The 67,774-nt window shown below is 51.6% G+C and overlaps 4 protein-coding genes and 1 pseudogene across 17 annotated transcripts in view; 3 read left to right on the top strand and 2 right to left on the bottom strand.

Annotated features, from left to right (window-relative positions):
- The window catches only part of SLC4A1 (solute carrier family 4 member 1 (Diego blood group)), a 12,313-nt gene extending 5,784 nt beyond the window's left edge, over positions 1-6,529 (top strand). Inside the window, exons 12-18 of one of the 2 annotated variants that reach the window (XM_018065222.1) lie at positions 518-691; positions 1,138-1,227; positions 1,725-1,891; positions 2,382-2,635; positions 3,695-3,864; positions 3,956-4,132; positions 4,819-6,529. In XM_018065222.1, coding sequence (XP_017920711.1) covers positions 518-691; positions 1,138-1,227; positions 1,725-1,891; positions 2,382-2,635; positions 3,695-3,864; positions 3,956-4,132; positions 4,819-4,899 — 1,113 coding nt within the window. In that variant the 3' untranslated portion in view covers positions 4,900-6,529. The remainder of the gene's footprint in view (positions 1-517; positions 692-1,137; positions 1,228-1,724; positions 1,892-2,381; positions 2,636-3,694; positions 3,865-3,955; positions 4,133-4,818) is intronic. The other variant, XM_018065223.1, reaches the window with a different exon arrangement.
- On the bottom strand, positions 30,280-32,306 carry LOC102182907 (annotated as a pseudogene). Its single transcript, XR_001296875.2, has one exon. The product of XR_001296875.2 is annotated as a small nuclear ribonucleoprotein F-like (transcript).
- UBTF (upstream binding transcription factor, RNA polymerase I) lies at positions 32,426-48,794 on the top strand. 6 transcript variants are annotated; one of them, XM_018065219.1, is made up of 21 exons: positions 32,426-32,842; positions 35,767-35,891; positions 37,409-37,584; positions 38,135-38,218; positions 38,312-38,467; positions 40,847-40,911; positions 41,190-41,310; positions 41,668-41,778; positions 42,127-42,260; positions 42,431-42,572; positions 42,866-42,907; positions 43,046-43,159; positions 43,262-43,417; positions 43,792-43,926; positions 44,088-44,198; positions 44,612-44,700; positions 44,804-44,993; positions 45,742-45,789; positions 46,111-46,182; positions 46,280-46,423; positions 46,526-47,284. In XM_018065219.1, exons 2-21 carry the CDS (start codon positions 35,834-35,836, stop codon positions 46,649-46,651), a joined length of 2,274 nt encoding a protein of 757 aa, XP_017920708.1. In that variant the 5' UTR covers positions 32,426-32,842; positions 35,767-35,833; the 3' UTR covers positions 46,652-47,284. The 6 variants fall into 6 exon arrangements, with proteins under 6 accessions (XP_017920708.1, XP_005693983.1, XP_005693984.1 ...); XM_005693926.3 differs by lacking the exon at positions 32,426-32,842 and adding an exon at positions 33,186-33,298 and having other exon boundaries at positions 46,526-48,794; XM_018065218.1 differs by lacking the exon at positions 32,426-32,842 and adding an exon at positions 34,475-34,604.
- On the top strand, positions 53,899-61,818 carry ATXN7L3 (ataxin 7 like 3). Of its 5 annotated transcripts, XM_018065215.1 has the most exons (13): positions 53,899-54,080; positions 55,435-55,545; positions 55,845-55,977; positions 56,181-56,352; positions 56,549-56,646; positions 56,834-56,856; positions 57,178-57,223; positions 57,423-57,451; positions 57,753-57,821; positions 58,094-58,137; positions 58,402-58,473; positions 58,566-58,723; positions 58,832-61,818. In XM_018065215.1, the coding sequence occupies exons 2-13, from the start codon at positions 55,495-55,497 to the stop codon at positions 58,978-58,980; spliced, it is 1,044 nt and encodes a 347-aa protein (XP_017920704.1). In that variant the 5' UTR covers positions 53,899-54,080; positions 55,435-55,494; the 3' UTR covers positions 58,981-61,818. The 5 variants fall into 5 exon arrangements, with proteins under 5 accessions (XP_017920704.1, XP_017920703.1, XP_017920701.1 ...); XM_018065214.1 differs by lacking the exon at positions 53,899-54,080 and having other exon boundaries at positions 55,245-55,545; positions 58,832-61,464; XM_018065212.1 differs by lacking the exon at positions 53,899-54,080 and having other exon boundaries at positions 55,245-55,545; positions 57,366-57,451; positions 58,832-61,464.
- On the bottom strand, positions 61,545-65,510 carry TMUB2 (transmembrane and ubiquitin like domain containing 2). Of its 3 annotated transcripts, none has more exons than XM_005693920.3 (3): positions 65,421-65,510; positions 62,966-63,532; positions 61,545-62,805 (listed from the first exon to the last, which is right to left on the bottom strand). In XM_005693920.3, the coding sequence occupies exons 2-3, from the start codon at positions 63,505-63,507 to the stop codon at positions 62,439-62,441; spliced, it is 909 nt and encodes a 302-aa protein (XP_005693977.1). In that variant the 5' UTR covers positions 63,508-63,532; positions 65,421-65,510; the 3' UTR covers positions 61,545-62,438. The 3 variants fall into 3 exon arrangements, with proteins under 3 accessions (XP_005693977.1, XP_017920705.1, XP_005693976.1); XM_018065216.1 differs by having other exon boundaries at positions 65,367-65,502; XM_005693919.3 differs by lacking the exon at positions 65,421-65,510 and adding an exon at positions 64,749-65,345.

Below are 67,774 nucleotides of genomic sequence, written 5' to 3'. Positions count from 1 at the left end.
CCACAGGGCCTGCAGAGCATGTGCCCCGCCTCCTCAGCTATGTCGCCTTGAACTATGCCTACTTCTGGGCCTGCATTTTATATGGAGGAAGGGTGAATACTGTACGTCTACCCCTGATTCTGCTGGTTGATGGGTATTTCTGTTTTCAAGTCTTTGGAGCCCAAGTCTTTTTAGAAACTTCCTTGGCACTTGTTTCCTGCCCTCTAGCCTTTTAATGGCTCCCAGGCCCTGCATGAACGTATACACACGCGCAGAGACTCATTTCCTCCATGGTCTGCCCCACTCAAGCTTAGATTGGTCCTCAGTGCTGAAAACCAAGCTGTGGAATCCCATTGCCTCTCTGTTTCCATGACAATTGAGGAATAAGATAGGTAGATGGATGATGGATTGGTGAATGGATGCTGAATAGAGAGATAAATGGTGAATACAGAGATGCATGGATGGATGATGTATAGATAAGTGATGGTTGGAGGTGGATGGATGGGAAGGAACAGGATGCCTTGGTTTTCTGCTGCAGATCTTCGAGGAACATCCACTGCAGAAGAACTATGACCACGATGTGCTGACAACACCCAAACCTCAGGCCGCCCTGCCCAACACAGCCCTCCTCTCTCTTGTGCTCATGGCTGGTACCTTCTTCCTCGCCATAATGCTGCGCAAGTTCAAGAACAGCTCCTTCTTCCCTGGCAAGGTCAGCACACCCTCCCCACCTGTCCTTGCCTTTACTGCCCCATCCAACTCCAAGGCACTCGCCTCAGCTTTCCCAGTGCCATCATTTCCCCTTCTTACCCTAGATTCCCATTTCCAATTCCAAGCTCTGCTGGCCCCCTCATCACTTAGGATTTTACCCTTGAGACAATCCCTTTCTCAGCACATCCAGGCTGAGGACCCAAGTCGGGAGACAAGGATAGTTCTTTGAAGGGGGTAGAGAAGCTGTGGGGCTGGGGTGCAGCTGGGCCAGGGGGACAAGAAAGGAGGCAGGTATGTAGAGGCGCAGGACAGGTCGTTAGATGTTGATGGACCCCCTGAGAAGAGTGGGCACCTCCTGGTGAAGATGGGGCATGAGTGGGGCCACGTGGAAGGTGGGAGGTGGGACGCCACTGGGCACTGACCACTGGCCCCTCCACCTGCCCTCAGCTGCGACGGATCATTGGGGATTTTGGGGTTCCTATCTCTATCCTGATCATGGTCATGGTGGATGCCCTCGTCCAGGACACCTACACCCAGGTGACCCTCTCTCCCCACCCTGCCACTTTATTTCATTCCCCCAGCAAGCCCCCTCCCCCAAACTGCCTTCCCATGCCTGAAACCAGCTAAAACTACCCCTCCCCCATCCCTGCCTCCCCTGGGAGCCCCGTGTTCTTACCACAGCCCCTCAGGACCCCTCTGGCTGCAGCAAGGGCCTGGGTCAGGTGGCCTCCTTTTACTCCTTAATCCAGGGCGATAGGAAAGACTCGGCTTTGGAGCCCAGGCTGTCCTGAGTATGAATCTCAGATTTGCCACCAAATAGCTGTGCGATGCAGAGCCAGCTGCATAATTTCTCTGATTCTGTTTCCTCATCCATAAAGTAAGGAATGAGAAAATGTATGTAAAGGGCCTAGTGCAGTTATGGAGTACCAAGTAGATGCTCAGTATAAGTAAGTTCCCAAGTGCCCAGGACCCTGGCTCCACCTTTGCCCATCCTCCTACCCCCAAGTGTTCTCACCAACATTCTCCTCCCACAGAAACTCAATGTACCTGAAGGCCTCGCTGTATCTAACCCCACAGAGCGAGACTGGCTTATCCACCCACTAGGCATACATGTCGAATTTCCCATCTGGATGATGTTTGCCTCTGCCCTGCCTGCCCTGCTGGTCTTTATTCTCATCTTCCTTGAGTCCCAGATCACCACGTAAGAGCCAGGGTGGGATGGGGCCTGGAGGGTCTGAGGCAGAGAAAGGGACAAGCTCCAAGCAGGCAAGGGACCAAGCGCTCAGAGGAATGATGGGCGGGCAGGGGCAGGTCCAGATTTTGTGGGACCTGATATGACATTATTTGAGGGGTGCTTTTTAAGAAAAAGAATATAAAATGAAAACTGTAAAATTAGGTGCTAGATCTTGGAAAGGGCCTGTACCGGTGAGGTTCTCTGAAGTGTATGCTTCTTCAGTTTCCGGGCAGGCCTGCTGGCGGGTGTTCCAGTTGGTGATGAAGACATTTCTGCTCTTCGAGTCTCTACTGTCAAGATGGGGTGGGGGTTGAGGGGCGGAGCATGGAACTCCAAGGGAGAGGGCAAAGAAGGACAAACTAAAGTAGAGGGACCCAAGTCTGGGGAAGAAAAGAGGGGTGAAGGCAGGTTGGGGTGAAGGAGAGCCCTGGTTACTCCTGACTTTCCACACCCCCAGGCTGATCATCAGCAAACCCGAGCGCAAGATGGTCAAGGGCTCTGGCTTCCACCTGGACCTGCTGCTGATCATGGGCATGGGTGGGGTGGCCGCCATCTTTGGGATGCCCTGGCTCAGCGCCACCACTGTGCGCACTGTGACCCACGCCAATGCCCTCACCATCATGAGCAAGGACAGCACTCCAGGGGCTGCATCCCAGATTCAGGGAGTCAAGGAACAGCGGATCAGTGGACTTCTGGTTGCTGTGCTCGTGGGTGAGTGAAGACTGGCCACACTCTCCAACTTTCCACCACCCGCTGGCTCTGCCCCTTAGCATCCAGTGTCCCTCTAGCCCTGGCCCTGCAGCCAGGTCCCCCCAAACACCCACTGCCCACATCTTCCTAGAGCCAATTATTCACATGCGGGAATTCTGGAGGATAACTCCAGGCACTAAGATGGGCATCTGGGCAGGGCACGTGGGTGGACCACTTGCTGGAACCTTCTCTAGACAAGACCCTGTAGTCAGAGCTTCTCCAACAGTTCAGTGAACTGGGATTCCACCCTGATTGGCTGCTAACCAGGCATCTCATCTCATCTCTGGGCCTCAAATTTCTCTGTCTGCACCAAGAGAGGGTTCATTAGATGCCCGAGGTCTCCCCAGCTCAGCCCCTCTGTGACTGATACAAAGAGCAGGGCTCCTGGAGCAGGGGATGGGTGAGGTGAAGACAGAGGGTCAGGGATCTGAGTTCTGGAGCAGCCCAGAGTCCAATGGGCTCTGTGTGTGGGCAGTGCCACGGTCACTGTTGGAGAGGCCAGGGAAGCTTCCTGAAGGAGGTGAAGTTGATGTTAGCTGAAGGAGAGCTGGGATTCGGGTAGGTGGAGGGTGATGGAGGCATTCTGGACTGGGCTAAGGGGAAAGGTGGGCTTCTCTGACCTCCGTAACTCCCTCGATTAAAGGAGTAGGCTATGACATCAGGCAGGCAGGAGTTTGACTCCCTGCTTTGCGCTTACTAGCTGTGTAGCCTTAGGTAAGTTGCCTCCCCTCTCTGCATGTTTCCACACCTGTAAAATGGGGATAACATCTATCAAGAGGATCCAGGGAGTTCCCTGGCCATCCAGTGATTAGGACTCGGCACTCTCACGGCTGTGGGCTCAGGCTCAAGTCCCTGGTAGAGGAACTGAGATGTCACAAGCCATGTAGCATGGCCAAAAAAAAAAAAAAAAAGAGGATCCACAGAAGGAGTTTCATATAATTCCTGTGATTTCGCTCCTCAGCCCCTGCTGGTGCCGATCCTTGATCCTTGGGGGCTAAGAGTGCGTGGTTCTCCCCTCAGGCGTGTCCATCCTCATGGGACCCATCCTCCGCCACATCCCCCTGGCGGTGCTATTCGGCATCTTCCTCTACATGGGGGTTACATCCCTCAGTGGCATCCAGTTGTTCGACCGCATCTTGCTTTTGTTGAAGCCGCGCAAGTACTACCCAGACGTGCCCTACGCCACGAGGGTATGCGGCCGTCTCAGATGCCCAGGTCGGGGTGGGGTGGGGGTCTGGGTGCCCGGGCCGGGCAGGCGATGACCCCAGCCTCTGCCCGCAGGTGAAACCCTGGCGCATGCACATATTCACGATCATCCAGGTTGCCTGCCTGGTGCTGCTGTGGGTGGTGAGGAGCATCAAACAAATCTCGCTGGCCCTCCCCTTCGTCCTCATCCTCACAGTGCCCCTACGTCGCTACCTGCTGCCACTCATCTTCCGAGACATGGAGCTCAAGTTTGTGAGTCTCTGCTCCCACCTCTGTCCCCTTCACCCATTTCCTCTGACCAGAGGGCACAACTCCAGGGCAGGAGGCAGAGAGGGGTCATCAGTGGCTCTGGGAGAACGTGGGAGGGGGAGGGGTCTGGGAACTAAGGAAGGCAGAAGAGCGCCGTGACCAAGGCCTGGGTATCCTACCTGCCTCCTCATCCCAGCTCTGCCATGTCCTGGTGGGTGACCTGGAGCAAGTGGGCTCGTTGCTCTGTACCTCAGGCGTCCTCCCCTGGAAAGAGAGGAACAGTGACAGGGCTGGTGAGAGGGCTAAGAGGCTCGTGGGATGCGTTGCTTGTGGGTTGTCCTGACCACTGAGCAGCTAGCCCTTGGTCTTCCAAACCATCTAGAAACTCACTCCTCCAACAGAATGCTTCCACGACACGACACAGGTCACTGCAGCACTGCCCATATGAAGGGGTCTCCTGCCTGCCTTCTGGAGGCCCTCTCCCACCAGGGACCAGATTCCTGGGCATTCCTAACCCTGAGGAAGCCCCCCGTCTAGACCATCCCTAGGGGATGAAAGGACAGGACGGGAGACTTGACCCAGGTTCACAGAGAGACAGGCTCAGCTGACTCCAGAAGTGCCTCCGTGCAGTGGGGAGGGCTCACGTGGCCCCTCGGCCGCTCACCCTCTGTCTTTCCTTCTTCCCACAGCTGGATGCTGAGGATGTCAAAATGAACTTAGATGAGCAGAATGGTCAGGATGAATATGATGAGGTGGTCATGCCTGTGTGAGGGGAGAGCCCGGGCCCCAGAGCCCCCTCCACCCTTCCACTTTCCCGTTCTTCCCTGAAAAGCAGAAGTTCCTGGGCACCCCATGGACTCCCAGGTGCCCACTGGGCAGCAGTCGAGGTCCCGGGGACATGGGTGGGGGAAGGAAGGGGTGTCTAGGTAGCTTTGCATGAAGGGTAGACTGGCTTCTGGATGTAAATGACCAGTGGGGCCCAAAGTAGAGGATTTGCTGTGCAGCCCCTCCTGGGCCACACTGCTACCTGAGGGTCCTGGCCTGGAAGACTGAAATCTAAGTCCTACCTCCTCAAGGCACAGACAGGGGCAGTAACAAGGTGGGAGTTGGTGGGGGGTGGGTGGGGGGTGGGGGGTGGAGATTCAAAATCCTGCTTGCTATATGACCTTGGGGGAAGTCCCTGGATCTCTCCAGCCTCCGCTTCCTTATCTGTAAAGTGGGTATATTGATAATCCTACCCACATTACAGGATGGTCTCTGAGCACCAAAGATAAATGTGAAGAAAGGGCTCTGTAAAATCTGAACAGACTATTAGACAATAGTCATCACTCTTCAAGCCTGCCCAAGGTTACCCAGCTCCTGAGCCATGCAGCTGGAATTTGACCTCTGAGGCCAGAGTCTACTTCAGTCACCCACCTTTCCAGGCTTAGAGATGTGCCTGCTGGTCCCTCTCTTCCCCTTCTCTGCTCATACTGGGACCCTCTTCCTCTGGGCAGAGGAGGTATCCTGGAAACGGCAAGGATCAGGTGAGGACAAAGTCAGGGCTGGGACTCAGGCCTCCTAAGTGCTTGCTCTCTCTCCCGTGCTCTCATTCATTCACTCATTCATTCATTCCACAAACATGTACCAAAGGCCCTGGACCCAGTGGCCACACAGGTTACTGAGACAAGACCTTGCCCTGGGGTTGGGGGTGGGGGCAGTGTACAGTCTTCTTGATTTGGAGGGGGTTGGAAAGAGGATGAGAAGATAGGGAGGAGATGGGAAGGGGAAGGGAGGGAGGTTTGTAATTTATACCTTGTATATTCTCAGAGCTTTCATTGTACTTCACCTACGCACATGCACACGCATACACGCATACCCTGATTAAAGACCCACTGTCCTCAACTCCACTTGAACCAAATCTTGGGGAGAATCCCAATTCGACCAACTGGGGTAGGAGACAGTGGTAGCTGCAGAATATGGGCAAAATGTTTGTTTTTTTTTTTTTACAAAAGAAAATTATAAAAAAGAGTTGAAAGAACTAGAAGCAGTGAGAGATGGTTGAAACTGGGGAGCGGGGTATGACAGAAAAGAAAGGAGGCTGAGAGGACCCTCGGGTGCCTCTTGAAGGCTGAAAGCTGCTTCCCACCACTTCACTGTTCTATGCCTCAGTTTTCTCATCTGTAAAGTGGTACCTACTTTGTAGGATCATTATAAGGATTAAAGGAGACAATGCCTGTAAAGTGATTGCTTAGCGCAGACCCCTAAGCAAGAGTTTGGCAGTGTTAGCCACTGGTCTATGGAGTGTCCCTGTCCCCACCCTCTGCTCCTTGATCACTGCCAAGTGGAAAAAGTCACTCTGCTAGCATCCTTCCCCTTGATCGTGGGAAATAGGTTTTACTAATAAATGCATGTATGGTAGAGTGAGGACTGTGCTAGAATTCCCCTCCCAGAGTTGGGGGGCTCCCAGGGGTCTGGGCTGGATGAGGCGGACAAGGAATGTATGGTGTGGAGCTGGGGCAGGGCTGTGGCCCTAGGAGGAGGGTGGAGAGGGGCAAGGTGGGCTGGCCTGGGGGAGGGGAGTGGCACTAGAGTTGGGGGAGAGGCAGGGCTGGTGGGGAGGGCCAGCACCCAGTGAGGGAGTGAGAGAGAAAAGGAAGACAAGCTTATGCCCTGATAGCCTGCCTCTGCAAAACAAGCAAGACCCATGGAGGTGGGGAGAGGAACTTCCCAGGGGCCTTTCCCTCTGTCCCTTGTACAGTGAACCCCAAGTCCCTTTGGGCCAATTAGCCTCCTAGCTGGGACTCATCAGGCTGGACAGCACCTCTAAGGGAAATTGCTGGAGAGGGACTTCCCTGGTGGCCCAGTGGCTAAGACTCCTCGCTCCTAATACAGGGGTTCTAGGTTTGATTCCTGCTCAAAGAACTAGATTCCGCATGTCACAACTGAGACCCAGAGCATCCAATAAATAAAAAGAAAAAGAATAGAAAAAAAACTGCCAGGGAGAAAATGCAGTTTGCCATGGGTCACAGAAGAACAGCATCTCTTGACCACCTTCTCATCAGCCCCCGCCACTGTGATTCCCGTGGAGGCTCCCCTCCCCTCCCCCAGCCACTTCTAGCAATTCCAGGGGGCTGGTGGGTCGGGGGTTACCCATCCTGAGGAAGATGCCAGGACATAATCCCTCCCCACCCCCACCCCCACAGCCCTCCAACCTTCCCAAGAGAGGTCAGGGCAGGGTCAGCCTGGCTTCCTTCCCCGGATCTATATTTACATGCTGCCTATCCCCAGCTGACCCCTCCCAGGCTGGCCAGGGCGGCCGCCAAAAGGCCAGAGTGCTGCCGTGACCCCAGGGATAGTGGTCACAGGCACTCCTCTCCAACACACAGCAGCTTCAGGTCCCACAGGCCTGCCCAGTCCCTGGGGCTTGCCAGAGACCCACCCCGACCCCCACAACATGAAGACCATAGAAATCAATCAGGATCCAACTTCCTGCCTGGCCTGAGACCTCACCCCCTCCACCCCCTACATTTCCTGCCTTCTCTCCTCACAGATGCCCTGCCCCCATGCCTGCACTTCCTCTCAGGAAAACTACCTCAACGTGAAATAACTGCCATAATGAGGTCTACTGTGTGAACACAAACTAACCTAACCCTCATCCACTCCTGGTAATGGTATAATGCCACAGAATCCAGAAGCTTTATACCCAAAAATATGCCTTGCAGGACTGTCAATGAAACTAAAAATCTAGAAAGAGCCCAAATACTCAGCAATAGGAGGGCTGTTAGTAAATTACAGGGAGTTACATCAATATAATGGACTATTAGGCAGGCCCTAAAAATAATGGGCTTCCCTGGTGGCTCAGATGGTAAAGCCTCTGTCTGCAATGCGGGAGACCCGGGTTCCGTCCCTGGATTGAGAAGATCCCCTGGAGAAGGAAATGGCAGCCCGCTCCAGTACTCTTGCCTGGAAAATCCCATGGATGGAGGAGCCTGGTAGGCTACAATCCATGGGGTTGCAAAGAGTCCGACACGACTAAGTGACTTCACATTCGTTCATTCAAAAATAATGATGATGAAGAAGAATTGATTGGATCAGCTTGGTACAGTCACGGGATCCTGAGACCAAGCTGTTTGAAATTTCAGCTAAGAACCACATTCCTGTTCTCAGTTTTCTGCATCTGTAAAATGGAGACCAGGACACAGGACTGACCTCACTCACAATGTTACTGAGAGGATGAATTGAAATCACACACCAGTGAGTCCTAGCTCAGTGCTGGCGCTCAGTAAGCAGAAGAGCATGCCTGTTTCTAAGGGAGGCATATGGTGATGTGGCCGTCATGCTGACAGCCAGGTGGAAAAGTAAGGTGGGCACAGGAAGGAAGGGGAGAGGCTTAGACAGAAATAGTTAAAATGCCATAGTGGTAGAGGTATATGAGGTATCAATTTCTTTCTGTTTTTTTGTTTGTTTGTTTGTTTTTGCTGTGTTGGGTCTTTGCTGTGTGCAGGCTTTCTCTAGTTGCGGCGAGTGGACGGGCTATTCTCTAGTTGTGGTGCGAGGGCTTCTCATTGCAGTCCCTTCTCTTGTTTCAGAGCAGGGGCTCTGGGACTCTGGCTGAGTTGCCCCGAGGCATGTGGGACCATCCCAGAAGGGGATCTAGCAGGCAGATTGTTAACCACAGGACTACCAGAAAAGTGCTCCCCCTTCTATTGGACTTTAGGTGCAAAAGGTTAATTATCCTCCTGAGGACAAATGGGATTTTCATTGATCACTCTTGTTTTCTTTCTTCTGTCCTTCCTTCCCCTTTGTCTTCATTTTCTACTTAAAAAAAAAAAAAAAAAGGAAACCATGGCAGTTTTTTTCTAAATTAATAAATTTGTTTATTTTTATGGCTGTGTTGGGTTCTAGTTGCAGCACAAAGAATTTTCATTGCAGCATATGAACTCTCTACTTGTGTGTGCTCAGGCTTGGTTGCCTTGCTCCATGTGGGATCTTAGTTCCCTGACCAGGGATTAAAACTGCGCCTCCTGCACTGAAAGCATAGCTTTGTAACCACTGAACCGTCAAGGACTATGTGAACATAGTCTTGAAAATATGTATCAAAATTGATGCTATTTTGTTTTACTATGAAATTTTTAATACATACACAAAAATAGAGACAATAGTACAACAACCCCCAATATATTCATCTCTCAGACACAAAACGTATCAAGAGTTTACCTTAAAATCTTGCTTAAATCCCTGCCTACAACACATTTGTTTCATCTTTTTCCCCTCTGCTGAACCACTAGAAAGTAAATTCCATACACTGTGCCATTTTACCCCTATATTTTTCAGCTATGCATCCCCCCAACATCATACATTTTCTTGCTCAACTGCACCACCATAATCTCTGTCCAATCCAGAACCAAATTTCTCAGAATGTCTGTTTTCAGTTGGTTTGGGGTGTGTGTGTGTGAGTGTGTTTGTGTATGTGTTAGGCTGCACCCTCAGTTCAGTTCAGTCGCTCAGCCATGTCCGACTCTTTGTGACCCCATGAATTGCAGCACGCCAGGCCTCCCTGTCCATCACCAACTCCCAGAGTTCACTCAAACTCATGTCCATCGGGTCGGTGATGCCATCCAGCCATCTCATCATCTGTCATCCCCTTCTCCTCCTGCCCCCAATCCCTCCCAGCATCGGGGTCTTTTCCAATGAGTCAACCCTTCGCATGAAATGGCCAAAGTATTGGAGTTTCAGCTTTAGCATCATTCCTTCCAAAGAATGCCCAGGACTGATCTCCATTAGAATGGACTGGTTGGATCTCCCTGCAGTCCAAGGGACTCTCAAGAGTCTTCTCCAACACCACAGTTCAAAAGCATCAATTCTTCAGCTTTAGTGTTCAACTTTCTTCACAGTCCAACTCTCACATCCATACATGACTACTGGAAAAACCATAGCCTTGACTAGACAGACCTTTGTTGGCAAAGTAATGTCTCTGCTTTTGAATATTCTATCTAGGATGGACATAACTTTCCTTCCAAGGAGTAAGCGTTTTTTAATTTCATGGCTGAAATCACCATCTGCAGTGATTCGGAAGCCCCCCAAAATAAAGTCTGCCACTGTTTCCACTGTTTCCCCATTTATTTCCCATGAAGTGATGGGGCCAGATGCCATGATCTTCGTTTTCTGAATGTTGAGCTTTAAGCCAACTTTTTCACTCTCCTCTTTCACTTTCATCAAGAGGCTTTTTAGTTCCCCTTCATTTCCTGCCATAAGGGTGGTGTCATCTGCATATCTGAGGTTACTGATATTTCTCCTGGCAATCTTGATTCCAGCTTGTGTTTCTTCCAGTCCAGCGCTTCTCATGATGTACTCTGCATAGAAGTTAAATAAGCAGGGTGACAATATGCAGCCTTGATGTACTCCTTTTCCTATTTGGAACCAGTCTGTTGTTCCATGTCCAGTTCTAACTGTTGCTTCCTGACCTGCATATAGGTTTCTCAAGAGGCAGGTCAGGTGGTCTGGTATTCCCATTTCTTTCAGAATTTTCCACAGTTTATCGTGATCCACACAAAGGCTTTGACATAGTCAATAAAGCAGAAACAGATGTTTTTCTGGAACTCTCTTGCTTTTTTGATGATCCATCGGATGTTGGCCATTTGATCTCTGGTTCCTCTGCCTTTTCTAAAACCAGCTTGAACATCTGGAAGTTCATGGTTCACGTATTGCTGAAGCCTGGCTTTGAGAATTTTAAGTATTACTTTACTAGTGTGTGAGATGAGTGCAATTGTGCAGCAGTTTGAGCATTCTTTGGGATTAGAATGAAAACTGACCTTTTCCAGTCCTGTGGCCACTGCTGTGTTTTCCAAATTTGCTGGCATGTTGAGGGCAGCACTTTCACAGCATCATCTTTCAGGATTTGAAATAGCTCAACTGGAATTCCATCACCTTCACTAGCTTTGTTCGTAGTGATGCTTTCTAAGGCCCACTTGACTTCACATTCCAGGATGTCTGGCTCTAGGTGAGTGATCACACCATCGTGATTATCTGGGTCATGAAGCTCTTTTTTGTACAGTTCTTCTGTGTATTCTTGCCACCTCTTCTTAATATCTTCTGCTTCTGTTGGGTCCATACCATTTCTGTCCTTTATCGAGCCCATCTTTGCATGAAATGTTCCCTTGATATCTCTAATTTTCTTGAAGAGATCTCTAGTCTTTCCCATTCTGTTGTTTTCCTCTATTTCTCTGCATTGATCGCTGAGGAAGGCTTTCTTATCTCTTCTTGCTATTCTTTGGAACTCTGCATTCAGATGCTTATAACTTTTCCTTTTCTTCTTTGCTTTTTGCTTCTCTGGGCTACAAATGCTGTGCTTGCCGAGCTTCAAGTCTAAAGAAGGAGTCTGGAGTCAGCAATAGGCACATCAGTGGTTTAATGGATGGGGGAGCTTACACGTCTGAAGCAAAGTCCTAGAGCAACACCCTACCACGTATAGCGGACAGTAAGCAAGACTTGGCTGCAGTCTTTGTTCCGGTGGGGAAGAGGAGATTGCCAATTGTAGGCGGAATTGATATCTGGTTTGTCATTAGTTAAGGACTTCCCTGGTGGCTTAGACGGTAAAGCATCTTGCTTACAATGCGGGAGACCTGGGTTGAATCCCTGGATCGGGAAGATCCTCTGGAGAAGGAAATGGCAACACACTCCAGTACTCTTGCCTGGAAAATCCCATGGACGGGGAAGCGTGGTGGGCTACAGTCCATGGGGTAGCAAAGAGTCGGACACGACTGAGCGACTTCGCTTGTCCTTAGTTATCAGGGAAACCAGCAGAGCCTTACCACCCGTTTAATAAGCTATCAGTAGCTGGGCCCTGGGGCAAGTACGGAGGAAGGTCAATCATGTGAGTAGGGTGCAAGTGAAGCAGGCACTGGCTAGGCAGGGGGTGTACACAAGGCAAGAGAACAGCCATCTTGAGTGGCCTGACAAAACTGTGTGTGTTTCTCTATATACATTACTGTTGATGGGATTCTCAAGGCAAGAACACTGAAGTGGTTTGCCATTCCCTCCTCTAGTGGACCATTGCCATTCCCCTGACTCCAGTGGTGTCAGAACATTTTGTTAGAACTCTCCACCATGACCCGTCCGTCTTGGGTGGCCCTATATGGCATGGTTCATAGTTTCATTGAGTTAAACAAGGCTGTGATGGACAGGGAAGCCTAGTGTGCTGCAGTCCATGGGGTCGCAAAGAGTCGGACACGACTGAGCCACTGAACTGAACTGATCTCTATACATTACCAGCACTGTGTTCTAGGCCTTGTTCTGTTGGTCCTCCTTTCACCCAGCACTATGGTTTTAAGATCCAATCAGGTTGCCCTGTGAACACTGAGGTGTTTTCATTGCTGTGGGGGCAACCCCCTCCACTTTGGCCTCTCCACTATCTCAGAGAGGAGCATCTGACTGCACCCAACTCCCCTCCAACAAGCCGCGCTGCAGTGCACACCCTCAGCCCTGTTCACCTATGGATTCAGTGAGAATCTCTCTGGGTTATATATGTCGAAGCTAGGAGTAGACTTGCTAGGTCATAAGCTGTAAATATATGTCTCCCTTTGACTAAGTACAGACATATTTTTCTCCTCAGTGTCTGCCCCAGTGCACACTCCCACACACACAGCAGAAGGTTCCTATATTCCCATATGATTGATGTTACCCAGCTGTCTGGTTTTTCCTACCCTGACTGAGGTATGATCTCATTGTTGTTTTATTTGCATTTGTCTGGTCACTCACTAAAGAGTTTGAGCATCTCTGCACTTGATGGTTAGTCTTTCACATTTCCTCCTACATAAACAGTCTTTTTATATCATTGTGTTATATTTCTATTGATGCCTTTTTGGAGGCTGATTTGCAGGAGATCTGAAAGAGTCTATCCTTTGTTAGTTTTGGATCTTGCAAATATATTTTCCCATTTTGTCATCTCTCTCTTAACTTTGTCCACCTCATTGAACAGTTCAGTTCAGTTCAGTTCATTTCAGTCGCTCAGTCGTGTCTGACTCTCTGCGACCCCATGAATGGCAGCACGCCAGGCCTCCCTGTCTATCACCATCTCCCGGAGTTCGCTCAGACTCACATCCATCGAGTCCGTGATGCCATCAGCCATCTCATCCTCTGTCGTCCCCTTCTCCTCCCGCCCCCAATCCCTCCCAGCATCAGAGTTTTTTCCAAGGAGTCAATTCTTCTCATGAGGTGGCCAAAGTACTGGAGTTTCAGCTTTAGCATCATTCCTTCCAAAGAAATCCCAGGGTTGATCTCCTTCAGAATGGACTGGTTGGATCTCCTTGCAGTCCAAGGGACTCTCAGGAGTCTTCTTCAACACCACAGTTCAAAAGCATCAATTCTTTGGCGCTCAGCCTTCTTCACAGCCCAACTCTCACATCCATACATGGCCACTGGAAAAACCATAGCCTTGACTAGACAGACGGACATTAGTCGGCAAAGTAATGTCTCTGCTTTTGAATATGCTATCTAGGTTGGTCATAACTTTTCTTCCAAGGAGTAAGCGTTTTTTAATTTCATGGCTGCAGTCACCATCTGCAGTGATTTTGGAGCCCAAAAAAATAAAGTCTGCCACTGTTTCCCCATCTATTTCCCATGAAGTGATGGGACCAGATGCCATGATCTTTGTTTTCTGAATGTTGAGCTTTAGGCCAACTTTTTCACTCTCCTCTTTCACTTTCATCAAGAGGCTTTTGAGTTCCTCTTCACTTCCTGCCATAAGGGTGGTGTCATCTGCATATCTGAGGTTATTGATATTTCTCCCGGCAATCTTGATTCCAGCTTGTGTTTCTTCCAGTCCAGCATTTCTCATGATGTACTCTGCATATTAGTTAAATAAGCAGGGTGACAATATACAGCCTTGACCTACTCCTTTTCCTATCTGGAACCAGTCTGTTGTTCCATGTCCAGTTCTAACTGTTGCTTCCTGACCTGCATACAGATTTCTCAAGAGGCAGGTTAGGTGGTCTGGTATTCCCATCTCTTTCAGAATTTTCCACAGTTTATTGTGATCCACACAGTCAAAGGCTTTGGCATAGTCAATAAAGCAGAAGTAGATGTTTTTCTGGAACTCTCTTGCTTTTCCGATGATCCAGTGGATCTTGGCAATTTGATCTCTGGTTCCTCTGCCTTTTCTAAAACCAGCTTGAACATCTGGAAGTTCACAGTTCACTATTGCTGAAGCCTGGCTTGGAGAATTTTGAGCATTACTTTACTAGCATGTGAGATGAGTGCAATTGTGCGGTAGTTCGAGCATTCTTTGGCATTGCCTTTCTTTGGGATTGGAATGAAAACTGACCTTTTCCAGTCCTGTGGCCACTGCTGAGTTTTCCAAATTTGCTGGCATGTTGAGGGCAGCACTTTCACAGCATCATCTTTCAGGATTTGAAACAGCTCAATTGGAATTCCATCACATCCACTAATTAAATACACAAGAGGAAAAGTTTGGATTTGATTCAGTAGGCACTAGGGAGTCATTGCAGGTTCTAGAACTGGGGATGACATGATTAAAGTGATTTATTTGGAAGCTATATACAGGAGGAGTTGCCTGAAAAGAGGTAAATTGGGAATCTTTCCAGGTAGATGAGTCAATAGCAGAGGCAGGTAGATGCCATCCCAACCCTCATAGGACTTCCAGTCCACATGGGAGTCCTGGTTCAAGAGTGATCTGTATCTACAGCAACTGCTGGAAGCAGAGGAGACTGGAGTTTGGCAAGGCTACCTGGAAACATTTACTCTGACTCCTGAGGAAAAGTAAGAGCTGGGTCAGAGATGAGAGAGGGGAAATATCTTGAGAGAATAAGAGTCTGGAGAATGGAAAACATTGAGACATAATCTGAAGATAAAGTGGGTGAAATTTGCTCAACAAAATCAAGTTACATGATGGAAAGCCTGCTGGGCTGGCAGGCCACATGGTGACCTCAAAAAATTGTTTCTTTCCCAGGCACCTGGGCCCAAAGCCAGGTGACAGGAGGTGAGGAAGGAAGGGCTGATAAGCAAGAGAAGCAGGAGGTAGAAGCCACGGTCTGGGAGCTTGGCAGGATGGGACAGGCAGAGAGCTCCCTTTTTTCTGAGATAGACCACAGAATGCTTTGCAGGCTGGGAGGACACATTTGCGGGCACCTTTATATTTTCAAATTTCAAAATAATACAAGTGTTGCAGGAAGGGGGACCTCTTCCAGGCCCCAAAACTGGGCTCTTGTCTAACACTCGGAAATGAATTGTCCAAGGAGATACACGTGCTGACAAAGCAAGAAATTTTATTGGGAAAGGGCATCCGGGTGGAGAGCAGTAGGGTAAGGGAACCCAGGAGAACAGCTGTCACATGGCTTGCAGTCTCGGGTTTTATGGTGATGGGACTAGTTTCTGGGTTGTCTTTAGCCAATCATTCTGACTCAGAGTCCTTCCTGGTGGTGCACATCTTGTTCGGCCAAGATGGATGCCAGAGAGGATTCTGGGAGGTGGTCGGACATGTGGTGTCTCCTTTTGACCTTTCCCGAACTCTTCCAGTTGGTGGAGGCTTATTAGTTCTGTGCTCCTTACCAGGACCTCCTGTAGTGAAACAGCTCATGCAAATGGTTACTATGGTGCCTGGCCAGGGTGGGCGGTTTCAATCAGTGTGCCTCCCCTAACACATGCATATCATAAAACACTTAAAATCACAGAACTATTTAACACTGAGAATAAAAGCCTCCAATACCCTCCTCCAGTAACCGCTGTTAATAATTTAGACTATTTTCCTCCAGATTACTTATACATGAACACTAGTTTTGTTGTTATTCTTCAGTAGCTAAGTTCTGACTCTTCGTGACCTCAGAGACTGTAGCATGCTGGGCTCCTCTGTCCTTCATTATCTCCTGCAGTTTGCTTAAATTCATGTCCATTGAGTCGGTGATGCTACCTAATCATCACATCCTCTGTCGCCGCCCCCACCCTTCTCCTTTTGCCTTTAATCTTTCCCTGCATCAGGGTCTTTTCTAGTGAGTCAGCTCCTCCCAACTGGTAGCCAAAGTATCGGAGCTTCAGCTTCAGCAACAGACCTTCCAATGGATATTCTGGGCTGATCTCCTTTCGGATTGACTGGTTTGATCTCCTTGCAGTCCAGGGTACTCTCAAGAGTCTTCTCCAACACCACAGTTCAAAAACATCAATTCTTCAGCCCTCAGTCTTCTTTATGGTCCAGCTCTCACATTCATAACATGACTACTGGAAAAACCATAGCTTTGACTAGACAGACCTTTGTCAGCAAGCGATATCTCTGCTTTGTAATATGCTGTCTAGGTTTCTCATAGCTCTCCTTCCAAGGAGCAAGCATCTTTTAATCTCATGGTTGCAATCACCATCTGCAATGATGTTGGAGCCCAAGAAAATAAAGTCTGTCACTGTTTCCATTGTTTCCCCATCTATTTGCCATGAAGTGATGGGACCGGACGTGAATCTGAGTGAACTCCGGGAGTTGGTGATGGACAAGGAGGCCTGGCGTGCTGCGATTCATGGGGTCGCAAAGAGTCGGACACGACTGAGCAACTGAACTGAACTGAACTGATGGGACCGGATGCCATCATCTTCATTTTTGAATGTTGAGTTTCAAGCCAACTTTTTCACTCACCTCTTTCACCCTCATCAAGAGGCTCTTTAGATCCTCTTCACTTTCTATCATTAGAGTAGTATCATCTGCATATCTGAGGTTGTTGATATTTCTTCCAGCCATCTTGATTTCATCATCTTGTGATTCATCCAGCCCAGCATTTTGCATGTTGTACTCTGCATATAAGTTAAATAAGTGGGTGACAATATACAGCCTTGTACTCCTTTCCCAATTTTGAACCAGGCTGTTGTTTCACGTCTGGTTCTAACTGTTGCTTTTTGACGCACATACATACAGGTTTACATGCTTTTAAAAAAAATCATAGAGGCTGAAAGCAGAATGGTGGTTGCCAGAAGCTGGAGGGAGGAGGAATGAGGAGTAATTATTGAATGGGTATAGAGTTTGTTTTACACAATTAAGAGTTATAAAGGTGAATGGTAGTGATAGTAGTATAATATTATGAATGTATTTAATATCACTAAAGTGCACACTTACAAATGATTAAGACAGTAAACTTTATGTTATACATATTGGGGAAAATAATGAATTAAATAGTGTAGAAAAGGAGAAAACAAAAGGACAACAAAAAGAAGTAGAGGACTTCTGGTTTCTGGTCCAGCATGTAGAAAGGCTAGAAATCTTCATTCTGTCCTAAAAACGAGTAAAGAGAACAAATGAAAAAACAACAATTCTTTGATCTGCCAGAGAAGTAAGGTCACAAGGCAAACCATTGTGGACCCCCACCCCCCAAATTGGAAGGACAGACAGGCTGATACAGAGGATCGCAATTTACCTAAGCAGAAACCGGCTCTGGAACCACTGTCAGCAGGAAAACCTGAACTGTGACTGACAAATTGCTGGAAGTTTAGTGTAGACATGCCCGGGGGTTGAACACTCCAAGGGAACCCAGTTCTAGTGGGACCCAAACTTTTGTGAGTTTATCCAAGTTTTATATCCAAGGGCTCTACCAGGTCCTCACAGAGAATATCAGAGAAAAATCCTCTCATGCTTCTGACACCGGGAGGGGAAAGGAACCATTCTGAAATATCCTAGAGCATTCCTTTCTTTTTAACAGGCTTGCCCTTAGGAGAAACTATTTTATGAGACCTAACCTGCTGGGAGAGGGGGAGGCAGTTGTTTTGTTTTGTTTTAAGTATTTATGTATTTGGGTACGGCTGGATCTTAGTTGCAACATGAGAACTCTGAATTTAGCATGTGGGATCTATTATAGTTCCCAGACCAGGGATGGGACCCTGGACCCCCTGCATTTGGAGCAGAGTCTTAGCCCCTGGACCACCAGGGATGTCCCCCTGCTGGGATTTTACCGCAGACTAATTTAAGAGAAAATAGAACAATTCCAGCCCCCTGTAGTCATCCTGCCCCACCTGTGGGGAGAAAAACCTGAAAAGTACTGGTTAGGTTCACAATCTAATAGGACAGGCTCACCAAAAGAGAAGACCTAATCAGACCTACAGAATGCTTTCCCAAGTTCCCACCACATTATTAAAAGCCTATTTACCTTAATTCCTTTTACCTAGCACTTCATATCTGCCTTGCAGCAAATAACTACAAGGCACACTAAAAGACAAAAAACACAGTTTGACGAGGCAGAACAAACCAGAGTTCAGTATGGCATGAATTTTAGAATTAACAGTTTAGGATTTTAAAAAATTATGATTAATATGCTGATGCAAAGAGCTGACTCATTTGAAAAGACCCTGATACTGGGAAAGATTGAAGGCAGGAGGAGAAGGAGATGACAGAGGATGAGATGGTTGGATGGCATCACCGACTCAATGGACATGAGTTTGAGAACTCCGGAAGTTGGTGATGGACAGGGAGGTCTGGCATGCTGCAATTCATGGGGTCGCAAAGAGTTGGACATGACTGAGCTACTGAACTGAACTGAACTGATGCTGAGAATTTAATAGAAAAAGTAGGTGCCATGCAAGAAAGATGGATAATATAAGCAGAGGGATGGAGAGTGTAAAAAATAATAAAAAAGAAATGCTGGAGATCAAAGACACTGTAACAGAACTATAGAATGCATTTGATGGGCTCCTTCGTAGACTGGACAGGGCTGGGAACTATCTCTGAGCTTGAGAATATGACAACAGAAATTTCTGAAACTGAAAAGCAAAGAGAAAGATGAGTAAAACAGAGAGAGAAAGAACAGGATATCCAAGAATTGAGTTTAACTACAAAAGGTGCAATATACACACAGTGATAATACCAGAAGAAAGAAAGAAACAATATTTGAAGCGATAATGATTAAGAATTCAGACTTCCCTGGTGGTCCAGTGGTTAAGAATCTGCCTTGCAATACAAAGGGCTGCAGGTTTGAGGGTTTGATCCCACCCACCAAGAGGCAACTAAAGCGTGTGCTCTGGAGCTTAACAAAAGATCCCACATGACAAAGATCCTGCATGTCGCAACTAAGACCCAGTACAGCTGTGACCAGATAGTAAATATATACATGCGTACGTACGGACTGAGAATTTCCCCAAATCAATGTCAGGCAACAAGTCTCAGATCCAGGAAACTCAGAGAACATCAAGCAAGATGTTGATGTTGCCAAAAAACAAACCCAACAAAACACACATACACATAAAAGAACCCTGCAATAGGAACAGGTATATCTTATTCAAACTTCAGAAAATTAAAGCTAAAGAAAAAAATCTTGAAAGAAGCCAGAGGGGGAAACAACTCCCGATCTATCTATAGAGGAACAAAGGTAAGTTACATTTGGCTTCTCAGAAGCCATGCAAGCAAGAAAAGTGTTTAAAAGTGTTGAGAGGGAAAAAATACCAACCTAGAATACTGTATTCTGCAAAATTACCCTTTAACAGTGAACAAGAGGGCTTCCCTCGTGGTAAAGAATTTGCCTGCCAATGCAGGAGACACGGGTTCAATCCCTGATCCAAAAATATGCCCCATGCCAAGGAGCAACTAAGCCTGTGCGCCGCAACTATTAAGCCTGCGCTCTAGAGCCCGGGAACCGCAACTACTGAGCCCGTGCGCCCTAGCGTCTGTGCTCTGCAACAAGAGAAGCCACTGCAATGAGAAGCCAGCACACTGCAACCAGAGAGTAGCCCCAACTCCCCAACTACAGAAACGTTTGAGCAGCAATGAAGACCCAGCACAGCCAAAAATAAATAAATACAATTATTTTTTTAAAAGCGAACAAGAAATAAAGATTTTCTCAGACAAACAAAAATGAGGGGAATTTGTTGTTAGCAGACCTATCTTGTAAGAAGTGTTAAAAGAAGTTCAGCAGAGAAAAGGAAAATGGTAACTCAGAAATTCAGATCTATATAAAGAAAGGAAGAGTACTAGAGAAGAAAAAAAGTGAATGTAAAAGGAAAACATTTATTTTTCTTATTTTTTTAGAAAAATTATTTTTATCATTCTTAAATAACCTAACATAACAGTTTGTTCAAAATAATAATAGAAACAATGTATTTGACTATGTACACTTGTGGGTGTGTGTTAGTCCCTAAGTCCTGTCTGACTCTTTGCAACTCCATGGACAGTAGCCCACCAGGCTTCTCTGGCTGTGGATTTCTCTAGGCAAGAACACTGGTGTGGGTTGCCATTCCCTCCTTCAAGGAATCTTCCCAACCTGGGGATTGAACCCAGGTCGTATGCTTATATACATATATATGTACGCCTATATATCAGCGAAATGAATGACAACTATGACAGGAGGAATGGGAGGCGGGAGGGAGGAATTAGGAATATTTTGTTATAAAGTATTTGTACAACCCATGAAGTGGTATAGTGTTTTTGAAAGTTGTAAATATATATTGCAAAGTGTAGGGCAACCAATGAAAATACATAGGGGCAGAAAAGCATAATGATATGCCAAGAAAGGGGAGAAAATGAATTCATATAAAGTACTTAAAACCACAAAAGGCAGAAAATGTGTGGAAGAAACAAAGGAACAGAGAACAAAGGGAACAAATAGAAGATAGCAACAAATATGAATGCAACTATGTCAATAATCACCTTAAATATGTATGGTCCAAATACATTAATTAAAAGATAAAGATGTCAGAAAGGGTAAAAAAGCAAGACCCAATTATGTATTATCTACAAGAATCTCGCTTTAAATATTGTAAGTACACATATAGATTCACAGCAAAGGGATGGAGAAAGATGTACCATGCTAACACTAATCAACAAAAACGTGGAGAGAGTTCCCTGGTGGTCTAGTAGGATTCAGTGCTTTCCCTTCTGTTGCCCAGGTTCAATCCCTGGTTGGGAAACTAAGATCCCACATACTGCAAAGCACGGCCAAAATAAAAAGTGAGGATAGATACATTAACTTCAGACAAAGCCAACTTCAGAGCAAGCAAAGTTACCAGGGATAAAAAGGGCATTGCCAATTAATAAAAAGGTCAATACCCCAAGAAGATGTACCAATCCTTTAAAAAAAAAAAGCTTATTTGGCTGTATCAGGTCTTAGTTGCCAAGTTGCCCCATGGCATATGGGATCTTAGTTCCCCGACCAGGGACTGAACCTATGTCCCCTGCATTGCAAGGTAGATTCTTAACCACTGGACCACCAGGGAAGTACCCAACCATCCTTCACTTATATGGGCCTAGCAACAGAGTGTCAAAATACATGTGCAAAAACTGATAGATCTGCAAGGAGAAATAGATGACTCCACTGTAACAGCCGGAGACTCTAACACTTCTCTATCAGAAATGGACAGATCCAGCAGGCAGAAAATCAGTAAGGACATGGTTGAACTCAACCACACTGTAAATAAACTGTATATGATTGACATCTATAGACTACTTATCCAACAACACATTGGTCTCAAACTCACACATGGAACAATCACCAAGGGATACCATATTCAGGGCCATAAAGCACACTTTAATAAGTTTAGAGGATTAGAAATCATACAATGTCTACCCTCAGACCACAATGGAATGAAACTTGAAATCAACAACAGAAAGATAGCTGGAAAATTCCCACATACTTGGAGACAGAGCAGCATATTTCTAATAACACATGGCATAAAGGAGAAATTTCAAGAGAAATTTTAAAATATTTTGAAATAAATGAAAACAGAAACAACTTATCCAAATTTGTAGGATTTAGCAAAACCATTGCTCAAATTTATATCAACAAATGCAGATAGTATTAGAAAGAAGAAAGATCTAAAATCAATAATCTAAATTTCCACTTTAGGAAACAAGAGCAAAAAGAGCGAACTAAATCCAAATTCAACAAAAGAAAAGAAATAATAAAAAAGAATCATAGCCAAAAGCAATGAGGTTGAAAATAGGAAGTCAACAGAGAAAATAGACAAAACCAAAAGCTGGTTCTTTGAAAAGATCCATAAAATTGATAGACTTCTAGCCAGGGTAACTAAGAAAAAAAGAGAAGAGAAGACACAAATTACTAACATCAGGACTTGTCTGGTGGTACAGTGGATAGGAGTCTGCCTGCCAATGCAGGGGACATAGGGGCTTCAATCCCTGGTCTGGGAAGATTCCACATGCCACAGAGAAAATAAAGCCCGTGGGCCACAAATAGTGAGCCCACGTGCTGCAACTATGGAAGCCCCTGCACCTAGAGCCTGTGCTTTGAAACAAGAGAAGCCACCAAAATGAAAAACCCATGTACCGCCATGAAGAGTAACCCACACTCACAACAATCAGAGAAAAAGCCCACATGCAGCAATGAAAACACCACCAAAAATAAATAATTTTTTAGAAACTGCTAATACCAGAAATGAAAGAGGGGACAACAGTACAGCTCCCATGAACATTAAAAGGATAATACAAGAATATCATAAATAGCTTTATGCCCACAAATTTGATAACCTAGATGAAATAGACCAATTCCTTAAAAGTTACAATCTGCCAAAATTCACACAAGAAGAAATCTGAATAGGTCTTTTATCTATTAACGAAATTGAATCAATAGTTAGTAACCTTCCAAAATAATAAGGCCCAGATGGGTTCATTGTTGATTTTTACCAAATGTTTAAAAAAGAAATTATAACAATTCTCTAGTCTCTTCGAGAAGATAGAAGTGGAGGGAATACAGTCAGTTCTCTGTATCCCCAGGTTCCACACCTACAGATTTCAATTAACTGTGAACTGAAAATAATCCAAAAAACAATTTCCCAGAAATCTCCAAAAATCAAAATTTGAATTTGCTGTGTGCCAGCAACTATTTCTGTAGCGTTTACAATGCATTTTCAACAATTTCCATATCATCTACATTGTATTAGGTATTATGAGCAATCTACAGGTGATTTAAAGTATGGTGTTGTTGTTGTTTAGTCACTAAGTTGTGTCCCACTCTTTTGTGACCTCATGGGTTGTAGCCTGCCAGGCTCCTCTGTCCATGGGATTTCCCAGGCAAGAATACTGGAGTGGGTTGCCATTTCCTTCTCCAGGGCATCTTCCCCACTCAGGGACTGAACTCATGTCTCCTGCATTGGCAGGTGAATTCTTTACCACCAAGCCATCAGGGAAGCCCAATTTAAAGTACAGGGGATGGTATATTCATACATAGGTTTTATACAAATACTAAGCCATTTTATATAAGGGACTTGAGCATCTGTGGATTTTTATATCTGTGGGGGTCTTGGAACCAATCCCCTGCGGATACCAAGGGACAACTGTACTTCCTAACTCAGTCTATGAGATACTAATACCAAAACCAAAGACATTACAAGAAAGAAAAAAAAAACCCTACAGATCAATATCTCTCATGAATATAGATGCAAAAATTCTCAACAAAATATTAGCTAATCAAATTCAACAATGTATAGGGCTTCTCTGGTGGTTCAGTGGTAAAGAATCTGTCTGCCAATGCAGGGGACACAGATTCAATCCTTGCTCCAGGAAGATCCCACCACATGCTACAGGGCAACTAACCCTGTGCACCACAACCATTGAGCCTGTCTGTGCTCTAGAGTTTGGGAGCCACAACTACTGAGCCCATGCACCGCAACGGCTGAATCTCAAGCGCCCTAGGGCCTGTGCTCCACAACAAGAGAAGCCACCACAACATGAAGCCTGCACACTGCAGCTAGAGAATAGCCCTTTACTTGGCGCAACTAGAGAAAAGCCGGTGCAGCAACGAAGACCCAGCACAGCCAAAAAAAAAAAAAAAAAAGAAGTCAGCAATGTATAAAAAGAACTATACACCACAACCAAGTAGGATTTATTGCAGATATACAAGGATGGTTCAACATTTGAAAATCCATGTAATTCATCACATTAATGGGCAAAAATCACACGATAACATCAATAGAGGCAGAAAAAGCATTTGACAAAAGTCAATACCTATTCATCATAAAAACTCTCAGCTTACTAGGAACAGAGTATGCTCCTCAATTTGATAAAGAACATCAACAAAAAAGGTACAGCTAACATACTTAACGGTGAGTATCTTGACACTTTCCCATTTAGATTAGGAACAAGGTAGGTATGTCCTTTCTCACTACTGCCTTTCAACATCATACTAGAAATCCTAAATAAGGAGAAGAGAAAAAGAAAAGGAAAAGAAAGATTAGGAAGTAAGAAACACAGATTAGGAGGAAGGAAATAAAACTATCTCTGTTTGCAGATGACACAATCATCTATGTAAACAATCTGAAAGAACCAACAAAAAACACTCCTGCAATTAATAAATGATTATAGAAAGGTCACAGGATACAAGGTTAATATACAGAAGTCAATTGCTTTCCTATTTACCAGTAATGAACAAGAAGAATTGTAAATAAAAATCAGTGCTTTTTACATTAGCACTCAAAAAGAGTGAAATACATGAAGTATTCAGTATAAATCTAACAAAATATGTATAAGAACTATACAAGGAAAACTGCAAAACTCTGATGAAAGATACCAAAGAAGAATGAAATAATGGAGAAAAACCCATGTTCGTGAATAGGAAAACTTAATATTGTCAAGATATCAGTTCTTGCTATTTTGATCTATAGATTCAAAGCAATCCGAACCATAATCCCCTCAAGTTATTTTGTGGATGTGTGTGTGTGTGTGTGTGTGTGTGTGTGTGTGTGCTGTGCTATGCTCAGTTGTGTTAGACCCTTTGGGACCCCATGGACTATAGCCTGCCATGCTCCTCTGTCCATGGAATTTTCCAGGCAAGAATAGTGGAGTGGGTTGCCATTTCCTACTCCAGGAGATCTTCCTGACCCAGGGATCGAACCCATGTCTCTTTGGTCTCCTGCATTGGCAGGCAGATCTTTACCACTGCACCACCTGGGTCAACAAACTATTCTAAAGTTTATATGGAGAGACAAAAGACTCAGAATAACCAATACAATATTGAAGGAGAAGAATAAAGTTCAAGGACAGATAGTACTCCAGTTCAAGATGTATATAAAGTTACTGTAATCAAGACAGTGTGGTATGATTGAAAGAACAGACAAATAGATCAATGGAATGTAATAGAGAGACCAGAAATAGATCCACATATATATAATCAACTGATTTTTTGACAAAGGAGCAAGGAGATACAAAGTGGCAAAGATTGTCTTTTCAACAAATGGTGTGTGAAATTCCCTGGTGCTCCAGTGGGGGTTAGGCTGGGTGCTTTCATTGCTGTGGGCAGGGGTTCAATCCCTGATCCAGGGACTAAGATCCCACAAGCCTCATGGCAAAGCCTCTCCTGCAAAAAAATGGCACTGAAACAACTGGACAGCAACATGCAAAAACTTCAAAAATCAATCTAGACATGGATCTTATATCCTTTACAAAAAAAAAAAAAAACCCCAAATGGATCACAGACCTAAATCTAAATCACAAAACCATAAAACTATACATCTTCTATATGTAGAAGATAACATAGAAAAAAACCTAGGTGACCCTGGGTATACTGGTGGCTTTTTTGGTATTGTACAACACCAAGGGCATGAAAAGACATCATTAATAAACTGGAATTAAAATAAAAAACTTCTGTTCTGAGAAAGACAAGGTCAGAATGAGAAGACAAGCCACAAACTGGGAGAAAATACTTGCAAAAGACACATCTGATAAAGAACTGTTAGCCAAAATATATAAAGAACTCTTAAAACCCAACAATGAGAAAACAAACAGGGACTTCCCTGGCAGTTCAATCGCTGGTCAGGGAACTAAGGTCCTGCATGCTGTGTGGCACAGTCAAAAAATAAAATGAAAGGAAAACAACCTGACTTTAAAAATGGGCAGAAGATCTGAACAGACATCTCACTAAAAAAAGGATATTCAGAGGGCAACTAGGCATATGAGAAGATACCCGACATCATGTCATTAAGGAGTTTCAAATTAAAACAATGATATTAAAACACAGAACACACTTCTTAAAATGATAAAAATCCAAAAATACTGACATTATTTGGCAATATCTAATAATGTCCAATATATTTATACCCTATGATAAAGGAAATCTACTCCTAGAAATCTACAGGAAAAATGAATTCATATATCTACCAAAAGATATGCACAAGAAAGCTTGAAACTTTTACTCAGTAGTCAAAGACTGGAAATAACCTGTATCCCCATGAAAATTAGAAAGAATAAGTTGTGGTATACTTACACAATGGAATGGGCTTCCCAGGTGGTGCTAAGGGTAAAGAATCCATCTTTAAATGCAGGTGACATAAGAGACATGGGTCGGGCAGGAAGATCCCCTGAAGGAAGGCATAGCAACCGACTCCAGTATTCTTGCCTGGAGAATCCCATGGACAAAGGAGCTTGGTGGACCACAGCCCATTGGGTCACAAAGAATCAGACATGACAGAAGTGAGTTAGCATGCATATTTGCATACAATCCAATTTTCTGTTGACGGAGGGGGCTGTGTTCCCTCCCTGTTGTTTGACCTGAGGCTAAACTATGGTGGAGGTAATGAAGATAACGGCAACCTCCTTCAAAAGGTTCCATGCAGGCACTGCCGCATTCAGTGCCTCTGAGCTTGTAGAAGGCCGCCATCGACCCACGCCTCCTCCGGAGACTCCTGGACACTCACGGGCAAGTCTGGGTCAGCCTCTTGCGGAGTCACTGCTCCTTCCTCCTGAGTTCTGGAGCGCACAAAGTTCTGTTTGTGCCCTACCAAGAGTCTTGTTTCCTCAGTCCTGTCTTAAGTTCTGGCAGCTCTATGGTGGGGTGACCTCCCCCAAGAGGGCTTATGCCATACCCAGGTCTGCTGCACCCAGAGCCCCTGCCCTTACGCAGGCCACTGCTGACCAATACCTTCACAGGAGATACTCAAACACAGTTCTGGCTCAGTCTCTGTGGGGTCTCTGGGCCCTCGTGCGCAGAAGGTTTGTTTGAGCCCTCTGATCATCTCTGGCCAGTAAGGGGTTTGATTCCAAACGTGATTTCACCCCTCCTTCCATCTTGCTGGGGCTTCTCCTTTGCCCTTGGATGTGCGGTATCTTTTTTTGGTGGGATCCAACATTCTGCAGTTGATGGTTGTTCAGCAGCGAGTTGTAGTTTTGGAATTCTTGCAGGAGAAGATGCGCACACGTCCTCCTATTCCTCCATCTTATGCCACAAATGCACCTCGTTATCAGAAGTCGCCTTCTCCTCGCTCATCTTTCCCTCACTATGATCAGATCTGGAGACGGAGGAGCAACAGCAGGCAGAGGAACAGCAGCAGCACTGAGGGGCAGGAGGGGGAGTCACAGAGGCAGGGGCTCAGGGGCCTCACCATGTTGGATGCCTCACCTGGAATGGTGCCCCCCACAGCTGGAAACCCGGCTGAAACAAAATTCTCCAAGCCAGCCTTCAACAGTATGTGAATCGTGAACTTCCAGATGTTCAAGCTGGATTTAGAAAAGGCAGAGGAACCAGAGATCAAATTGCCAACATCCATCGGATCATTGAAAAAGCAAGAGAATTCCAGAAAAAAAACATCTACTTCTGCTTTGTTGACTACACCAAAGCCTTTGACTGTGTGGATCACAACAAACCGTGGAAAATTCTTAAAGAGATGGGAATACCAGACCACCTGATCTGCCTCCTGAGAAATCTGTATGCAGGTCAAGAAGCAACAGTTAGAACTGGACATGGGACAACAGACTGGTTCCAAATCAGGAAAGGAGTATGTCAAGGCTGTATATTGTCACCTTGCTTATTTAACTTATATGCAGAGTACATCATGCGAAATGCCGGATTAGATGAAGTACAAGCTGGAATCAAGACTGCTGGGAGAAATATCAATAACCTCAGATATGCAGATGACACCACCCTTACGGCAGAAAGCGAAGAACTAAAAAGCCTCTTGATGAAAGTGAGAGAAGAGTGAAAATGTTGGCTTAAAGCTCAACATTCAGAAAACTAAGATCATGGCATCCGGTCCCACCACTTCATTGCAAATAGATGGAGAGACGATGGAAACAGTGACAGACTATTTTTTTGGGCTCCAACATCACTGCAGATGGGGAGTGCAGCCATGAAATTAAAACATGCTTGCTCCTTGGAAGAAAGGCTATGACCAACCTAGACAGTATGTTAAAAAGCAGAGACATTACTTTGCCAACAAAGGTCCATCTAGTCAAATCTATGGTTTTTCCAGTAGTCATGTACAGATGTGAGAGTTGGACTATAAAGAAAGCTGAGTGCCGAAGAATTTATGCTTTTGAACTGCGGTTTTGGAGAAGACTCTTGAGAATCCGTTGAACTGCGAGGAGATCCAACCTAAAGAAAATCAGTCCTGAATATTCATTGGAAGGACTGATGCTGAAGCTGAAACTCCAATCCTTTGGCCACCTAATGCAAAGAACTGACTCATTGGAAAAGACCCTGATGCTGGGAAAGATTGAAGTTGGGAGGAGAAGGGGACGACAAAGGATGAGATAATTGGATGGCATCACCAACTTGATGGACATGAGTTTGAGTAAGCTCTGGGAGTTGGTGATGGACAGGGAAGCCTGGCGCACTGCAGTCCATGGGGTTGCAAAGAGTGGGACATGACTTCGCGACTGAACTGACTAATGTCTACAATGGAATACTATTGTATGGCAATGAAAAGGCATTGAACCACTACTACGTGAAAGATCATAAATTAATCTCAGACACAATGGTGAGTGAAAGAGGCCAGATGTAAAAATGCATATACTGAATGATTCCATGTATATGAACTCCAAAAAGTCTAAACTTATGGCAATAGCTCAGAATACTAGTGACATTTGGAGGGGAATACTGACTTTGAGTGAGCTTGCTCAATGCTGCTGCTGCTGCTAAGTCGCTTCAGTCATGTCTGACTCTGTGCGTCCCATAGATAGCAGCCCACCAAGTTCCCCCGTCCCTGGGATTCTCCAGGCAAGAACACTGGAGTGGGTTGCCATTTCCTTCTCCAATGCATGGAAGTGCAAAGTGAAAGTGAAGTTGCTCAGTCGTGCCCGACTCTCAGCAACCCCAGGGACTGCAGCCTACCAGGCTCCTCCGTCCATGGGATTTTCCAGGCAAGAGTACTGGAGTGGGGTGCCATGCTCAATGCTAGAAATATTCAATATCTTGATCTGGGTGATAGTTACATTATATATGTGTGTGCATGTATGTACATATATGTGTGTGTATACACGTTACATGTATATTATATATACATATGTAAAAACGCATCAAGTTGTATTCTTTAAGATGTGTGCAGTTTACTCTCTGAAAGTTATACCTCAATTGAAAAAGAAAAAAAATAAAAGAGGGACACTCACCTCACACTCACACTCAAACAAGAAGCAGCAGCTTTATGTCACTATCTTAAAAAAAAACAAAAGAAAACAGAACATTTCCAACTACACATTATGATACATAACTTTGAAAACAGTATGTTCATCTGTATACCATCTAAAATTATTCCATGTACACTAGGAATTGAAGTGTCACACTTTGGTTAATGCATTCCAGGCACAGCAGGGATTTTATATGAACTAGTGCTGGGATACTGGCAACCTAAGGAAAGCCTGGGGCCAAGTGGAGAATGTGTAGCTAGGATTATGCCTTGTCACCAGCCTGGCTGGGATTGTGGAATGCTAAGGCTCTGCTTGGAGGCACAGGGCAGAAAACTGGGAGCAAGGGGGTAATAAATTGGAAGAGGGGGCGTAGGTAGGTTCCCTTATGCTCTGGGCCCATAGCCCATAGCTCTTGGGCACATAGCCCAAGTCTAGACTCCTGACCTCACCAGAGACACGGGAGATGTAAAACAAGCCAGTCAGTTTCCAAGTGGAAAGAGTGCCAGCCATGATTTTTGCTGCCCAAGGAACGAAAAATCAATAATAATCATTCTTATGATTCATGTTCACCCTGTTTTATTCCAAAGCACTTTACCGAAAGGCTCCTTGGCCCAGCCAAGAAGTTCAGGGCCAGGAGCTGGGACACCTGGACACTAGATCTGTATGTGGAAGACTTGGAACTTTCTTGGGGTCTAAGTTTCTCCCATTGTAAATGTTGCAAGCGACACTGTGGAGTATTTTACAGTTTTACATACATCATCTTACTCAACCCTCCAACCCTGGTGAGAAAAGCAGAGAACATAGGACTGCTATTCTAATTTTTTTTTTTGAAAACCAAATTTTTATTGTTTACAAATATATATTAAAAAATTCCCCCCAAAAGATGCTATTCTCTCATTTACCCATCTTCTTCAACACCCCTGATATAAAGGACATTATTACACCTTAGTAAAACTTCACCCAGATGTCCAAACAATGCTCCATCTATGTATTCTGTTTGCAAGCTGCATGTTCACATAGCCATCTACAGACACCAGGTAGCCTTTGTACTTCATTCCCCATTTAAGCTTTACCATTACTGGCCTTCCTGTTAATCCGCTGAGGAAAGGTTTGGGGTTGAGGGGCAAACTCATCGTGACTACCGCTGCAGTAGTGGGGAAATGCTGCAGGATACTCGCCGCCGATGCAATTGTAGAGCGACCCTCCCGACTGAAGTAACCACACAGCTGCTATTCTAATTTTATAGACAAGAAAACTGGGATCAGATGAAGTTAAGACATTTAATCAAACTCACACCGTTAAGGTGGGAAAGCCCAGAGGCTGGAAACCTGGGACTTCTGACTCCAAACCTTTTGATGTTTCGAAGTCAAAACAAGAAAGTTATTCCCTGCAGGTTCTAAGTTGGAGAAGGAAATGGCAACCCACTCCAGTATTCTTGCCTGGAGAATCCCAGAGTCGGAGGAGCCTGGTGGGCTGCCGTCTATGGGGTCACGCAGAGTCGGACACGACTGAAGCGACTTAGCAGCAGCAGCAGCAGGTTCTAAGTACAGTGTGACATGGCTTGGTCCTTCACAAAATGCCCTCTGTAGGTTCCAAGGGCAGAACTGGGTTTGTGGGGAGGGGGAGGGGGGAGTAAAAAATAATACCAAATGATGAATCAAAAGTAAAGAGATAGCCTGCGATGAGGGGCCCTGAAGCTTAAGCTTCATTAGCATCAAGGTAAATTGGCTCCTCCTACCCACTAAAAAATTCGGACACACCAGATCTTGACAAGATTTTCCTCCCGGTTTGTGAAACGTGGCAGATGTGGCTGTGGAAGTCCTGGGAAAGGACTCTCAGTTCTCCCAGGAGACAAGATAAATTACAGCAACAGCGAGGCCGTGGTGTGAGGATGGAGAAGGCTGTGTGACAGGGGAAGAGTCCAAAGGGGCCGGCGGCCCAGCTGGTAGTGCCGCTGTGGTAGGCTGGCATCCCTAGAGCCGGGGGCGATGGCGCCGCCCCGGAGCGATGGCCCAAACCGTAGGCTCGCCTGATGGAAGCAGGCGTTCTTCAGACCGTCTTCTGGCTTCCTGCGTCCAGATGAACCTTTCTCGGTGGAGGAGAGGCAGAGACAGACAACCGCAGCCGACGGCAGTGGGAGGGTAGATGGTGGTCGCGCCTAGGCCTTTCTATCTCCGGCCCGCAGGATGGTGGAGAGCGGAGGCCTACGGGAAGGCTGCCCCGCTGGGGCTCTGGCGGCGAGGCCGGGGTGCCAGGCTCCCCTCGCGGCTCCCCGCCGCCGCCGGGGGGAGGAGGGGCAGGGGGAGCAGAGCCCGCGGCCTGCTTTCCCAGGGCTGGCCAAGCCTTTTTGACAAGCTGATAGCGTGCCGGGGATTGGCTGGTCTGGGCGTGACGCCGGTTAACAACAAAGGTGGAGTTGGAAGAAATTAGATTAAAGGAGGGGGGGGGTTGGAAATTAAAGGGGGAGCAGGCTGGAGACTGGAGGCAGAGACCGAAGGGGAGATGCGCGAAGCGCGGTCTCGCGGCTCCGCTTCGCCCCGGAATCCCCTTCGCCTAAACCCACCGGGATTTTTGCTCTCAACCGACTCCCGCGGCCCAGCTACCGAAGCAGGGGTGGGACGGATGGTTGCTGCTTCTTGAAAAATGCCCCCAACTCTCACCCTGACACCCCTTTACTATGGCCCGGGGGGAGAACTCTTTGCTCGGACTCCTCGGATCCTAAACTCGGAGGAGGTGAGGGGCATTGAGAATAGCGAGAGGTTCGCTCTAAAACCCGGAAGGCCCTCGCGGGGCACCGAGAACGGACGAGGCGGGGCACTCCCCCGGTTTTCCAATGTGTTGCAAACCTAAGAGCTTTTCTTGCTTGCCTTTTTTTTTTTTTTGGTAACACCCTTCCCCCCCTGTTCTCTCCCCCCCACCCTGCTTTGGCTCCAGGGTTGCAAAAGCAAAGAGCAATAAAAAAAAAAAAAAAAAAGAAAGAAACCCGCGCATACACTCAGACACACACCAGTGGCGACAAGGGAGAGTTGGAAAGACGCAGGAGAGAAGCAGGAGGCAGCGGGGAGGGAGCAATGGGAGCGGGAAGCCGGCAGGTTCCCTCGCAAATCCCCCTCCGGCCCAACGTCGCTTCGCCGGCCCCGGCAGGGGAGCGAGGAGCCGGGCGAGCAGATGGAGGAGTGGAGCTCGCTCTAGGCAGCAGGCTTGGCCGGAGAATGGAGGAGCCGCCAAGCGATCGGCTGATTGGAAGAGAAACGCAGAGCGATGGAGGCGGGGGTAGGAGGACGATTTCTCTGCGGGGACTGGCGGCGGCGTATACGCCCGGGTCGGGCGCTGCAGAGCTTGGCTAGCTTTCAACCCGCGCTCGCCGGCTCCAGCCCCACGCGCCCCCACCCCCAGCCCTCCCGGCGGCTCCGCAGGTGAGTGCGAGCTGGGGGCAAAAAGACTCGAAAGTCTCAACACGCCCGCCCTGCCAAAAGGAGGAAAAAAAAAGAAAAGCATTTTTCCTTTTCTTTTTATTTTCGTGCAGCCCCCAGCACGGTGGGAGGGAAGGGGTGAGGCTGAGTCGCCCGGAGGAGGCGGAGGGGCCAGGCGAGGCCGGGGTGGCCCGGGAGGCGGCGGCGCCGAGGCGGCTCTGACGGGCTAGCGCTCGGAGCGGCGCTGCGCTGCGCCGAGGCGGGCGGGCGGGCGGGCGGAGCGGGGCGGGCGGAGCGCGGCGCGTGGGGCTCGCCATTAGCCGTCGCTCCGCTTCGCCATCTCGGGCTTTGTCTGGCGGCTTGCTGCCCCGGCGTCGGCTGCGGCGGAGCTGCGGCTCAGCTCTTCGGCCCGCCGCACCCTTAAGGTGCCCTTGGCCCGTGCTCCCATTCACACGCTCGGTAAGTGAGCCCCGGCGCCGCGGATTTCGGGGGAGAGGGGTTTCTGCGAGTGGCGGCGGCGCCGATCTCCATGCGCCCGGGCAGGCCTGGGGAGCCATGCCGGGCTGGATTGAACCAGCTCCCACAGAGGCTCCTCCGCCGCCTCGTAGCTTTATCGCCGTTTGTGGGATTTAAAGAGCAAAGGAGAATTTTTTTTTTGTTTTAATTTGCAAAAAGGACATCTTTTTAGGGATTTTTTTTTTTCAAGTTTCGTGTGTGTGCTGCTTAGCAGCGAGGCAGGCTCCGAAGCCTGGCACGGCGATTGGCTTGCGTGCGCCCCAAGCCGGTGGCTACGCTCCGGGGATAAGGGTGGGCGCGAAATGCCCGCTCCGGGAGGCGGGCGAGTGAGCGGGTGAGGGCTGGAGTGGAAGCCCGAATCTGAGCTGGGGAAGAGAGCTCTGGAGCCGGGCTGCAAACACCCCCGGAGCCTCTCCAGCTGCCGGGGGGCCCTCCGGCACCCTCTCTGCGGTCGCGCCTCGCGCCCTCCCTCCTGCGCCGGCCGAGCCTGCTAGTTCCCCCGCGGGTCTGGCGAGGTCGCTCTCGGCGCCCGCCCGCCTCGGCTCCGAGCCCCGCCGCCATCCGGGCGGCTGCGTGTCTCCCTGCCCCGACCCCCCCCTCCCCGGCGGCGGCGGCAGCAGCAGCCGCCGCCGCCGCCGCCGCCACCACCACCACCACCACCAGCACTACCCCCCTCCCCTCCTTCCTTCCCTCCGCCTCGGCCGCCCGGGTCCCCCCAGCTCCCGCCCCTCCTCCCAGCTGCCCCCCGCGGAGCCCGCCCGGGCAGGCTGTGGGAGGGAGCGGAGCCGGCGAGGCGGGCGGGCTGGCGCTCGCTCCCCGGGGGTCGGTGTGCGCTCTACGGGGAAGGACGCGCTCGCTGCCCCGCTTCTCCCGCCCCCCCTCCCGCTCCTCCTCCTCCCTTCTCCCTCCTCCTCCCCGCTCCGGCGGCGGAGGCTGCGGCGGCGGCGGGGGGTGTGCGAGCTGAGGCCGGGGCCGGCGGGCGGGCGGCGGGCGGGCTGCCTGCAGGCGGAGGGCGCTGTGCTTTGTGCTTTTCGCCGCGAGGAGCAGCAGGCAGCAGCCACAGCCGCAGCCGCCGCCGCCACAGCAGCAGCCGCCGCCCCAGCGCCGCCGCCGCCGCGCCCGGAGGAGGAGCCGCTGCCGCCGCGGGAGGGAGCTGCGGCTGTGCCCGGCCGAGCGGGGGAGGGCGCCGCCGCTCAGAGCCGGGGAGGGAGCCGCCGGAGCGGGAAGCCCGGAGGCCGCGCTGCGCCGGGTAACCGAGGCGGCTGAGGACGCGCGCCGGGTCGGGGCCGGGGCCAGGCGGCGGGGAGCGAGCCATGGGTGCGGTGGACGCCTGGAGACCCGGGGCGAGTTCCAGGCAGAGAACTGGGCGAGAGAAGACCAGGGCAAATGGAGAGGACGCCGAGAGCCGGGGGAGGGGAGGGCAGGAAGCGAGGCCCAAGCCGAGCCCCGGCCGCGGGCGGAGGAGCCCGCGCTTCTCCGAGCCGGCAGGCGCAGTTCTCGCCGGCCGCCGGAGGGGGCGGCGGGGCCGGTGAGCGCTGCTCCCCCGCCTCCCGGCCGCCGTCCTCCCGCCCTCTCCTTGGCTCGGCTCCCCGGAGGCCCGGGCGGGGGCGCCGGCGGGGCTGGGCCGCAGGCTCGGGGGAGGAGGCGGCGGTTCCCGCCGTGGTCGCGCCTCTGCGCCGGGCTCCTCCGTGCGCGTCGGGGTGGCTGGGCGGTGGCGGCGCCTCTGGCCGGGGTGGGTGGCTCGGGGGCGGGGGGCAGGCCAGGCCGCTTCTCTCCGGCAGCTTGCCCGCCCAGGCGGGCGGGGACGGCGTCGGGAGCCTGAGGGGGAGGGCGTCGGGAATCCGGATCCGGTCCCCGGGGGCGGTGCGGCCGCTGCGCTCCGGGGCTGGCGGCGGCTGCGCTGCGTCCGGGTCCCCGCCGGGTTGCGGAGGCGGGGGGAACCGGCCGGGGGGAGCGGGAGGAGGAGACTGAGGCGCGTGCCCGCTTCCGCGACCGCGCGCGCCCTTTACCCGCCCTTCCTCCTCCCCCGCCCTCCAGCCTGGGGCCTCCCCGGGGCGGGGCGCACAGAAGAGGAGGAGTTTTTTTTTTTTTTTTTTTTTTTTTTGCCGGGGTTGGGGAAGGAGGGCGGAGGGCGGGCGCTCGCGGCGCGCTGGAGCGCGGAGCAGTGTCTCGCGTGGGCAGCGGAGGGCGCACGCCTATGAGTGGAGCTGTAGAGGCTGTAGGGGCTGGGGATGGGGTTAGGAGGTAGAGGAGTGCACTCTCACCCCCACCAACTCATCAAGTCTTCTGGAGTCTTGGCTGGGTCTCTCTGAGAGTGTGGGGTTATGTCCCCCTCCCCTTTCGGGGAGGGAGTGATAGACAGTCCCCCACCTCTCAGCCCGCCTGAGAGGGGACTGGTGTCTTTTCTAAAGGGTGAGGTGGCTTTGACCCCGGCTTGCCTGGCCAGCACGACCGAGGAAGTGGCTGGACGGCTGGAGAATGAACGGAGAAGCCGACTGCCCCACAGACCTGGAAATGGCCGCCCCTAAAGGCCAAGGTAGGAGCCCCAGCCTCAACCCTCTTAACTTAAATCCTCCATTCTCACGTAGGTATGCGAGGCCCACTCTCCTTCTAAAGGTTTTCTCCCATCGGGGTTCTCTGAACTGAAATGGGAGGAAGGCACTTGAGTGTCAAACACCCCTCACACTGGGTGTTTGGCTAAACCCAAATTATTTGGCTTTGAACCTACAAACTGTATTTTTCACCCTCCATTCCCCTCACCCCCAGGTTAGAGAGGGAGGAGGAGGCCTGTTTAAGTCTTCCTTCTGGGGTTCCCAGTCACCCCGTGTGTATCCTCAGCAGTGTCCTGGAATGGGAGGAGAGACAAGGAATATGGGAGTAAGGGGGAGATGAGAGGGATTGGGAAAACTTTTCAGGGTTGTTTTTTTTTAATTGTTATTAAGAGGGCATAGTTTTTGGTGAGGCAGGTTGGAGAGAAAGGGTGTTTTGATGGCTGGAGACCTCAAACACACTTAATTATACTCTACCCCATCCAGTGGGGATCCAGTTGTAGGGTGGCAGGGTGGGTAGGATGAATCTGAGCATCTGGCAATGCCTGTGGGGCACTGAGAGGAGAGAGGATTATGGGTTCATGTGACCCTCCTGCAAAAACCCTGACCCAGGTGACCAGATGTGAATGCACGTCAAGAGCCCTTTTGACTCCTAGCCGTGGCTGGCTATCATCCTAGCTCACCTTCCCCAGTAGTCCCCTCCAGAGAGCCCTTAATGGAGCTGCCTTTCAGTGGCTGGAAATAGCTGGTCCAGACTCCTTTTTTTTTTTTGCTTCCATGGGGAATTGGGCTGGGAAAACAACTCAGAATTCTAGGGTGGGGGGCCCCCCCTGGAGCAGAGCTCACCCTTTGCCCACCTGCTGGCTTTGCCTCTTAGCTGCCTTGTATGGCCCTATCATTCTTTTACTTGCTCCAAAGTCTCCTTTGGTCCTTTCTGAGAGAGAGGATAGGGTGGTGGAATACTCACATCTTTAATATTAGTCTCCAGCTATGCTGGAGCAAAACATTGCCGTGGGTTCTCCTTGTGGCCCACACCCCTGCCTCAGTCTGCACATTTAGGGTAGCCACGTAGAGCTGAGACTGAATTTAGCTTCACGTTTAGGTGTGTGGTCTCTTTGTTTCCCTTTCTTCTGCAGTAAGCTAGCTGTTCTCCAACAGGGTCCCAAATCACTGTGGCTTCCTTCCCCTCCCCCTTTCCCTACGATAAACTGTAACCCATGGCAGGCTGGCACGTTAGAAATGATAATAGCTTTGAAGTAAGCCAAACTTGAGTCCAAGTCTGGTTTTCCAGGGGTGATGTTGTTTGGACTGGAGTCCCTGCTCTAATCTATATGGCCACAGCTTTTCCTTAGGGCCAGGCCATGTGTTGTCTGTGTCTTCAGATGGAGATAACCATCTGAAGGGTCTGAGATGCTCTGGGAAGGAAGGGTTGAGTGCTTAAGGACCAGGGAACAAATGGGGGCTGGCATGAGCCAGGCATAATGGCCTTTCTTACCCTTCCCAGACCGCTGGTCCCAGGAAGACATGTTGACTTTGCTGGAATGCATGAAGAACAACATTCCATCCAATGACAGCTCCAAGTTCAAAACCACCGAGTCACATATGGACTGGGAAAAAGTAGCATTTAAAGACTTTTCTGGAGACATGTGCAAGCTGAAATGGGTGGAGATTTCTAACGAGGTAATGGATTCCCCCTCCCTCCCCAACACATTCGAACACACATCTCCACCTACCCTTGCTTCAGCCTTCTTGGTGGGGGAGATGAAACAGAAGTCTATAAACAGGAAGGAAAGAGACCAGGCGAGGTCCTCGTGTGGTCGCCCTTGTGCATTTCGGGAGTTGGCACGGTTGACAGCACTGGCCAAGACTTCTCAGTTCTACTTTCTAAGCTATGTGGCCTTGAATACTTACCGTCTTAGAGCATCTGTCACCTGAGCTGTTCTGGGGATTGAATGAGGTGCTGACATGGACAACCATTTCGAGGTCAGGTGGTCGCCTTCTTGCTCTCCTACGATGTGTACCGACTGCCCGGACCTCTGCAGTAAACATGGGCCAGTGCCTGGGTATCAGCACAGCCTGAGCTGTGTCACTCTCGACCCCAGCCCTTCTCCTTTGATATCTTCAATCTAGTGGAAAGTAGAGAAGGCCTGTTGGAAAACGAGGGTATGCTCCTCGGTGGCATTCCCCTCTTTGGTACTTCCCCTTATCCTCACCTCCTTTCTTCCTCCAGGTGAGAAAGTTCCGTACATTGACAGAATTGATCCTCGATGCTCAGGAACACGTTAAAAATCCTTACAAAGGCAAAAAACTCAAGGTGAGTTTCCAAGTGGAGGAACACGAGAGTTCAGAAAAGCAAGGCTCAAAGAACAGTGTCTCACCTAGCCTGTGTCCTTGTCCCTCCTTCCAGAAACATCCGGACTTCCCAAAGAAGCCCCTGACCCCTTACTTTCGCTTCTTCATGGAGAAGCGGGCCAAGTATGCTAAACTCCACCCGGAGATGAGTAACCTGGACCTGACCAAGATTCTGTCCAAGAAATACAAGGAACTGCCGGAGAAGAAGAAGGTGGGGGGCGGGGGGCTAAGGTGCAGAGGGAAGAGGTGGGGAGAAGCTGGTATGGTGTAGGTTATCTGGCTCGGGGGGTAGGGGGGCAGCAAGGGTTTAGACCGAGTGACCTGGTATCAGGGGAGTGGGTGGGTCAGCAGAGTAGAGGAGGGCCTTGGGGAGCGCACCTGATCATCGCCTCCCGGGCCCAGACACCCTCAGGTGTTGGCACTGCTACAGATGTAACCACGACCAAGACAGACACCGTAACACACATGTCCTCTTTCACACACATGTCCTCACTGTTAGGCTTGCTCAGCCATTCACGTCTGACGTTTCCCCACATGGTCTCACTTGATGCTCATAGAGGTAACTCCAGGAGACTGAGTGGTCTGGATTTTGCGGTCAGAGGAACTGGGGTGCAGGAGGGCGTCGTGTCCCAGGACCATGGTTTAGTGCCTGGGCTCCCTGCCTAGCCCTCTTCTCTAGGCAGGTAACAGGTGCGTCCCCAGGTTACATGGACTTCCTCCCCCTTACACATATTGTCCTTTGTGGCCCCATGCTGTCCCAGATCGTCAAGCCCATTAACCTTGGGTAGAGGCTGCCCCAGCCTCCCAGGCAGGGGTGGACATGGTGAACACAGTGAGGTTATGTGGTCCCTGGGAGGAACAGGCAGCACAGCATCGGAGGAGCCTGCAGGTAGGACAACAGTGAGAGGCGGTGGGCAGAGAGAGACGCACAGAGGAGATACTGCCTGGTGAGATGGAGCCAGGGAGAGATGCTAGCGAGGGGCAGCAGAAGAGACAAGAAGGCACACTTGCTGGAGAGGAGACAGTGTAGGCAGCTGGCTCTCGGGAGGGCACCAGCCCTGGGAGCAGCCCTTGTCCCAGTTTGCACACCCTGGCTTCGGGCTCACATGGCCTGGTCTTGTACCCAAAAAAAGGAGCTTGTTTGACTGGGTCGATCCAGCTGTCTGCAGCTGCTGCCTGAACCAAGCCGGAGTACGAATTGCTGGAGCTATTCTTGACCCCTCTGACGGGGCTGTTGCAAGCTGAGTGTATACACAATGCCCAGATGTTCCCATGGGGTGAGAGGGAGAGGCAGAGGGTCTCAGGACCAGGGCGGGACAGAGGCAACTCCAAGGTACAGTGGACAGAGTGCTGGCCTAGGGAACACACAGCCTGTTCCCCTGAACTGCCACTGCATCACCGTACATGTGCCCTTTGGTAAGTCATTTCCATCTTCTGGGCCTGGTCTTGATCTGAGGCGTGGAGGTTGAGCCTGATCTGGGTGGTGCCTTCTGGCTCTGAAAGCTTCTGTTTCTGTGAGAGGAGAGCTGAGACTGGGGCGAAGGAGGCAGGGCTCTGCTCTCGGTTTTTTTGTGGAAACCTCAGAGGGAAGCAGAACTGCCTCGCTTCTCGCACCTGATGAGAGGCAGAGGTTGGGCTCAAGCAGCATGTGTCCCTGGCCGCCTCCAGCGCTATTCTGGTTGTGAATCTGGGAAGAAGAGGGAGAAAGGAAAGAGGGACGCTGAACTGGGGCCAGGAGGGGAGGTAGACAAGGAAGGGAAAGAGACAGGCTGGAAAAGAAGTCCAAGAGGGAGGGGTGCAGGGAGGCAGGAAGGATGCAGGGATAGAGATGGGATGGTGGGAAGGGGGGACCAGGGTGAGAGAAGGAAGGGGCTGGGGGAGGGACGGCGCAGGGAGCCAAGAACCTGGAAGAAGGGATCAGAGGCAGGGAAAGTGGTCATGACTGAGAGTTGTGGCGGGGATGGTGTCAGGATCGCCAAGGACAACCAGGGACCCAAAGATACAGGATTGGAGGTGGGGGGAAATCCAGCTTCAGAAGATAAGAATTCACTCTGGGCTGCAGTCAGTTAAGTCTCTCTCCTTAGTGCCTTAGAAGTGGGACTCAGCCTGCCCCCAGCCCTGTGGGCCACCTGAGAGGGCACACTAGTATTAGCTGCCACAGACAGAGGAGGAGCGAGCGACAGGCAAGGCCTATGCCCTCCCTGACTCCCTGGGGGTTTCCTTGGTGTTGGGGAAAGGCAGAGGGGGACTATCTCGGGGAATCCCAGTGCTGTCCCTGCTTAGTGAATGACTGGGTAATGCCATGTGGCCACCCCACCTCCACCCCCATCCTGGGACTCTCCCTTTCTTAAAGGGAGGGGATGGGATGTGTTCTGGGAGACCCCTGTAGTTCTAGTGTCAGCTACAGAGTCCCCCCCTCCCACCAACCCACCAGAAGGCAGGCCACCATCTTCCCTTCCCCCACCCCCCCTACTCATGACATTCTCCATACACATCACTGACGGAGGCAAAATAGGTAGCAAGGAGGACTTGGTGGGGTTTGTGGCTCAGCTCTTGGGTCATGGATGACCCCATCGCCTCCTCCCCCCAGATGAAATATATTCAGGACTTCCAGAGGGAGAAACAGGAGTTTGAGCGAAACCTCGCCCGATTCAGGTAAGGCAGTGGAGCCCAGAGGAGGCCACAGGGTGCTGGGTGTGGCAGGAGAGGGGATTAGAGCCTGGCGCTCAACACCCATGAGGCATGGAAGATGGATGGGTCACTTGTTGACCGTAGTGGTTCACACTCGGGCAGAGACTGGCAGCTAACCACTGGTCCACTAGGCCCCAGCTGATGGGCTGAGGAGCCTTAGCGAGTGGGGCAGCTAGCCAGGGTCTGCCCTGGCAGGACCCCCATCCCCAACCACTGACTGTCGCTCCCCGCGCCCTGGCTAGGGAGGATCACCCAGACCTAATCCAGAATGCCAAGAAGTCGGACATCCCCGAGAAGCCCAAAACCCCCCAGCAGCTGTGGTACACCCACGAGAAGAAGGTGTATCTCAAAGTGCGGCCAGATGTGAGTGTCCGGCCAAGGGGTGGCGGGGAGGGCGCACGGTGGTGGCAAGGGGGGAGCCGCGGCAGGTCGGCCGGGCATGGTGCAGGGGAGCAGGAGAGGAGGCCCCTCCCCAGGGGTGGGCTGCATGGACAGGGCCTGGGCCAGCTGGCGTGTGCGTGCGTGCGTGTGCGTGTGTGAGCCTGTCCCCTCGCACCCAGGCGGGACCCTCCGCCTCTCTGCCTTCCCCTCCTGGCCCGTGGGGGACACTCTTGTGACCTCCTGTGGCCTGAGGGGGCGGGGGCCTCTGTGTCCCCCCTCCCCTCCCCCTCCCCCCTCCCCCTGGCTGCCTGTGTGTGTCTGACGGCTTTTGGTTTGCAGGCCACTACGAAGGAGGTGAAGGACTCCCTGGGGAAGCAGTGGTCTCAGCTCTCGGACAAAAAGAGGCTGAAATGGATTCATAAGGCCCTGGAGCAGCGGAAGGAGTACGAGGTTAGGCTTCCGCTGCGCTCCTCCCCGTCCGGCTCTTCACGAGCCTCTGCCCTCTGACTCTGCGGCCTCCGCGTTCTGCGGGAGGCAGTCACTGCCCATCCCGTCACTGAGGGAGGGGCCTTCTGGGCCCCTCACCTCTGCCCCTACCTTCCCTGCCCCCTGCCCCCCCCCACATGAGATCTCAGGCTAGGGCAGGGCAGGGCACCACGTCTCTTGTGACACAGCAGATGCACGGCCACCCCCCAGCTTGGCTCCCTGCCTCCCTTCCCCAGCGGCTCTCCCCCACCCCCCCGGCCCCAGCTAACCCCACACCCCGTTGCCCTCCATCCCCTCAACCTCACTCTGCAGGAGATTATGCGCGACTACATCCAGAAGCATCCTGAGCTCAACATCAGTGAGGAGGGCATCACCAAGTCCACCCTCACCAAGGCTGAACGCCAGCTCAAGGACAAGTTTGATGGGCGACCCACCAAGCCACCTCCGTGAGCGCTGCCCTGCCCTGGGGTTGGGGGGTGGGGGGTGAGCCGGCAGGCAGCTGGGGAGCCGGGCTGATGAAGGACCTCTGTCCAGGCTCTGGAAGTAAGGGGGCCACTGCCCAGGGCCTCCCTGGTCACTCACAGGCATGCTCTTCCCTTACTGCCGGTTGTGACAGGAACAGCTACTCACTGTACTGCGCAGAGCTGATGGCCAACATGAAGGATGTGCCCAGCACAGAGCGCATGGTGCTATGCAGCCAGCAGTGGAAGCTGCTCTCCCAGAAGGAGAAAGACGCCTACCACAAGAAATGCGACCAGGTGCGCCGGGGCAAGGGCCAGCCCTGGAGTGGCGGGACGCCCGGAGAACCTTGGGGTTTTGAAGCGTGAAGTCTGACCCTGGGCCCTTGCTTTACACGCGGTGTTGTGCTTGGTTTAGTGTCTGTGCTGATCAAGGCAGGGTCCTGGGCCTCCTGCCTACCAGGTGTGGCGGGAGACTGGGCCCTGGCCGGGCTCTGGACGGTTTTCTGAGAGGCGACTGTTGGTCCCTGGAGCATGGGAGGTCTCCAGTGAGTCTGCCCCCTGACTGACCTTGACTCCCCTTCCTTTCCCAGAAAAAGAAGGATTATGAGGTGGACCTGCTCCGTTTTCTAGAGGTGAGTGTTCCTTCGGGGAGGGCAGTGGGCAGAGAGAGGCCAGGGAGTGGTTGGTGAGCAAGGCCCCTAGGACAACACAGACACAGCCTAGGGACTACGTATTCAACCCCATGCTGCCTCCTCTTTTTCCCTGACCAGAGCCTGCCTGAAGAGGAGCAGCAGCGGGTCCTGGGGGAAGAGAAGATGTTGAACATCAACAAGAAGCAAGCCACCAGCCCAGCCTCCAAGAAGCCCTCCCAGGATGCGGGCAAGGTGGGCAGGGGGCATGACCAAGCAGCAGGTGGGGTGGAGGGGAAGAGGCGGGGCTCCCTGTGAGCACCCCGTGGACGCCGACCCTCTTTGCACATCTACAAGGGCGGCTCGGAGAAGCCCAAGAGGCCCGTGTCAGCCATGTTCATCTTCTCGGAAGAGAAGCGGCGGCAGCTGCAGGAGGAGCGGCCCGAGCTCTCAGAGAGCGAGCTGACCCGCCTGCTGGCCCGCATGTGGAATGACCTGTCGGAGAAGAAAAAGGTCAGGCTTGCCAGACCAGAAGGGGCTGCCAGGCAGAGTCTGGGCCGCTTCTCCCCCGGGGGCTAGCTGCACTTCCTCACCCTGCCCCGGGCGTGTGTGTGAGGTGTGAGCCACACAGCGGCCTGAGTGCAGATGGTGGGGCTGGGAACCTAGCGAGCCGGAAGGCGGGAAGCTGTCAGCTGTGGGCTGTGGGCTCCCTGGGGAGCCGGCCGCTGGGCGGCTTGAGCCCCTGGCTGGAGACATCTGCACCAGCCCACGCCTCCGCTTGCCCCTCCCCACCCGTTGGTGGAGGGGAGAACCTTCCATTGCAGGATGGGCCGTGCGCGCCCCCTGGGGGTGGCCGGAAGGCTGACACTTCTACTGTCCCTCCGCAGGCCAAGTACAAGGCCCGGGAGGCGGCGCTGAAGGCCCAGTCGGAGAGGAAGCCAGGCAAGTTGCCGGAGTCGCCCAAGAGAGCAGAGGAGATCTGGCAACAGAGTGTCATTGGCGACTACCTGGCCCGCTTCAAGGTAGCAGGCAATGGGAAAGGGGTCTTTTTCCTTTTCTTTCTTTCTGCATAAGTAGTTCCTTTATCATTAATCTCTTCGGAAAGGGGTTGTTCTGCTACTGCCCACAGAGTGGGCAGCCCCAGGTGACCCCTCCCACTTCTGACACCCTTCTCTGTCCCCAGAATGACCGGGAGAAGGCCTTGAAAGCCATGGAGATGACTTGGAACAACATGGAAAAGAAGGAGAAACTGATGTGGATTAAGAAGGCAGCCGAAGACCAAAAGCGATACGAGGTGGGAAAGGGACTTCTGGTTAGCTCGGTAGGACAGGATGGAGCTAGGGCCACCTCCTCCCACTTAAAACTCAGGAACATCCTCTCGGGTGGGTGGCTTTCCTTACTGCGTGGGACTTGGAGCCAGAAGTCTCGGCTTGGGTTGTGTGACCCTGAATAAGTCTTTTAACTTCCTTCTCTGAGCCTCAGTCATGCATCAGTAAAATGAGAGTGAGGATACCAATCATGTGAGTGCAATTATGAAACCACTTTCAGACGGCAGGACCTACATGACGAAGGCGTGAGTGGTTAGGAAATTGCTCCCTAGCTGTGCCTTAGTTTCTCCTCCTTCCTGGCACTTAAAAGGAGAGTCAGCTAGGGACTGCAGGTATGGGGCAGGAGAGAGGATAGTGACCTTTCTGGGTGTCCTCACAGAGAGAGCTCAGTGAGAGGCGGGCACCCCCGGCTGCTGCAAACTCCTCCAAGAAGATGAAGTTCCAGGGAGAACCCAAGAAACCTCCCATGTGAGTCTGGGGGCTAGAGTCCCTCCTTGGGGTGGGGAGGGTCAGGGTGGAGGGGCTGCTTGGTTGGTGTCCTGACCCTCCCTGTGACACCCACACCTCCCAGGAATGGTTATCAGAAGTTCTCCCAGGAGCTGCTGTCCAATGGGCAACTGAACCACCTGCCGCTGAAGGAGCGCATGGTGGAGATTGGCAGCCGCTGGCACCGCATCTCCCAGAGCCAGAAGGAGCACTACAAGAAGCAGGCTGAGGAGCAGCAGAAACAGTACAAAGTGAACCTGGACCTCTGGGTCAAGGTGAGAGGGCAGGGGACCCTAGGAAGCATCCTGCTGGCTGGTCTGCATTCATGATTTCATTCAGCGTCCCAGCAGTCCTTCAGGGTAATGGTTACTATCAGAGAAGGAAACTGAGGCTCAGAGAGGTGAAGTAACTTACCCCAGGTCACACAGCCAGGGAGTAGGAAGATCCAAGTCAAACTGACTTTTCCTCCCTCCAGCCGGGACCAGGGGATGTCTCCAAGACTCTGGCTCAGCCTCTAGCCTCTGAGCTCCCCTTCTGTGCCTTGCTTGAGCAGTCGGATCTGTAAAGTGGGGAGAGTCACCAATGTCCTCCCCAGCCACCCAGGTGGGTTGGCCAAGGACCCAGGGGGAATAGCAGGGGTTAAGGGTTCCAGACATTTGGTGAGCCCTAGATTGCCTTGGCAGTGGCTCTGGGCTTGGCTTCTGGGGCAGTCTTCCGGGGCTGCTTCTCTGAGTTGAGGAAGGCCCTGACTCTGGAGCCTCCATTTGGGTAGAGCACAGGACAGACATGAAAGCAGTCTTAGGACGGGGTAGCTTAGAAAAGGCTTTGGAGCATCTTAAGCAGAAATACTGAGCTGTGTTCTCAGGTCCTTAGGGTTCTCTGCAGAGACCCAAGGAGACTGGGATGGGCGCAGGTGGCATGATGGTCAGAGCTGAGCCCACTGCCTGGTGCTTGACCAGTGTGCTCAGTCAGCAGTAGTTTGAGTCATGTTCCCGCCCTCACCTCCTCCTCTGTCTCCCCCAGAGTCTGTCTCCCCAGGAACGTGCAGCATATAAAGAGTACATCTCTAATGTGAGTCTGGGAGCAGGGTGCTGTTGGGATAAGGAGGGAACTTGTGGTGGGGGTGGGGGCTAGGGGGTTGCTCCCTGGTGGCTCAGACGGTAAAGAATCCGCCTGCAGTTCGGGAGATCTGGGTTTGATCCCTGGATTGGGAAGATCCCCTGGAGAAGGCAGTGGCTACCCACTCCATTATTCTGGACTGGAGAATCCCATGGACAGAGGAGCCCAAGTCCATGGGGTCACAAAGAGTTGGACACGACTTTCACTTTCTGGGGGGAGCAGTACAGAACTCCTGGCTACTCCCTTTGCCCATGTCCCCATCCCCTCCTACAGAAACGTAAGAACATGACCAAGCTGCGAGGCCCAAACCCCAAGTCCAGTCGGACTGCCCTGCAATCTAAGTCGGTAAGGAGCCCCTCCCAGAACGGGGGGCTGGGTGGGGGGATTTGAGGTGCCTTGAGTGGCATGGCAGGGACCACTGATGTGCTTCCATCGCTCCCAGGAGTCTGAGGATGATGATGAAGAGGATGAGGATGAAGATGAGGAGGATGAGGAGGAGGAAGATGATGAGAACGGGGACTCCTCTGAGGATGGCGGGGACTCCTCCGAGTCCAGCAGCGAGGATGAGAGCGAGGATGGGGATGAGGTGGGGAGGATGGGGATGAGGTGGGGTGGATGGGGCATGGTTGGCGGGGCGGAGGGGCTGCCAGGACGGCCCCCTGGTGACCATACTTTCCTTGTCGCCCAGAATGAGGAGGACGATGAGGATGAGGACGACGACGAGGACGATGACGAGGATGAGGACAACGAGTCCGAGGGCAGCAGCTCCAGCTCCTCCTCCTCGGGGGACTCCTCGGACTCTGACTCCAACTGAGGCTCAGCCCCACCCGGGGCTCCCTTCTCCGGCTGAACACCTTTGTTTTTCCCCCATGTTCTGTCCCCTGCCCCTTGGCCTCCCCCACTTTCTTTCTTTCTTTTTTTTTTTTTTTAAACAAAACACGGTGGGGGGTAGGCGCTGGAGGCGCCCAGGCCAGAACTCTGCGGCCTCAGAGACATCAGCCCTGGGGGGCCCTCCAGGGAGCGTACCCATCAGACTGAGCCACCACCGGACTGGTCCAGCCCACCCCCTCTTCTGCACTTGCGGTTTCCGGCATGGACAATGGACCCGGGAGTGGGTCGGGGTTCCCAAAGAGTTCAGTGAGGCCCCCTACACCTGCAGCCCAACCCAAGGGAGGGTGGAAGCTTGAGGAAGACCCCTTTCTTTCCAGAGGGGCTTGCAGCCTGGATCCCTGCATTGGAACTGGAGGCAGGGAACATGGGAGAAGAGGGCCGGCGCCTATGAAGAAATAGGCCTTGCCCCATGGCCCTCTTCTTCCCTGCCCCCTGCGGGAAGGAGCTGCCTGGACCCACTCACGGGGGCGGGGGGGAGGGGGCAGAAGTGTTTTTTATATATGTGTATATATTTTTTTTTTAAGCTCTGAGCTGTCAACGAGACGTTTCCTACCGATCTCGGCTGCCGTCTCTGTTGTCATTTCTGGGAGAGGGAGGGTTTAGAGGGTAGGTTTGGGGCTTTTTTAAAACGGTCTTGATGTGTATGGAAAAGCGTGTGTGTGTGTGTGTGTGTGTGTGTGTGTGTGTGTGTGCGCGCGTGTGTGTGTATGCCTGTGGCCTGTACATAGCATGGGTGCACCTGTGGATGTGTGCAAAGGCACGTGTATTTGTGTGTGTAAGAGAAGGTAAAAGGGTTGTGAGGGCTATGGAGACACTGACCCTGGTGGGGATAGGTTGGGGTGGCCCTTTTCTCCATATCTTCCGCTTTGCCTGATCTCTGATTCAGTTCGGGTGTACTGAAGCCACTCTGGTGCTTCCTCTGCTGGTCTCCCTCAGCCAGGGCCATTGGCGCTATGGCAAGTCTCCAGTATCCATCAGGACAGTGGGGAGGGGGACAGACTAGGTGAACCTTAAATATTTTATTTGGCGGGAAAGGTGTCTCCAGCTCATCTGAGGGGTCACCTAGCCGCCGTTGGCTCTGAACCTGGGCTTCAAGAGATGTGTTGGAAGCTCTTAGACACCCCTCCTGCCTGCCCCCCATATCCTCCAGCTACCCCACCCCCATTTCCTTTGATTTCTCAGGTCAGCTCCCTTCCCCACCCCATCTCCCCAAACCCACAGCTGAGGGAGAGGTCTGCAAAAGCTGCTTTGACAGCTGTCCTAACCCTTCCCAGCCATCCCCCAGATTTTGGAACCCTGATTCCTAGACTCTCAAAAAGCCAAGCCACCTAAGTGTGGGTTTAATTTTTGTTGTTGCTTTTGATCAAAATTTTTTTAAACAATCATGTCAGTGACCTATTTAATTGGGGGTTTGTGCTTTTCCACCCTCCCCCTCTGAATGAAAGGCAAGAGGAACTCTTGCCTAGGAGGTGTGGTGGGAAAGGTGGGTCCCGCTCACAGAGGAAGGTAGATAGATAATCTGCTTTGCCTCTCGGATGTGGTGCTGGGGGTGGGAGGAGCTAGTGGGGGACACTCCCTACTCCCCACTCCCCTTTGTCCTGCTTCTGGAATTAGGTACAGGGGTTCATAGGTTCTATTCTCAAGAGCCCCTGCAGAGAGCCCCATTTCCCTGTTCCAGTGCCCCTGCGCTGTTGTGTTTTAGTGGAATGTGTTTTTCATTTAAAAACAACTTTGGGGCACTTTTTTTTCCTGTTTTAAAAATTGAAAAATTCTTACAGTACAAACATAGCTGTGGGGGTGGGGGTGTGGGTGCTGTAAGAGGTCACTCTGAGTGCATTTTGGCACTGGGATGGGATGACTGGGGTGGGAGGACCCCTGCTCTCCCCCCCACCCCGTTTTTTTCTAATATTTAAGAAGTGTTTTTGTAGGTTTCAACAACAACCACAACTTGAATTTGTATCATGGGAGGTGGGAGGGAATGGCTTAGAGGTGTCTGCCTAAGCTTAAGGCCAACTGTGGAAGTTTTGTTTTCCCTTTTTTTGTATAATAAAGTAAAAATACAAAGATTTGACTGCTGTCTGATCACTGGACTCAGTGAAGTGGGAGTGGTGGCAGAGGTGACCCAACAGGCTCAGTGTGGTAAGACCCTTGAAGGCAACTTGTTTGCCTCTTCTTTCTAAAACCATCTTCCTCATTCCTGAAGGCTCCATAGCAAGCTATTTTCACATTGTTTTGTGCTACTGTTCTTGCACGTTCTCAATTCAGTTTGTTAACTTAGGTAGTCAGACCACTAAGGACTGAGAATTTGGAAAACAAATTTTCTCCCAGCATGCACTGCCTTGAAAAATGAAGGTGATGAACCATTAGGGTCAGGGGTTCACCCTGATCATGTAAGGGCTAATCATTGGGAGTTGGGGTAACCTTGAGCCCTCAGCCTCACCAGAGTGAGAAAAGACTTTCCTAAAGGACCCAGACCTCTGATGGGAAGTGGGCTGGGCCAAGATGACTCACCCTCTGAGGTTAAGGAAGACAGCCTTCCCTCCACAGGCCTCGGCTGGGTTCCCAGAACCACCAAGGGCTAAAGACCCAGGCCCACTGAAGACCTCTCCCTTCACCCCACACCCCTTTTTCATTCTTTGCCAAACTTCTGAAAAGCTCCTTGCCCCTCATGGCCTCCTGTTTCCTCACCTTCCATTCACGATTCCCCTGAGGGGAATGTGTTCATCATTACACCCAGTGGATGTACACTCTTGACTTCTTGGTCTCCTCTACTGGCATTGGCTCCTCCTCATTCTATCACAGGTGTTCAAGTCACTCTATGAACTTCCAGTTATCACCCATAGTAACCATTCCAAAAAGTGGCCTCTATAAAGATGTCTCTTCAAAGCTGCAGCCCAGTACAGACTTCAGTGTATCCTCTGGGATATCTTACAGGTACCTCAAGACCCCAGATGAGCACCAAACATCTACTTATTAGTATCAGCCTTAATTAACTCTTCTCCCTGTTTCATCTCTCAGCGAAGGGAGGTGAAATTTGCTTACTGAGACCTGTTTGTTCTACTTCTTGTATCTCTCAAATCTGTCAGCCTGCTTACATCCCCATCCTATTCAAGGCCATCACCATTGCTCATCCTCTGCAAAAACCTATAACTCATCTTCCTGCTTGCAGCCTTGCCCCCTACAGTCCATTCTGCACACAGCAACCAGAGCTATCACTTAAAAACAAATCTGGTAACTTCTGCACTTACAACTTGCCTTGTCTCACCATGACCCTACAAGACCTGGCCTCTGTTTTCCCTCTGCCTTCTCTCACTCCACTCTCCCTATTCACTCACAAGGATCCAACCAAGTGATCTGTCTTTTGCTCCTCAAACATACCTACCACGAGACCTTTGCACTTGTTCTCTCTGCCCAAAATGCCATTCCCCCAACACTACAGAGAGCTTGCTTTTTTCAACCTTCAGACTTAGGCTCAAATGTCACCTCACAAGCCTTGCCTGACCACCCTCTCTAGAGAGGCCTTCTCCTACATCCCCTTGTTTCTATATTTGTTTACCTGTTCATTGTCTATCTCCCCAGACCAACACATTCAGTTTGAGATATGTTGGAGTTACGGTGGGATTAGCTGGTGGAGACAACTTATGTGTTCATTCATTACAGTAATCCCAGCACCTACTCCCAGGTGGCTCAGTGGTTAAAAAAAAAAAAAAAAAAAAACTGCCTGCCAATACAAGAGGTGCAGCAGATACAGGTTTGACCCCTGGGTCAGGATCCCCTGGAGGAGGAAATGGCAACCACTTCAGGATTCTTGCCTTGACAGAGGACCATGGCAAACTACAGTCTGTGAGGTCTCAAAGAGCTGGACACGACTGAGTGACTGAGCATACATAGCATACATTTGACAATCAAGAACGATTCATTAGGGGACTTTCCTAGAGGTCCAGTGGTTAAGACTTCCAACACAGGGGGCCTGGTTCAATCTCTGATCAGGGAACTAGATCCCACATGCTGCAACAAAGATTTCAAATGCTACAACTAAAAGGTCCCACATGCCACAACTAAGACCTAGTGTAGGCAAATAAAAATACTTAAAAGATAAAAAAGATTCTTATTCCCAGCCAAAGGAATAAGAATGGCCCACAATAATGTCATATATATATATGTATTATAAATAGCCTTTTACCCAACTCTAATTGCACAAACCATCCCAGACTCAAACACACCACACTCTCTTCTCAGGCCTCTACACATTCTGCCTATATACATAACTGTTCCCTAGAATGCTCCTCTTAACCTCTCTTTCTAGTTAATTCAAGGCTCCACTTAAAAGATCTCTTCCTCTAGGGAGCCTGCCCTGACGTTCTGACAAAAAGATTTCTACCCGTTTGTTTCTTTGGCTGCTTGAATGCCTCCACATTCAACCTTTTTCCTACATCAGGCTTTGCTGGGCAGTAAGCTCCACTAAGACAAGGTCTGTGTGTCTCTCTGGCTCGCTGCTGTAACCCCAAGGCTTCACCCAGAGCCTGGACCAATGTAGTCCTTAGTGTTTATTGACTGGTGCTAACTGGAGACCGGGCACGTGCCCAAAGAGGTCACCACCACAGAGCCACTCAGGCCAAGTGCCAAATGAAGAGTACAATCCAGTTTTAAAGGAGTTTGTTGTGAGGGTGGCCTGGGTGGAGAAGTGAGAAAGGATTTAGGTAAACAGGGAGGAGACAGGAAGGCTTCCTGGGCATATGTAAATTCCTTACGGCAGGGTATATTGGACATATCCTGAGACCAAGAAACAGATCAGTATCGTCGGAGTGGAGGATTTCTGATTCACACTAAGACACTTGAAGTACTGGCCTCCTACTTGGCTCTAGACTCAAATTCAAACAACTTCTGAGCGTCTCCACCAGCTAATCCCACAGTATAACTCCCAACGAATCTCAGACTCAAACAAGAGAACTCGTCATTCTCCTGTATCCTCACATCACCTTTCCAGAGTTCCCCGTCTTGGTTAACGATGTCTTCAGGCTCTCTCCTTCACCCCACACATCTCATGCTATGACAAAAACCTACTACTTTTAAGCTATCCAGACTCCCCACTCCAGAGCCTCTGCTTAAGTCTGGTCAAACAGCTCCCCTTGAGGACTCCTGACAGCCTGTAGGGTTAAATCCCACTAACTTCCGAGCACACCCTTAGTCCTGTGTGGTCCATTCTGCTTACTTCATGCGACTTCCTCACCAATTCCTATGTTTCAGCCAGTGCAAGAAACCTTTCCTGAGAAACTCTTTTACATCATTTGATTCCTCCTCCCTAGTCACCTCTGTCCCCTATGGTTTTGTTTTTTTTTTTTTTTTTTTTTCCGGCCACGCCACACAGTGTATTTAATCTTAGTTCCCCAACCAGGTAAGGATCAAACCTGTGGCCCCTGCAGTGCAAGCACAGTCTTAATCCCTGGTTGGCCAGGGAAGTTCCTAGTTCTCTTATTTTTATCACACTGTTGGGCAATTACTTTCCTACAGGTCTGTCTACCCCACAAATTGTGAACTTCTTGAGGAAGTGTCTTATATTTGCATTAACACAAAAAAACAGCTAAGATTCACCGAACACTTACATTGAACCAAGTTGCTCATGTACTGACTTGTTAATTCCCACAACCTAATGAGATAAGTACTGTCATCATACTCAGTGACAAGAGAGGAAACAGAGGCAACAGAGAGTTCATTTGCTCAAGTTCATTTGTCAAGTCCACAGATTTGAATTCAGACGGTTCCTGGTCTTAACCACTTAGAACTATGGCCTCAATAAATGCTTGCCGAAGATTAAAGAGTCAATAATGGTCCCAAAGTATATGATTTAACGCTTTCTTCATTTAAACTCATCTTCTGGGGGAAGAAGGCTGTCATACACCCGTTCCAGGACTCCAGACATAAGAGTAACCGAAACGGCAGAGCCAGTCTAGGCATCTACTGCGGCTGGGAAAGGCCCTTTACTCCAGAAGAGGGACTGTGAGAGCGCGCGGATATGGGTACACACAGGGGAGAAGAACTGGGTCGGAGGAAGGGTCTGGCCATTGCCTGGTAGGCTGCGTAGAGGAGAGGTGGGGGGTCCAGCGTGGGCTCCGGAAGCAGGAAAGGCGAGCAGGTGTGGGATCTAAATTAGGATGAGGGCGGGGAGGGCGCTCCGCTCAGAATGGCACAGCTCAGCCTCCGCCCTCAGCGGAGGACCCTCATCTAGGGCGTCTGTTGGTTCTGAGGCCCGGAGTGAACTGAAACCAGCCCAGAAACACGGGGAACCGAGGCTCGGACGAGACCCCTCGGTTTTCTGTCCTGAGGTGATAACTGCGTCCCACTTCAACTCTGGCTTCTTCACATAAGTAAACTCCGGGGTGGTGGCGCTGGGGGGAAAAGAGCCGGGAGCCCGGAGGGAAGGGCGGGGGGACCCTGGGCCGGAAGGCGTCCCAGGCGCCGCTGGAAGCCGGCGCTCTCTTTCGACGCCACCCGCTGCCCCCGCCCCGGAGCCGGCCGGGACGGCACAACGTCTCCGCCCCCAGCGCACCGCGCACCTCACCTTGAACGCCGCTCCACCCACCGAAATCCTATTGGGCCGGCCGGGCCGAGGCGAGACGGCGATTGGCCGAGGTGGCTCCCGAAGGCCCCGCCCATATCCCCGCCCCCGTCCCCGTCCGCCGGTACTTTGGACGGCGGCGTGGCGCCCCTCCTCCCCGCCCGGTCCCCGCCCCCTGGAGCAAATGCTGCCGAGCTGCGGCCGCCGGGCAGATGCACGCGCTCGGGCCCTTCTAGCAGGCGCGAGCAGTCGCTGGGCGCGCGAAAGCGAAAGAAGGAAGAGGAAGGGAGGGCGGGGGCGGGGTGTTGAGGAGGGGCGGGAGGAGGAAGAGGAGGAGGTTGGAGCGCGCTCGCGCTTGGCCTCGCGCCCGCGCGAAGGGAGGGGGAGAGGGGCGCGCGCGCGCACGCTCGCGTTCTCGCTCGCTCCATCCATCCATCCTCCGGTCGCGGCACGCGCGCGCGCTCCGGGCTCGCGCCGCACCCCCCGCCCGGGAGAGGCGGGCTGGAGTGGGGGCGGGGGGAGGGGCGCGCGGACGGCGCGCGGACTGCGCGCGGGCGGGGTGAGGTGAGGAGGAGGAGGCGGCGACGGGACGAGAAGGGAGGGGAAGGGGCCATGGCCGCCCGGTGAGGCGGCGAGGCGGGGGGGCGGCCCGACCCCCGGCCCCGGGCCCTGGGCCCCGGGGAGAGGCGAGGACGGACCGACGGACATGGGGCTCCGGAGCAGCCGCCGCCGCCGCCGCCGCCGGAGGACGCGGCCCTGAGAGGCCGCCGGGCCCCGGCGCGGCCCCCCGGGCGGGGTGAGTACGGGACGGAGACGGGGACGGGGGAGGGGCCTGTGGGGGGCGGGGGGCGGGGCCCGAGGCGGGGCTTGGGCCCCCTCCCCCCAGGTCTGGGTCAGCGCCCCTTCCCCTCCCCCAGGGCCGACGCGGAAACGCCCGGCTTCCCCCGGCTTCCCGGCCCGGCCGGGGCCCCCAGCTCTCCCCCTGTCTGGGTCCCCCCTGGGCGGGGCAGGGCCGGCCGGGGAGGGGGCGCGGGGCCTTTGTTAGGGAGCCAGGCCCCAGCCCCCGGGACAATAGAGACACCCTCCCGGACTCCTCTCCCCGGCCGGCCGGGGCTGTCGGCGGGCGGGGAAGAAGAGGGACCGGGACGTGTCCCACTCTGCCCACTCTCTAGGGGTCGGTCTGTCCCGGAGCGGCGCCGGCCTCCGGCGGCTCGGCTCTCCTCCCCCCAGTCGGTATGATGCGGCAGCAGTGCCGCAGGGACGGGGGAAGAGCCGAGGCCCGGCCTCCTACCCTCCCCAGTGCCCCCGGCTCATTTGTCAGTCCCCACCCCACTCTAGGCCGGCAGCTCCTTAAACTCGTACCCACCGTTCAGAGGGGCCCCGGACTGTGTGCTCTGTTTCTGAATCCTTTGGTGGGGATTCCTGGACTTTGGGGCTCTTGGAGAGACTTCCGGGCTGGTCCTGAGGGAGGGAGGGTGGTTATCTCAAAGAAGAACAGGTAAGGGGAGTGCCCACTCCTGGCATGCCATCCCACCGGATTCTACCTCCTCTTTCTTGCTCATGGTGGCTAGGATGGCCTTTTAGCTCTAGGTTTCTGTGGGCTCTGCTCTCCGTCTGTAGTGGCAGGCTTATTTCAAGGGAAGACAGAGTGGGGTGAAGGTTGTAGGGTCCTAGGGCCATTGCTACTTCTGGTAGCAGTACCCCCCCAAGTGGACATCCTGGCTGAAAGCAGAGGTGACTCTGAGGAGAGCCTGGGGAGGGGGGGGAGTGTATTTAGGAGTCTGTGCAGTTCTTTGCCACACCCTGTGGGTTTGCTTTGAGGCCTTAGAGTTCCTTCTCCTCCCCCTGCTGCATTGCACCATGGGTATGGAAGAGGGGTTTGAGTTTTGGGAACCTGGGGTGAGCTGCCGCCTCCTGTAAACCCAGACTCTGATTGGCAGTAAGAGTCCAGGGCCTGAGTTCAGGCCTGGGAAGGACTAGGCCGCCCTTGGGTTTCAGGCCCTGCAGGACCATCCAGACTTAACCGAGACCTTAGGGAGAGGTAGATCTTGATGCCACCATTAAGCTCTGGGCAGCGAGGTGGGGAGGGGAGGTGGCAGCCATCGGAGGTGCCTTGGACTCACACCAACATCCCCCCCACATGTGTGCAGCCGTGTTGCCGCCCGCTGTGCTATGAGCAGTCAGAGCACCGTCTCCACAAGAGTTCACAAATGAAAATGGAGGAAATGTCTTTGTCTGGCCTGGATAACAGCAAACTAGAGGTGAGGGCTCCCCCACGTGTGCCTCCAGTTCTTTCTCTTGATGTCTGTCCTTCGCTATATCTGGAATCCACACCAGAGAGGAATTTGGGTAGTCAGCCTTGTTCCTTAAAGGGAAGAGCCAGCTAAGAAGGCCCAAGGATCCGGAAGAAGAAAGAACTCAAAATCAAGATGGGGAAAAATGGCAAAGGAAGCTTTATTTTTGGCCAGGGAGAATTGGCAGGAGATTTGGTTGGTGAGAGTTGCCCTCAGTCCATGGGACTGTGACTCTCGTGACCCTGGATGTTCTCCCCTGGGCCCAGGCCATCGCTCAGGAGATATACGCGGACCTGGTTGAGGATTCTTGTTTGGGATTCTGCTTTGAGGTACACCGGGCTGTCAAGTGTGGCTACTTCTTCCTGGACGACACGGACCCTGAGAGCATGAAGGATTTTGGTGAGCGTCAGGGTTGAAGGAGAGCAGCCTAGCCCTTCCCTGGGAGTGCTTGGGGGGTCCTTCTCTAGCAACCACACCAGAGGTAGAACCTGGAGCTCCTGGGAGCTTAGGCAGGGGCTCTGAAGAGGCCACAGGGCCATGGGTGGGAACGAGAGGTAAGGGCCCCTTGCCTGCCCTGATCGCTACGTCTCTCCTGTCCCCAGAGATCGTGGACCAGCCGGGTTTGGACATCTTTGGACAGGTTTTCAACCAGTGGAAGAGCAAGGAGTGTGTTTGCCCCAATTGCAGCCGCAGCATTGCCGCCTCCCGTTTTGCTCCCCACCTGGAGAAGTGCCTAGGAATGGGTCGGAACAGCAGCCGAATCGCCAACCGCCGGTGAGGGCTTCTTCTGCTAGAACCAGAGTGCCCATCTTTTGCAGCCCATCCCATGGTGGAGTTCCCCACCACCCCCTGGGACATTTGGAGGGTATAGAGGGTGGGTCGCGCCTGGCCCCAGATGCTCCCCTCTACGTGTGAAGTCGGGCAGAGAGAGATGGCAGCCTTGACCCTTCCTCTTCCCTCCCCTCGGCAGGATTGCCAATAGCAACAACATGAACAAGTCAGAGAGTGACCAAGAGGATAATGATGACATCAATGACAACGACTGGTCCTATGGCTCAGAGAAGAAAGGTGTTTGGGCATCTGGGGAATTGGGAGGGCCATCGGGGTGAGGCAGGCAGGCAGGAATTGGGTGTGTAACAGTCACAAGTTGTTATCCCTAATGAGGGAGGAGAGTGTAGCTTTGTAACTTTTCTTTAGGTGCTCTTAGATTGGGAACTTAAAGTGACCCTGCCCTTTACCCTTTTGTCCTACACAGCCAAGAAGAGAAAATCAGACAAGGTGAGAGCCGGGGCAAGCATGAGGGAGATTTGGGCCAAGGACAGATACCCTCCCCTTTGGGCAGGGAGTCCTCGGGTGTCTTGACTCAAGTCTGAGGTCACTGGGTACCTCTCTGGGTTCAGGGCCGAGGGTGTCTGGTGGGCAGGAGGGCAGCAGAGGCCTGGGGGGAAGGTGGGAGGAGGGAGTGTGGGTGAAAGGCCTCTTACTGGTGGGAAAGAGTAGAAATTTGAGGATGTTTGTCAAATCTTTTTTCCTTCCCTGGGTTCTCGGCTCCCCCTTATCGTTACCCTTTCCCCAAAGCTATGGTATCTCCCATTCCAGAACCCCAATTCCCCTCGAAGATCCAAGTCTTTAAAACACAAAAATGGTAAGTGGGGCTGGAACAATGGGAGTGATTCTAACTATGTCTTCTGGGACTTGTTGCTGGAGGGTGGAGGTGGAGGGGCAGGGGATCGAGGGAGGGCCTGTGATCCTTCTATCACCCCCACTTCCTCTCTGGTTATTTTCAGGGTTCTCTGTCTGTACCTCTGCATCAAACACCCTTCCCCTTCTTTTTTCTTCTTCAGGGGAACTTAGCAATTCGGATCCTTTTAAGGTGAGTAGGGGCTATCCCTCGTAGGTTCCCTCTCAGTATTTGCCTCGTTGTGAGTCGGGTGGGCTTGGACAAGTCGGGGTCAGAATGCTAACTGGATGGGTGTCTCGGTCTTGGGTATTCATGTTCTTTGTGGGTCCTAATTCCTTACCCTGGTGCAGTTGGGGTGGAAGGAACTGTTGGAGAACTGCGGGCAACCTTAAGGCCTTGTGCTGAGGGAGGGACGAGAGGGACTGACTCCACACCCCCACCCTCCCTTCTTTGGCCGTCCGTTCTCTAACCTGTATCTCTGGTTCTTACCCAGTATAACAACTCAACTGGGATCAGCTACGAGACCCTGGGGCCAGAGGAGCTGCGCAGCCTGCTCACCACGGTGAGGGATCAGAGAAGCGGGGAAGCCCTTGGGAGCAGGCAGAGCCACAGGCAGTGGTCGAGGCCCTGGAAGAGGCTGGTGCACAGCAGTGAGGGCATCTAGGTCTCTCTCTTGAGTTCGGTTTCCTGGCTAGTGTGGTCTGGGACTGTCTGCCATGGACGCCCTGGGGCCATTTCTGAGCGCACAGTCTAGCATTTGTACAGAAGAGAGTGTCTAGTGGCTATAGAACAGGCTTCCCCCGTCCCTCCTTTCAGCTTATATTCCTCTTCCAGCAATGTGGGGTGATTTCTGAACACACCAAGAAGATGTGCACAAGGTGAGCTCAGAACCTAGGAAGGGGGCCAGGGGGGCCCTCTGGCGCCCTCACCCTGGGCACGGGTCGGGAGTACCTTGGACTTGAGCAACGGGACTCCCACCCTCCCCCTCCCCTCCTCTAGGCCTTAGGCCATAATCTGGGGCCTCTTCATTCATCCCTTCCCTGTCTGTCCATCCCTCCCGCCTCTGCTGAGGGGAGGGGCTTCGCCTGTATTCCTCAGACCTTCCCTGCCTTGTCAGGGTCTGATCATTCTCTCCCCACCAGGTCCCTACGCTGCCCCCAGCATACAGATGAGCAGCGGCGAGCCGTGCGGATTTATTTCCTTGGACCCTCAGCGTGAGTGACCCTCCAGGAAGGATGGTGGGTTGGGGAAGGTGAGGGTGATGGCTAGCATCCCTGAAGCCCTTCTCTGACCTCTTCCTCCCCAGTGTCCTTCCAGAGGTCGAGAGTTCCCTGGATAATGACAGCTTTGACATGACTGACAGCCAGGCCCTGATCAGCCGGCTTCAGTGGGATGGCTCCTCTGATCTCTCACCCTCTGATTCAGGCTCCTCCAAGACGAGTGAGAATCAGGGGTGGGGTCTAGGTAGGTGAGATAGCCGGGCTCCAGGGGCTCTCTGCCTGAAGTGGAGTGCGGGGGACCTTGTGTTCCCCTGCCACAACCCTCCCCTCAACCCTCTTCTTTCCTCTTCAGGTACCAACAGTTCCGAGTCACGGAAAACCAAGAAAAAGAAATCCCATCTGAGCCTGGTAGGGACTGCCTCCGGCCTGGGCTCCAACAAGAAGAAAAAGCCAAAGCCACCGGCGCCCCCGACGCCCAGCATCTACGATGACATCAACTGACTTGGGTACAAGGGGATAGCCTTTGGCTGAGCAGAGCCGTCTCTCCCGACCCCCACCCAGGCGGCAAAGCCTGGCAAATGGACGGCTGCTGGGGGTTTGGGCTTGGGAAGCTTGGTGGGCCAGGCAGGCAGAGGATCCAATTATGCACCCCTGGGGGGTGTCAGGGTCTTCTGCGATGGAGCACGAGCCCTCAGCGTGCAGGACTCAGACCTGGACATATTATGCCTTGGACATAAGTTTGGTGGGGAGGCGGTTTTCCTATTTATTCTGTGAGTTACTGGATGTCCAGCTAGGCCAGGGGCCTGACCTGGGCACTGTGCCAGGGCACTGCCGCCCCCCCCACCCCAGGAACTGGACTAAGCCCTGCCGAGGAGCATCGTGGCTACCCGGGAGGCCGCGGGTTGGAAGCTGAGCCTGGAGGGGGCCTCCCCCAGCTGCCCTCAGCAATGTGAATGGGTCCGGTGCTTGGAGCTGAGGGGCAGGGCTAGGTGTGTCCTGTCTGTGTGCAGAATCCTATCCACGCCCCCATCCCAGGGGGAGGCAGGCATGGCGAGCTGTCTGCTGAGGTAGGCGTCCCGAACTAGCGCCGCCTTCCCTGCCCCTCACAGGGGCAGCCCTTTCCCCTCAGTCCCCGGGGGCCTCCTTGGCAGCAGGAGCTGTCCTTTTGTTGTTGGGTGCCAGGAAAGGGCCTCCAGCCTCTACAGCTTCAAGGAACGGGCACGGGGAGGGTAGGAAGAGGGAGCTGTGTATCAGGATGTCTCCCCCCCTGCCTCTCCTCCCTGACCCAGGGCTGGCGAGGAGTGGGGCCCCAAGGTGAGGTGCTGCTTTATTTGAAATGTTTTCTTACCTCATTCCCTGCCCCAGGAAGGGGCCCAGCCTCACCCTCCTGGGGTGGCCCCATGTTCCTCCTGCCTACCCTGCCCCATTGCCCTCCCGGGGCAGCCCAGGTTCCCAACTGCTGCTTGCCACCCCCCCTCTTTCACCTTGACCAGCTCCAGTTCCTCTCTCGATGCTCCTGCCTCCAAAGCCTGCCCTGTCTCCCCTTCCTTTTGCCGCTTTTAAGTTATTTATTCTGTACTTGTGGTTTGGGGCTCTGAGGAAAATCCTGATCTTTTACCTCTCCCCGCTTGCTAGGAGTGGGGCGGGAAGAGAGGGTGGTCTCTGTATTGTGGGCTGTCCGGAGGGGGTGGGGTGCCATGCCTGGGAAGTGCCCTCCTGCGGGACTGTCACGCCAGTGTGCCCACCTGCCTGGTCTACATCCTGAAGAGATGTATCATTCAACCTCCACGCGGGCACCATCGCTCCCAGGAACCGAGCTGGAGGACTGCAGTCCAGGGTGGGAGCAGAACTGATGGCCCCAGGGATGGAGCTGACCCTGAACCATGTTCTCTGGCACTCGCTGGACGTGACCCCTGCCCTCCTCCCAGGAGGAGCCATCCCACATTTGGGTAGTTAGTACCCAGGACTGATCGGACTGATCTGGGTTAGGGACCCTAGAGGGTTAAGGGAACAACAGAGATGGGGCTGCAGTACCGTGTCTGGAACCCCAATCTCCCCCTGGGGTGGCTCTGATTGTGGCTGACGCCTGGTTACAAATTGATTTTTAACCCAAGAATTATGATTATTTTTTAAAAAGCCAAACAGATTTTGGCAGGAGTTAGAATAACGCCTGGGGCCTGGGCTCCTCCGTTCTCGCCCCTCCACAGCCTTCTCCCTCCACGGGGAGGCCAGAGGGCAAGGAGGATCTCAGCCAGCCTCCAGCCTGCTCCCAGATGAAGACCTGGGAGCTGGCTGGAGATGAAGGGAGGAAGGCCGCAGGCCACTCTCCCTTCTGAGAGGCAGTTGCAGCTCAGGCCCTAATACACCCTTTCCCCTCTGGCCTCTCTGTTTCCCCCTTCTGGTTGGAGGAGGGAGAAGTGGGAAGTAGTTTGGGAACTGGTTTGTCCCCATCTACTTCCCCATTGTTCCTTGGCCCGCCCTCAGGGCAGAGCCCCCTGCCCAGGCTGGGTAAGAGATGGGCTTGGTCCAGCAGGGACCCTGAGGGAGCAAACCCCCTTCCTTCTGGGGAGAGTGTGCCCCCCTACCATGTAGTTGAACAGGGGCTAGGAGCTCTCCACTCCCTTCCCTCTAACAGCAGGCTGTGTGGGTTTCAATTCCCATCCTTCCCACCCCGGCTAGGTGTTGTCCACCCTGTACCCTATCATGTGTCTGAGTGTGTGGGGGGGTTCTGTACTAATTTCCATGGCCGGTGGCTTTTCCTTCCATGCATCACTCCCCCCCGCATGCCCAGGGGCCACCCGCCTGGCATTACCGCATGCTGGGGTCATTGGGGGAGGGGGGTGGGGCTCACGCTGTCCTGTGGTCTTGAGATTTTTATTTTTGCATATGTAATCCATCCTGTACAGGTAGCTAACTTTGTAAACGCTGTGTATTTCCCCTGCCCCCATGGCTGCTGGTGTAAATAAACTGCATCTCCCGTTGGTAGCCCGGCCTGCCCACCCTGATTCCCATGTTGCTGGGGGCAGAGCAACCAGCGTTCTCTTCATGTCACAGGAGACGCCACAGCCACAGAATGGAACTTTATTCAGTCACAGATACTGACCCTCCATCCAAGAGCCCCAGAGGCAAGGGCCTGGGGCCCAGTGCTCTCTACCCAGAGCTGTCCTTGGGGCTGGGCAGGGTAGGACACTGGCTGGCAGCCAGAACTGCCTCTTGCTTACAGCCTTAGGCCTAGGTTTGCAGCAGCTGTGGCCTGGCCTCTCCCGGTGCTGGGGGCTTGGCTTTGTGCTCCAGTCCCCTTCCTGACTGAGCTCTATAAAGGACTATTAAAAAAAAAAAGAATATAAGCAAAGTGCTTTGGAAGAAAGGGAGAACACTGGAAACTGTCCAGAACACAGAGAACACCCTATTCCTGCTAAGAGGTGGAGGAAGAAGGTAGAGGCAGCCAGGTGCCCATGGGGAAAGCTGACACAAACTTCACTCCTGCCTGTATGATTTTAGACTCAAAAGAAGGATGTTCCACTAGGAAACCCAGAGAGACTCCAGGGTCCCTACAGAAATGCTGGGGCCATGCTGAGCTGTCCTGGCAGGCAGCCCTGGGGGCAGAGGAGCAGACATGCAGGATAATGGAAAGAGCCAGGGCCACCACTGGGAGGGAATCCTCAGAGCCCAGGCTCCCTGTTGAGCTGGGCCACCAGCTCAGTTCTGAATTTCAGGACCTTAGAAGTGAAGGAAGATGACATTCTTGTTTCTACCTGAGTTGTGCTTGCACAGAGGGAATGTCTGTCCCCTCGTGGACGTGAGGGGAATGCCCATGCCTGCCTCCTAAGTCCTATGGAGGAGGACCCACCACATCCTTTCCACCCCTCCTTCCCAGGCCCTTGGGCCCAGCTCTGGCCAGGAATGGGGGGAGGCCATAAAGGAGGAAAACCATGCCTTTCATTTTCTCCCTGTGGTCCTTATCGTCCATACATCCCAAATACTAGGAAGCTGAAGAAGACAGTGACCCCCACCAGGGAGACTGTGGCAGGTGCTGTGAAGAATTGGCGGTAATTGATACGGAAGTACCAGACCACACCCAGCAGCACCACAAACACAGGCACCATGAGGCTGCCCACACTGACGCCGAGGTTGGGTGGCTCAGTGGCCGAGGAGGGGGCCAGGGAGCTTGAGGGGCCTGCAACAGCTGACCCTGGGGGTGAGCGGTGACAGTGAATCACACAGTTGTCGGTAATGTTCAGGGAACGCAGTGTGCGGGCTGGGTCCTGCAGCAGGCGGCCCTGGTAGATCAGTTTCATCTGGCTCTCCTGTCCAGGGAAGTATTTACTGTAAGGGCAAGACAAAAGGAAAGACAGAGGGCGAGGAATGAGAAGGCTGAAAGGCAAGGCGCTGGGGGGGTGGGGGAAAATTACAGGGTGGGTTTCTAAAGGAGGATTCCCCCGCCTGCCCCATAGAGGCTGCACTTGACACTTCCAAGCCCACGTACCTCTTCAGAGCACCCACAGTATCCTCTGGCCTGGCCACAGCAAGCTCCTCCGTGTCATTGAGGAATTTGAGCCGCACGCTGATGAGGCTGGGACTGGGAGGCAAGCAGGTGCTATCCTCTGATCTCACAGGTGCCTCCAGACTGCTGTTTCCTGGGCCTGCTTGTCTTTTGGGCAGGCCTTGGATGTCAAGCAGATGCTCAAGGCTGGGCTCAACACCACCCCCAGCTCCAGGTTCCCCGGTGGGGTCTCCCCCACCTTCGCCAGCCTCTTCAGCCTTCTCATCATTACCCTCTGATGGATGGGGGAGTTCAGTTGGCTCTGGGGTGCCTTGGCCCGCTACCAGATGGTCCACATGCCCCAGGTGAAGGACGGATGTGTCGCCAGCTGACACAATAGTGCCCAGAAGTGGGTTGCTACCGCTGTCTGCTACGTAGGTAGAGAGCCAAGCTAGGACCAAGGCTAGAATGAGCACCACCACACCAGCCACCACAGTCACCTCATTACCCACACCCTCAATAAGGGTGACATCAGAGAGCTCCATGGCCTGGCTGCTGACCGGGTCCACACTGCAGGAACAAAGGGGGACAGTATCAGCAGGGCATGAGAGGTTGCAACCAGGTTTGTTTGTTTAGGTTCTAACTGACCTGGCCCTGAAAGAAAATGCAGTTCAGTAACCTAAAGAGACACAAACCTCCTAACTCTGGACCCCCAATCTATAGCTAAGGATTTACTCTTTACCTCTATTGTGAAATGCTGGCTTTCAGGTTCCACACCCTTCCTCTCACATTCCAATCCCCCAATAAGCATGGGTCACCAGAAAAACGTTACAACTTTGTTGCTGCTGCTGTTACTGTCTGTTGCTTTTCTGGGAGGTGGGGGAAAACATGCTGCTTTGAGCCCTAAGTTTCCCTAGGCTTTCTTTTTTGGTGAAGCAACTGCACTCCCTGAGATGCCTCTAAGGTGGCTTCAGAGGAACCAAAAAAGCCTGGAATATTTTATTTGGGAGTTCCTTTGGAGGCACAGCAGAGCCACTCTTGCCAGATTGTGTCATTTGAACCCACTCTCATTCAATCATGGATTGAAGTTCAGATGTCAAGAGCCAAAGAAAATCAACTTATCAAGAGCAAAATCAGACCACCCCAAAGGGACACCTCTGTAGGGACCATCAGCAGACACTGTGTATGTCTCCTCTGAAATTCTTCTGGCAGCAAAGCAGGACAGACACCAGAAACATCTCCTAGGTCACCGTAGGCTCACTACAAAACCACTACCTGCATGGAACTGATTTAGAAAATATTCTAAAATGGCTCCCACAGCCCATATCGCAATCTCCCTTCTTTTTAATGTGTTCTTGACAGTTTCTTAGAAAGGTAGGAAGGATCTCTGCTCTTTGGAGCACCTCTTTCCCTTGGAGAATCTCCTGCTTTCACAGCTGTCCTTGGGCAAATCCAGTCTGATGATTATCATAACCTGATTGTTCTCACAGTGCCTTATCTACCTACCCATCTCTCCACTAAACTCCTGAAAGATCACATGTATTTCTCTATGTACCACAATGCCCAGCATAATCCCATAGCAGTTGCTCAAAAAATATTTGTGGAACATACCAACATGTGAATAGTTTTTCACCTCCTAATGTGGTACGTGTGCCCTGGAGTCGGGAAAACAGAAACCCCCAAACTAATTATAACCCTCGTCTTGCCTCTTACTAGCTCTATAACCTCAATTTTCTTAGAGCCTCAGCTTTCTTATCAGTAAAATGGGGTTAAAAATAGTACCTACCTCATAAGGTTGTTCTGAAGATGACGGGAAATCATCGAAGCAAAATACTTAGAACAGTGCCTGGCACATTGCAATTGTTTAGTAAACAAATAGTACCAATTATCACTCAACAACTAACCCCTGATGGTAAGAAGGTTGTCATTAACCCTGATTTACAGAGAAGGAAACTGCTGCGAACAGAGGCAAAAACGAGAGGCACAGGCACAGGGAACTTTCGAGGAGAGGGACCGTGTAGGACCCCAGGTTTCCCTCCTCAGAGGCCTTTGCTCTCCTCAACCTGTGAGCGACCGTGATGGCACGGTGAAGAGGGGTCTCCGATCCTGCCTTTCCTGACGCGAAGGCTCCGCGCTTGGGCGGTCCTATTCCCGCGGCGCTGGAGAGAGGTCCGTGGGGCCACTCGAGCCAAAAGGCTGCTTAGTTCCTACTGCTGTATCCAAACCCGTTTCTTCCAGCCAGCAAGGGGTAGAATCGGGTGAGGGGGTCACAAACCATCCACACCCCTCAAACTTCGGGGCGGGGCTCGGACACTGGGGGCGGGGCTTGGGTACGCAGAGGAACATGGGAAATTAAAGGGGGACTGGACGGGTACAGCACCTGGATAAGGAAGGAAGGCCTCACCTGAAACGGCCAGAATAAGTGTTTTGACTTCGCCAAGCCGGCCTGTGGACTCACCTTTCCGTAGGGGCCAGGGGAGGGGCTGGCTAGCCCCGTTTCTATCCAGGGTACGGTCTCTTCCGGCTTCTCCCGGAAGCTGTTAGAACCAGAGACAGGAAGTTCCGCCCCCGTGCCTTGCAATGATGACGAAAATCTACGTAAAGCGGGCTGACGTAAACGTATTCTTTAAATAAAAGGGATAGGTTTCTTAGCGGAAGGAGGGGCGGAGTCATGGTTGGCGGGATCCTGGTCCTCCCAGGGCAGAGCCACGCCTAGTGGGCGAGGTCTACGGAGCCAAGGGTTGAGGGGCAGGGCCAGGAGGAAATTAGGGGAGGTGCTTGGGGAAGGGGTGTGGCTTCGGATCTGGACGTACTAGCAGGCTGGCACCGCTGGGTAGAACAGAGCGTCTTTTTCCTTCACAACTTTCTTCTTCCGGCCTTGCTCCAAGCCTCCCGGGCTGATTGGATTTATTACTAGTCTGCAACGCGCATTGAGCTCTGGGTTAGCGGAATCAGCCGAGACTGGTCTTTCTGACCTCCAAGAGTTCAACTCGGGGCTAGACGAGATGGCAATTTAATCACCGTCCGGTTCTCCGAGAATGCGGCCCCAGGTAGTGTGGAACCTTGGTAAATCAGGCAAGAAACCATTTCAAAGAAGGCACAGATTCCTTGCAGGCTTAGGGCACGGGAAAAGCAGGAGCCCCAAGAAAGGGGGAAATGGTTCAGCTTACAAGAGAATTTTTGCAATTAAATTTTGTTCTAAAGACGTTCTGTGGCGGGGTGGGTAGATGGTGTTGTTTTCCGGTGAACTATTGATTGAAGTGTAAATAGTACAGACGGGCAAACTCAAAAGCGAAGAGCTCGGTAGTTTTCACCAACTGAACACATCGGTGGAACCGGGACTCAGATCAAGAAACAGAAAATGACCACAGAACGGCCCTTCAGTCCTCTTCCAGCCACTCACTTCCAAAGAGTAGTCACTGTTCTGATTTCTGCCACCATAAATCAGTTTTCTGGTTTTGTATTTTGTACAAGTGGAATCAAACAGTATGTACTCTTGGTGTGTGGCTTATTTTTTTCTTTTTCAGCCTTTTTTATTGTGGTAAAATGTAAATAAAACTTACCATTCTTGACTATTTAAAGTGTCTAATTCAGTGGTATTAATGCACAATGTTGTATACCCATCATTACTGACCATTTTCTTGTATCCATTTTTCCTCCTACCCACTTTATTCTACTTTCTGTCTTCTGTGAATTTGCCTATTCTAGGTAACTCATGTAAGTGGAATCATACAATATCTATCCTTTTTGTCTGGTTTATTTCACTTAGGATGTTTTCAAGGATTATCTATGTTGTAGACCTGATGCGAAGAGCTGACTCATTTGAAAAGTCCCTGATGCTGGGAAGGATTGAGGGCAGGAGGAGAAGGGGATGACAGAGGATGAGACGGTTAGATGGCATCACCGACTCGATGGACATGGGTGGGCTCCGGGAGTTGGTGATGAACAGGGAGGCCTGGCGTGCTGCGGTTCATGGGGTCACAGAGTCAGACACGACTGAGTGACTGAACTGAACTGAATGTATCAAAATTTCATTCCTTTTTAAGGCTGAGCAATATTCCATTGTATGTATATATCACATTTTTTAATCCAATCATCTATCAGTAGACATTTGTGTTTCCACTTTGAGGTATTATAAATAATGTTTCTGTGGACATTGATGTACGAGTATTAGTTTTAGTCCCTCTTTGCTCTTCTTTTGTCTGAGGATTTTTTTTTCTTTCTTTCTCTTTGGCTGTGCTGGGTCTTGGTTGCTGCATGGGCTACTCTCTCTAGTTGTGGCGAGCAGGGGCTACCTGATAGTTGAGTTGCACCAAATTCTTATTGCAGCATCTTCTTGCAGAGCATGGGCTTTACGGTGGTTGGACTTAAGCAGATGTGACTCCTGGGCTGTAGAGCACAGGCTGAGCTAGTTGTGGCCATGGGTTTAGTTGCTGAATGGCAGGTGGGATCTTCTTGGATCAGGTATCTGACTTGTGTTTCCTGCACTGGCAGGCAATTATTTACCACTGAGCCACCAGGGAAGCCCCTGTCTGACTTCTTTTGATCAATATTATGATTGTGAGGTACTGTTTTAATTTCTCTATAACTCAGTGCTTTCAGTGCTGTGGCCTGTGTTCAATCCCTGGTTGGGGAACTAAGATCCCACAAGCAGTATGCCATGGCCAAAAAAAATTTTTAAGACTGAGTACTGAGCTTTACCAAGTGAAGTTCCAAACAGGATAGCAGGTTCAAGGGCTCTCAATAAATATTTGAGGGAATGAAAAATCACTGAATTGAACCATTTAATGTTTTGAGAGTTTATTATGTGCC

Source organism: Capra hircus, chromosome 19, assembly GCF_001704415.2.
Source record: "Capra hircus breed San Clemente chromosome 19, ASM170441v1, whole genome shotgun sequence".
NCBI lineage: Eukaryota > Metazoa > Chordata > Mammalia > Artiodactyla > Bovidae > Capra > Capra hircus.
Note: the sequence above shows the minus strand (reverse complement) of the source record. Positions and strands in the feature narration are given on the sequence as shown.

Bases quoted from the DNA above. Each gene is read 5' to 3' on its own strand.
- UBTF (XM_005693926.3), top strand. From the start codon at position 35,834: ATGAACGGAGAAGCCGACTGCCCCACAGACCTGGAAATGGCCGCCCCT. The intron at 42,261-42,430 runs GTGAGCGCTGCC...CGGTTGTGACAG, and splicing joins CGACCCACCAAGCCACCTCC to GAACAGCTACTCACTGTACT. The intron at 44,199-44,611 runs GTGGGAAAGGGA...GTGTCCTCACAG, and splicing joins AAGACCAAAAGCGATACGAG to AGAGAGCTCAGTGAGAGGCG.
- TMUB2 (XM_005693919.3), bottom strand. From the start codon at position 64,783: ATGATTTCCCGTCATCTTCAGAACAACCTTATGAG. The intron at 63,533-64,748 runs GTAGGTACTATT...TTGTTCCTGCAG, and splicing joins CTTCAGAACAACCTTATGAG to TGTGGACCCGGTCAGCAGCC. The intron at 62,806-62,965 runs GTACGTGGGCTT...TTGCCCTTACAG, and splicing joins ACTGTGGGTGCTCTGAAGAG to TAAATACTTCCCTGGACAGG.
- ATXN7L3 (XM_018065211.1), top strand. From the start codon at position 55,336: ATGCCACCATTAAGCTCTGGGCAGCGAGGTGGGGAGGGGAGGTGGCAG. The intron at 55,546-55,844 runs GTGAGGGCTCCC...CCCTGGGCCCAG, and splicing joins TGGATAACAGCAAACTAGAG to GCCATCGCTCAGGAGATATA. The intron at 57,822-58,093 runs GTGAGGGATCAG...TTCCTCTTCCAG, and splicing joins TGCGCAGCCTGCTCACCACG to CAATGTGGGGTGATTTCTGA.